Below are 72,089 nucleotides of genomic sequence, written 5' to 3' on the forward strand. Positions count from 1 at the left end.
CTCTCCTCCTCTAACCTAATTAAGAGTCCACAAACTCGCAGCAAAAAAAGGGGCTCAAGGGAAGTGTCTGGTGAGAAAAGGTGAGTCTTTGGCTCAGGAGTCTTTGGCGAAGAGGCTGAGTGAGGAGATTACGCCACAGTTGAAGAAGGTGAAGACATGACTGCCAAGCTGATTCAGCGTGTTGCGTGCATGACGTGGGAAAGCAGGGCCATTGATGGTGTCTCTAGCTCCTACAGCTGTGGAAAGTGTGTACACATTCACCTTTTGAAGGAGCATGTTGCAGCACTGAAGAAAGAACTAGATGATCTCAGGCTCATCGAAGAGAACGAAAATTTTCTGGGCAGGACCTTCAGCAAGGTCATTAGACCGAGCGTACCAGAAGCGAGAAGTGAGATGATGATGAGGATGGAAGAGATGATTCAAGTACAAGAGATCCCATGGGAAGTACCTCTCGGGAACAGGTTGACTTGCTAGGAAACTGTTGAGACAGGCGACACTGCCAGTGCGAGAGGCGGACAGGTCTGTCAATCGAAAATTGGCATGGAGGCAGAGCCGAGGAATCAGACATCGTGCAAAGCCATGGTAGTGGGGACTCCATAGTGAGAGGGACTGAAAGGGGTTCCTGCGGCAACAGGTGGGATTTGAGGATGGTGTGTTGCTTTTCTCATGCCAGGATCCAAGACATCACCGACAGAGTGCAGGAAATCCTCAAGGGCGAAGGTGAAGAGCCAGACGTGATGGTGCATGTTGGCACAAATGATGTCAGGAAGAAGAGGAGGGACGTTCCACAGCGGAACTTCAGGGAACTCGGAAGAAGGCTGAAAAGCAGGACTTCCAGGGTAGTTATCTCCGGTTTGCTTCCAGTTCCTCGGACTGGAAAAGGCAGGAACAGGGAGATAATGGACTTGAATGTGTGGCTGGGGAACTGGTGCAGGAAGCAAGGATTTAAATTTTTGGATCACTGGGGTATGTTCTGCGGTAAGGATTAATTATATAAGAGGGACGGGTTGCACCTTAATAGGACCCGCATTCTGGCAGGCAGGTTTGCCACTGCAACACAGGGGTGTTTAAACTAAGTAGTTGGGGGGAGGGGACAAACTGGAAATTCAAGAAGGAAGTTAAAGGGAAAGTGAGAATAAGAGAAGTTAAGAAAGACAACAGAATCAACAGAGCAGAAAACTCAAGAAGGGATCATACAGTATGGTCAAGTGAAATAGGGATTTATAGGAAGGGTGAGGGGGTAACAAATTAAAACTATGATATATGAATGCACGAAGCATAAGAAATAAGGTGGATGAGTTTGAGGCTCAGTTGGAAATTGGCAGGTACAATGTTGTGGGGATAACTGAGACGTGGCTTCAAGTGGACAGGGCCTGGGAAATTAATATTCAAGGCTATACATGCTATTGAAAGGACAGACTGACTGGCAGAGGGGGTGGGGTGGCCCTGTTGGTGAGGAATGATATTCATTCCCTTGCAAGAGGGCACATAGAATCAGGAGATGTAGAGGCAGTATAGATAGAGCTGAGAAATTCTAAGGGTAGAAAATCCCTAATGGGAGTTATCTACAGGAACCCAAACAGTAGTCTGGGAGTAGGGTGCAAGTTGCATAAGGACTTGAAATTGCTCTGTCGCAAAGGTTATGGGGGATTTAAACATGCAGGAAGACTGAAAGAATCAGGATGGTACTGGACCCCAAGAAAGGGAGTTTGTGGAGTGCCTCCGAGATGGATTCTTAGAACAGGTTGTACTGAAACCTACCAGGGAGAAGGCAATTCTGGATCTGGTGTTGTGCAACGAATCGGATTTGATCAGGAACCTCAAAGTAAGGGACTCGTTAGAAGGTAGTGACCATAATATGATAAGTTTTAATCTGCAATTTGAGAGGGAAAAGGGAGAATAAGAAGTGTTAGTATTGCAGTTGAACAAGGGGAACTATGGGGCTCTAAGGGAGGAACTGGCAAAAGCTCAATACCCTAGCAGGGATGGCAGTGGAACAACAATGGCAGGTATTTCTGGATATAATGCAGAAGGTGCTGGATCAGTTCATTCCATAGACGAAGAAAGATCCTAAGGGGAGGCAGGGGAGGCCGTGGCGGCCATGGCTGATGAGGGAAATCAAGGACTGTATAAAGATAAAAGAGAAGAAATATAACATAGGAAAAATGAGCAGGAAGCCGGAGGACTGGGAAACTTTCAAAGAGCGACAGAGGATAACTAAAAAGGCAATACGTGGAGAAAAAATGAGTTATGAAGGCAAACTGGCCAAAAATACAAAGGAGGATAGTAAAAGTTTTTTTAGGTATGTGAAAAGAAATAAAAATGGTTAAGACTAAAATTGGGCCCTTGAAGACAGAAACGGGTGAATTTATTATGGGGAACAAGGAAATGGCAGAGGAGTTGAATAGGTATTTTGGATCTGTCTTTGCTGAGGAAGACACAAGCAATCTCCCAGATGTAATAGTGGATGAAGGACCTAGGGTAATGGATGAGCTGAAGGGAATTTATATTAGGCAGGAAATGGTGTTGGATAGACTGTTAGGTCTGAAGGCTGATAAGTCCTCATGACCTGATGGTCTGCATCCCAGGATATTTATGGAGGTGGCTCTAAAAATCATGGATGCATTGGTAATCATTTTCCAATGTTCTATAGATTCAGGATCATTTCCTGTGGATTAGAAGGTGGCTAATGTTGTCCCACTTTTCAAGAAAGGAGGGAGAGAGAAAACAGGGAATTATAGAGCAGATAGCCTGACATCAGTAGTGGGAAAGATGCTAGAGTCAATTATAAAAGATGAAATTACGACTCATTTGGATAAAAGTAACAGGATAGGTCAGAGTCAGCATGGGTTTATGAAGGGGAAATTGTGCTTGACTAATCTGGAATTTGTTGAGGATGTAACTATGAAGTCAGACACGGGAGACCCAGTGGATATAGTGTACGTGGACTTTCAGAAAGCCTTTGATAAAGTCCTACATAGGAGATTAGTGAGCAAAATTAGGGCACATGATATTGGAGACAAAATACTGACTTGGATTGAAAATTAGCTGGCTGACAGCAAAGTAGTGATAAACAGGTGTCATTCGGAATGGCAGCCGGTGACCAGTGGGGTGCCACAAGGCTCGGTGCTGGGACTGCAGCTGTTTACAGCATACATCAATGATATAGATGAAGGCATTAAAAGTAATATAAGCAAATTTGCTGATGACACAAAGCTAGGTGGCAGGGTGAAATGTGAGGAGGATGATATGAAAATACAGGGTGACTTGGACAGGCGAGGTGAGTGGACGGATGCATGGCAGATGCAGTTTAATGTGGATAAATGTGTGGTTATCCACTTGGTGGCAAGAACAGGAAGGCAGAATACTATCTCAATAGAGTCAAGTTAGGTTAAGGGGAAGTACAACAAGATCTAGATGTTCTTGTACATCAGTCAATGAAAGCAAGCATGCAGGTACAGCAAGCAGTGAAGAGAGCTACTGGCATGCTGGCCTTCATAACAAGAGGAATTGAGTATAGAAGCAAAGAGGTCCTTCTGCAGCTGTACACGGCCCTGATGAGACTACATCTGGAGTATTGTATGCAATTTTGGACTCCAAATTTGAGGAAGGACATTCTGGCTATTGAGGAAGTGCAGCATATGTTCACAAGGTCAATTCCCAGAATGGCAGGATGATCATATGTTGATAGATTGGAGTGACTGGGCTTGTATACACTTGAGTTTAGAAGGATGAGAGGGGATCTGATTGAGATGTATAAGATTATTAAAGGAAGCAGAAAGCATATTTTCACTGATGGATGAGTCCAGAACCAGAGGACACAGTTTAAAAATAAGGGGTAGGCCATTTAGAACAGAGTTGAGGAAAAACTTCTTCACCCAGAGAGTGGTGGATATATGGAACGCTCTGCCCCAGAAGACAGTGGAGGCTACGTCTCTGGATACTTTCAAGAAAGAGATGGAAAGAGCTCTTAAAGATGGTGGAATCAAAGGTTATGGGGATAAGGCAGGAACAGGATACTGATTGTGGATGATCGCCATGATCATAATGAAAGGTGGTTCTGGATCAAAGGGCCAAATAGCCTACTCCTCCACCTATTGTCTATTGTCTATTGTGAGCAGGTAGCCCTTGCATCTGGGATTACTGGCCAAGCGGTAAAAGATGAAGTCACCATGGTCCCACTCTTATGGAGATGACTGGTGGTGAATTTAAACTGAGGGTTGCCACACCTCAGGTGAGGTTGGGAAGGTGAAACTTCAAGATGACCTCAGCAAGCCACCTCTACCAGAAGTAGGGACACTACCACTATGCCACAAGATCCTATGTCAAAGAATAATAAATTGGAGGGGGATTTGGGGGTGGCTGTGGGGTGAAATTAACCATCAGTTAAAATTGTGGGGCAGGGTGAGGAAATTGACAGTCAGCTAAAGTTCATAGGAAATTGGATTGATTTAGTTATGCATTGCAAAATGTGCACTAAAGAACTGTGAAATATTGGTAGCGTGTACCAGGAACAACAATAACAGGTTTAGCTGAATTTCTATATATGTGCACTGAGCAATGTGAGAGAGACGGCACTGAGGAATTTGTATTTGCCAGTGACACTGCTTTCAAATAGGATTTTGCTTGGACATGTTGCTTGGTACACTCGCTGCTTCTGATTGAGATCAGAGAATGTGGGACATCATATCTCATTGGTACCAACGTCATAGCTAGGAAAAGGGATGAGGACCTGAAAAGTGAATATAGGGAGTTAGGTTGGAAGCTAAAAGGCAGGATGAGCAGGATAATAATCTCAAGATTGCTACCGGTTCCACAGGCTAGTGAGGCTAGGAACAGAGAGCTAGTGCAGCTGGACATGTGGCTGCAGGGCTGGTATAGGAGGGAGGGCTTCAGATATGTGGGATGCCTTCCAGGGAAGGTGGGACCTGTACAAGGAGGGATGTCAATATCCTGAATGGGAAGTTTGCTAGAGTTCTTTGGGAGGGTTAAAACTATTTGGCAGGGGAATGGTTACTGAAGCCATGGATCAGAGGATGGGATAGCTGGTGGACAGTAGATACAGCATGCAGAGAGTCTTTGAAGAAGGATAGACAGTTGAGAGGGCAAAGTTGCAATCAGTGTGATGGGTAGACTTGTGTCTACCTTAACATAAGAGTCATAAATAAGGGTGATGAACTTAGAGAATGAATCAATACTTGGAGTTACGATGTTGTGGCCATTACAGAGACTTGGATATCAGGGGGCAGGAATGGTTGTTGGATGTTCCAGGGTTTACATGTTTCAAAAAGATAAAGAGAGGGGAGGGTAAATAGGTGAGGAGTAGCATTGCTAATCAGAGATAGTATCGCAGCTGCAGAAAGGGAGGTCGTCGAGGAGAATTTGTCTACAGAGTCAGTATGGGTGGAAGTCAGGAACAGGAAAGGAGCAGTCGCTTTATTGTGAGTTTTCTCCCTAATAGCAACAGAGACCTGGAGAAGCAGATTGGATGGCAAGTTTTGGAAAGGTGCAGAAGTAAGAGTTGTTGTCATATTAGGGAAGACTTCAACTTCCCTAATATTGATTGGAACCTCCTTAGTGCAAATAGTTTGGATGGAGCTGATTTTGTCAGGTGTGTCCAGGAAGGATTCTTGACTCAATATGTAGATCGGCCAACTAGAGGGGAGGCCATACAGGATTTGGTGCTTGGCAATGAACCAGGTCAGGTGTAGGATCTCTCGGTGGGAGAGCATTTTTAGATTAGATTCCTTACAGTGTGGAAACAGGCTCTTCTGCCCAACAAGTCCACACCGACCCTCAGAAGAGCAACCCACCCAGACCCATTCCTCTACATTTGCCCCTGACTAATGTGCCTAACACTATGGACAATTAGGATGACCAATTCACCTGACCTGCGCATCTTTGGACTGTGGGAAGAAACTGGAGAACCCAGAGGAAACCCACGCAGACACAGGGTGAACGTGCAAAATCCACAAAGACAGTTACCTGAGGTGGGAACTGAACCCGGGTCTCTGGCTCTGTGAGGCAGCAGTGATAACCACTGAGCCACTGTGCCGCCCATTTTGGTGATAGCCATCACAACTCCCTGACTTTTACTATAGTCATGGAGAGGGATAGGAGCAGACAGTTGGGAAAAATATTTAATTGGAGGAGAAGGAATTACAATGCTATTTGGCAGGAACTGTGGAGCATAAATTAGGAACAGATATTCCAGGGAAATGCACAAACAAATATGTGGAGGTTGTTTAGGGAGCATTTGTTGTGAGTGCTGGATAGATCTGTCCCATTGAGACAAGGCAGGGATGATAGGGTGAAAGAACCTTGGATGACAAGAGATATGAAGCATCTAGTCAAGAAGAAGAAGGAATCTTACTTAAGGTTGAGGAAGCAAGGATCACACAGGGCTCTAAAGGCTTACAAGGTAGCCCGGAAGGAACTGAAGAATGGACTTAGGAGAGTTAGACGGGTGCATGAAAAGGCCTTGGCAGGTAGGATTCAAGGTGCTCTACACTTACGTGAGGAACAACAGGATGGCCAGAGCAAGGGTTGAGCTGATCAGGGATAGTGGAGGGAACTTGTACCTGGAGTCAGAGGAGTCGGGGAGGTTCTTAATGAACACTTTGCTTCAGTATTCACTAGTGAGAGGGACCTTGTCGCTTAAGAGGACAGCATGAAACAGGCTGATATGCTCAAACAGGTTGATGTTAAGAAGGAGGATGTGCTGGAAATTTTGTAAAACATGAGGATAGATAAGTCCCCTGGGTCAGATGGGACAAACTCTAGGTTACTACAGGAAGCGAGAGAAAAGAATGCTGCACCTTTGGTGATGATCTTTGTGTCCTCACTGTCCACTGGAGTTATACCAGATGATTGGAAGGTGGCAAATGTTATTCCCTTGTTCAAAAAAGTCTTATGACCATGGTGGGCAAATTACTGGAGAAGATTCAGAGAGTCAGGATTTATGATTATTTGGAAAAGCATAATTTGTGTAGAGATAGAGGTCACAAGCCTTATTGACTTCTTTAAGGATGTGACAAAACACATTGATGAATGTAGAGCATTGGATGTGGTGTACAGAGGAACCTCAATTATCCAAATAACGCGGTGGGGGGGGAAGTAATTTGTTCAGATAATCAAATGTTTGGATAATCGAATGCCAGATAATTGAAGTTCCTCTGCGTATAAATTTTAGCAAGGTATCTGATAAAGTTCCCCATGGTAATCTTATTCAGAAAGTAAGGAGGCAGAGAATAGAGGGAAATCTGGCTGTCTGGATACAGAATTGGCTGACCCATAGAAGACAGAGGATGGTAGCAGATGGAAAGTATTCAGGCTGGAACTCAGTGACCAGTGTTGTTCTGCAAGGATCTGTTCTGGAACTTCTGCTCTTTGTGATTTTTATAAATGACTTGGATGAAGAAGTGGAAGGGTGGGCTACTAGGTTTTCAAATGACACAAAGGTTGGTGGAGTTGTGGATAGTATGGAGGGCTGTTGTAGGTTGCAACGGGACATTGACAGGATACAGAACTGTGCTGAGGACTGGCACATTGACTTCAACTTGCAAAAGTTTGAAGTGAATAAGTTTGCAAGGTCAAATGTAAATGCAGATTATAGGGTTAAAGACAGTATTCTTGGCAGTGTGGAGGAACAGAGGGATCTTGGGGTCCATGTCCATAGATCCCTCAGTTGCCACCCAAGTTGATAGGGTTGTTAAGGAGGCATATGGTGTATCGACTTTCATTAGCAGGGGGATTGAGTTTAAGAACCGTGAGGTATTACTGTAGCTCCAAAAAGCCCTGGTCAGACCACACTTGGAATATTGCGTTCGAATATGGTTGCCTCATTATAGGAAGAATGTGGAAGCTTTAGAGAGTGTGCAGAGGAGATTTACCTGAATGCTGCCTGAGCTGGAGGGCATCTCTTCTGAAGGAAGTTTGAGGGAGCTAGGGCTTTTCTCATTGGAGCAAAGAAGGATGAGAGGTGTCTTGATAGAGGTATACAAGATGTTGAGAGGGATAAATAGAGTGGATAGCCAGAGACTTTTCCCCAGGGCTGAAATAGTTATCACAAGGGGGCATAATTTTAAGGCGATTAAAGAAAGGTTTAGGGGAGATGTCAGAGATCGGTTCTGTACACAGAGAGTAGTGGGTGTGTCTAATGCACTGCCAGCAGTGGTAATAGAGTCAGAGACTTTAGCGACATTTATTCAACTCTTGGATAGGCACATATATGATATTAAAATGTAGAGTATGGAGATTAGTCTGATCTTAGAGTTGGATAAAAGATCAGCACAACATCCAGGGCTGGAGGGCCTGTACTGTGCTGCACTGTTCTATGTTCTACAGTCTATGTTGTATAAGTGAAAGTGAATTTCATAATGAGAGAATTGCAGTTAGTGATGTTCATAGTTAACAAAAACTCCTGAAAATTCTGCTAGCATCAAAATGTATAAATAAAGCAGGTGCCCAATTCTTCAATTTTGGAGTTGCTAGTTTAATATCTGACATGATGTTTATCCTGCCTCTTCTCACTGATCTAGATTTGCTTCCAAAGTATAGAAATCCTCAATCCTATGTGTAAATTGTTTCACAGTCTTACCGTGGGCTATGTCTGTAAGTACCATTTTACAAGCTTTTCTGTTTTGTAAACGGTCTCTTGTGCACCCTCCCACTCAGTCTATTACTGAACCCAAGCCTTCAACATTGTCCTTTGGCATTATGTTCGTTAAGCCCTCCATAACTTCACCTCCTCCCCTCCTTAAAGTTTCTCATCACAAACCATCATGTTCACTTACCTTTTATTTATTCTTTCCTGGGATATCACTGGTAATGCCATCAATTGTTACCCATCCTTAGTTTCCCTTGAACTAAGAGGCTTGCTAGGCAGACAGTAGTTAAGAGTCAACTTATTGCAGGTCTGGAGTCACATATAGGCCAAACCAGGAATTCCTGAAGGGCATTAACGAATCTGGTTTCTATAACAAGACCCATCCCGCTCTCTGGGTGATGTAGGTTTACTGTGCAAAGAAATCTGGAATGAAGCCCAAATCTTAGACTGGGAAGTGTGTGGATTAGACATTCAGCCAATTGTAACCATTGTATAAATGCACAATATGATATAATTTTAAAATCTGAATAAATGAAGTTTCACCTAAAAAAACAAGACCCATCCCTAAGGCTGATTTTCAATTCCAGATTTATTCATTACATTGCAATTCCACCAACCGCTCTGGTGTGATTTGAACCTATGAAACCAGAAGATTAGCCTGGCTCTCTGAATTACTAAATCTAGATTAGAGTGGTGCTGGAAAAGCACAGCAGGTCAGGCAGCATCCGAGGAGCAGGAAAATCAACATTTTGGGCAAAAGCCCTTCAGTAGCACTTCTTCATCAGGTTTTGCCCGAAACATCGATTTCCCTGCTCCTCGGATACTGCCTGATCTGCTGTGCTTTTCCAGCAACACTCTAATCTAGACTCTGATCTCCAACATCTGCAGTCCTCACATTCGCCTCTCTGAGTTAGTAAATCCAGTGACAATACCATCATGTCACACTCTGATTCACTTCCCTTCCTTTTTATTTACATAGTGCCCACTTTCTCATTACCTTTCAGGTTGTTTTTCTCCACTAGATGTCTTCTAGCAATGCCAGCACATTGCTTCTGTTCCCATGGTGACCTTTGTGTTTACTCTTCTTCCTTTGTTGATGAAGTAATCTCCTGCCTGGACGTCTGTGTATATCATTTCCCCCCAGTGTTCCCTAGCCCTTCCCTGAAAGTGCTGACTCTGGTTTGCAAACAATTCTGTAGACAAGTCAGCATCTTTGACCAGTGTCCTCTCTTCACTTCATGATCCTGAATGGTAATTGCTTGCATCTAAACTAGAAACATCTCAGCCCAATCTTACCTGATGTCTGACAGGGGCCCTTGATGATTGGTGATAATATGTCCCTCTCTCAGTTCATGTAGTGACTGTAATGAGGTCAGGTGGGTGGACCTCATAGAATATGATTTCCCTGATTTGCGTTGACAGATATAAACAGGAGTGTTTTTGATTTAATCCCTACCCTTCCCTTCACTTTTCTGATCACACAGCATTGCCCTTTGATGTGAAGGACACTGCTTGTCACTGGCCACTCGGGTGTTTCCTTTCTTCCTGGGGGTGGAAATTGAATAAAGATTTGCACACTGTGCCTCACACCTGCACACATATAACATAGGTGCTGGGGAAAATACAGTTAGGCAGAAGTGTGGGGGGAAAAAGAAATGAAAAATAAACCAAAAATAAAAATAAATAAATAGGAGTGTCAGAGGTTCTGTCCACTCTGACAGCTGGCTGTTAGGTAGCTGGACCAGTGTCAAAGACTCTCCTCATGTTAATAAAGGGAAATCAGCCTCTGTGGAGTTATTTCAGCCCAGACGCATGAAACCCCATTACAACACTCAAAAACAGCTGATGTTAACATTGCGATGCAGGCTCAGATAAACAATGAGTGGGTAAAGTGGGTGATGGCATAAAGGTATCGTTGCTAAACAATTTATCCAGAGAGCCAGATAATGGTCTGAGAATGCAGGTTCAAATCCTGCCATGGCAGATGGTGAAATTAAGAACCCAGCAATGACCATGAAACCATCGTCAATTGTCAGGAAAACCCATCTGGTCCCAGGAAGGAAATTGCCATCCCTACCCATCCTGGCCTGCAAGTGACCTCAGACCCACAACAAAGTGGTTGACTCTTGATTGCCCTCAGGGCAATTAGGGATGGGCAATAAATGCTGGCCTGGCCAACAAAACCAGAATCCTGTGAACGATTTAAAAAGATAAACAACTGAATTAAGAGATAACAAGTACCAAGAAGGCTTGAAAAGGCTGCAAATCTTCTCTGAGGGAGGGAATACAGAGCAGTGAATTAATAAAGATTTCCCACTTTATGAAAGGATTTAACATGGGGGCAGGGGGAACCAGAATAAATACCAGATAGTCATGAGTAAGTGCAACAGGAAATTCAAGAGAAACATCTTCACTCAATGAGCAGTGAGAATATGGAACATACTCCCACGGCTGTAGTTGGGGGGAATAGAGTAGGTACATTTCAGAGGAAGCTGGAAACATGTGTGAGGGAGGAGGGAAGAGGAGCAAGTGATGATGAGGTGGGACACAAGTTTTTTTTTTCTCTATTCATTCACAGAGTGAGGGCATCACTGGCTTGACCAACCTTTATTGCCCAGCCCTAATTGCCCAAGAGACAATTTGCTTCCCTAAAGGGCATTAAAGGGTTTTTCCAACAATCAATTCATGGTCATTTTTAGATTCTTTAATTCCAGATATTTGTTGAATTCAAATTTCACATCTGCCATGGCAGGATTTGAACTGGTCCCCAGAATATTAGCTGGGTTAATAATCCTCAGTGATAAAACTGCTAGGCAGTCACCACCTAAACGTGGCTTTGGGATAACTAAGGGTTGCACTGACCAGCCTGTTGTGGTGCCGTAATTCAATGAAACGCAGGAGCTGATGAGGGGAATTTTAACCCTCAGGTACCAATGGTGTTGAATCAGGTCAGATGTTCCAATGTTTTATGTTTGATACCCAACCTCAAACCATCCCCAAACCCCAGGACTAATGCAGCAGGACAAGATCCAGACAGAAACCCAGGATGTGTGCTTGCACTTTAAATATTTTTACAAGGTTCACCTTCCTCATGGCTGTAACTCTGGCTGAACTTGGGATACCTGAAGCCCAGGGAGAGAAGGAGGTGGAGACCATAGTGTGGTCTCATCTTCCGGGAGAAGAGCAGATGGGCCAGTGGCCAAGAAGTGGGAGATGGAGTCTAATTTAGATAAATGTGAGGTGCTGCATTTTGGAAATGCAAATCAGGGCAGGACTTATCCACTTAATGGTAAGGCCCTGGGAAGCATTGCTGAACATAGAGACCTTGGAGTGCAGCTCCTTGAAAGTAGAGTCACAGAGAGATAGGATAGTGCAGAATGCATTTGGGGATGTGGTGGCAGTGGGCAAGGTGGGATCTGCAGTGGGAGAGGGGGGGTGGAGGTGAGGATCCAGGGCCAGGAATCAGCAAAACCTGGCCTGTCAACACCAGCTCCCAATCCTGGGGCAACAGGGACTGGATGGACCATACAGCTGGCTTCAGCAATTTTAAACAAACAGTTCAAGCACTGTACAATGTGTGTGCAGGGCAAGTGGGAATTGAACCCAGACATGCTGGCCCAGAGGTAGGGACGCATCCACTGTGCCACCTTCTTCCACACCCCAGGCCCTGTTATGACATGGTCTGTGTTCAGCATAGCCAATCCACTTTCTCCAACTTCTAGTCCCCATTAGTAGCTTTTCTTTCTTCCTGGTTTACCATTATCCATCCGTCTTAGCGTTCATTAGCAGAGGGATTGAATTCAAGAGTCGTGAAGTGATGTTACAGCTGTACAGGACTTTGGTTAGGCCACATTTGGAGTACTGTGTGCAATTCTGGTCGCCTCACTTTAGGAAAGATGTGGAAGCTTTGGAGAGGGTGCAGAGAAGATTTACCAGGATGTTGCCTAGAATGGAGAATAAGTCGTACGAGGATAGGTTGAGCATGCTAGGCCTTTTCTCATTGGAACGGAGAAGGATGAGGGGTGACTTGATAGAGGTGTATAAGATGATCAGGGGAATAGATAGAGTAGACAATCAGAAACTTTTTCCCCGGGTACAACAGAGTGTTACAAGGGGACATAAATTTAAGGTGAAGGCTGGAAGGTATAGGGGAGATGTCAGGGGTAGGTTCTTTACCCAGAGAGTGGTGGGGCATGGAATGCGCTGCCTGTGGGAGTGGCAGAGTCAGAATCATTGGCGAACTTTAAGTGGCAATTGGATAGGTACATGGATGGGTGCTTAAGCTAGGACAAATGTTTGGCACAACATCGTGGGCCGAAGGGCCTGTTCTGTGCTGTATTGTTCTATGTTCTCTATGTTCTATGTCTGTCTGCTCGCTGCTGTTTTCCCCCTCTCTTGGCTCTGTTTTCACTTAAATTGCCCATAGTGTCCATGGATTTGCAGGTTGGGTAGATTGGCCATGGGAAATGCAGGGTTACAGGGATGAGATTTGTGTGGGTGGAATGATCTTCAGAGGGCTGGTGTGGACTCAGTGGGACAAATGGCCTGCTTCCACACTACAGCGATTCTATGACTCAATTACTGATCCTTTTACACTCCCCATGTCTTCAGTGTATATCTCATATTTCCCAAGCTATTATCAGTTCTGAAGAAAGGTCACTGGACTCGAGACATTAACTCTCTTTTTCACTCCACAGATGCTGCCAGATCTGCTGAGTTTCTCCAGCGATTTCTGTTTATGTTTCATTCAGCATTGGATGAATATACAGCCCCTCAGCATGAATTGTCTTTCTTTATTCAAAAAAATGAACCAGCAACAGTGGTGTGTGGAAGATCATTCATTTTCACACAACATTCAGAAGCTATGAGAAATTATCCTTGTGACGAAACACAGTAGAAGACAAAACATCACAATCTGATTTAATCTGAAACATGCTTCAAAAACAATCTTCAAATGACAGATCATTGAATCATACAGCAGAGAAGGGAACACTTTAGAGCTCATCGCACCTTCCTGTCCCTTCTCCAATGGTCCTTCCCAATAGTCTTTTGATTGTCCCTTTCTAGTTAGAGTTCCATCTTGTTTTAAACATTACCATTGAATCCATATCCATTCCAGATCACAACTTGTGTTAAAAACAAATACCTTCACTCCTTCATTGCTTTTTCTATTGTCAATTATTCATGAATTATCTGTTGTTAAAATGAGTAAAATGACTTTTTGTTTTCAGAACTGAAAGTTTGGAATCACACAAAGATGACACTATGTTGAGACCTTTAAGTCAAAGTTCTATCCGGCTTGATATCAAGTGATGAAATCAGTTTTGTTTTTTTCCCAAAGGTTGAGAAAGTGTTGTTCTTGTCCATGTCACTGGCCGTGAAGGACTGCAGTTTACTCAGCTTCAGTGGGGCACTGCCAGGTATGTAGACATTCAGCTTGTACCCAGGGGGCTGGTCAGGGTAAGGGTACTGAGGTCCATACCTTGGTATCCATCCATGAACATCAGCTTCTGGCAATTGGGCTAGCCCATTGGTTTCTGCATTTAAGAAAGTAAATAAATCAATTAAAAGAATCCCACAAACATATGTGTGAATATTGGAAAAGATATGTTTCGCTTCACCTCGCCATACCCCTGAGTGCTTTACGGCCACTGAAGGAATTAACTTTACACAGAGGGTGGTAGGTGCCTATAACGTGTTGCCAGCAGAGGTAGTAGAGGCAGGCACGGTAGATCACTTAAGATGCATCGGGACAGATGCATGAGTAGGTGGGGAGCAGGAGAATAGAGATGCTTAGGAATTGAGCGACAGGTTTAGACAGTGGATTTGGATCGGCCCAGGCTTGGAGGGGCAGTAAATTTTCTTTGTTCTTTGTTCTATGAAGTGTAGTCATTGGTGTAATATGAGAAACGTGGCAGCCAGGTGTACATTCAGAATGAGGCACTACCAGATGATCTGTTGTAGCAGTATCAGTTGAGGAATTCATGTTGGCCAAGACACCAGGGGGTACACCTGATGCATACCACAGACACAATGGGTCAAAGGTCATGCTCTCATAACCTGTGACTAAAGCATTGAACATGATGAATTTAAACATGAGGAGGCCATTTGGCCCAGCATACTCATGCTAGCACCCTGAAAGAGCTGCAGGGTAAACCAGAGCAGAATATTTTCAATTGTTAATTCAACTTAAATGACTAAATTTATTGTAAGTGCGCAGGTAATGACCATCTCCAATTAGAGATAACCAAATGACCTCCCATTAATATTCAATGGCATTACCATCACTGAACCCCTCTGCTATTAACATCCTAGGGGGATTACCATTGACCAGAAGCTCAACTTGACAAAAAAACACAGTGGCGACAAGAGTAGGTCAGAAGCTAGGCCTACAGCAGAGAATAACTTAACTCCTGACTCCCCAAAGCCTGTCCACCATTAACAAGGCACAGACAGGGATGTGATAGAATACCTCCCCCTTGCCTGGATCGGTGTGGCTCCAACAACACTCATGAAGTTTGAAACCATCCATGACATAGCAGCCCACTAGATTGGCATCACATCCAAAAGTATCCACTCCCTCCACCAGTAGCAGTGGTGTATAATATCTGCAAGAAGCGCTGCAGAAATTCACCAAATATCCTTAGACAGCACCTTCCAAACCCACAACCACTTACAACTACAAGGACAAGGGCAGTAGATACATAGGAACATCCACACAAACAAGCTTACCGCTAAGCTACTTGTCATCCTGACTTGGAATTATATCACCATTCCTGATCCATTGCTGCATCAAATCCCTCTCTAAGGACATTGTTTGTCGACCTACAGCACATGGACTGTAGTGGTTCAAGAAGGCAGCTCACCATCCCCTTCTCAAGGGCAAACTAGGATAAGCAATAAATGCAGGCCAGCCAGCGATAACATATCCCTTGTTTGCATTATGAAAAAAGAACAGAAGATAGGAAAAGTTTCTTCTCACTGAGTTGTGCAGTCACAGAATTCATCTCCAAAGTTTGGGCTGGATGCAGAAACTGTCAACATTTGAAATTAGTTGCAGAAGTGCATAAAGGAAAAAAATTTGAAAAGATAGGGCACTGGGGATTAGAAGTGCTCCCTTCCTTAATGGGTAAACAGCGACGCCAACTGGTCGCACCACAAAGCGTCTTGCTGGGAAATCTTCATTTTTCGACATGACACTTTTCCACCTGCAGTACTCAATGGAGTCCACGGCGGGGCACTGGTGAGCACTGGAGTCAATTCAAAACATGTAATATCAAATACTGGTCTCTTGGTGGTGCTATTGGATCATGTGGGAAACTCAAAACTTTGACATTTCTCTAACAACTGCTATTTGTCTATAAAGTTTTCACCTGTCACTGGAACAAGGTTTGGACTATTTTACTCGGTCACTTTACTGGGTTAGGAGAAAGTGAGGACTGCAGATGCTGGAGATCAGATCTGAAAAATGTGTTGCAGGAAAAGCGCAGCAGGTCAGGCAGCATCCATGGAGCAGGAGAATCGACGTTTCGGGCATAAGCCCTTCTTCAGGAATGAGGAGGGTGTGCCAAGCAGGCTAAGATAAAAGGTAGGGAGGGGACTTGGGGGAGGGGAGTTGGGAATGCGATAGGTGGAAGGAGGTTAAGGTCAGGGTGATAGGACAGAGAGTGGGTGGGGCGGAGAGGTCGGGAAGAAGATTGCAGGTCAAGAAGGCGGTGCTGAGTCTGAGCGTTGGGACTGAGATAAGGTGGGGGGAGGTAAATGAGAAAGCTGGAGAAATATGCATTCATCCCTTGTGATTGGAGGGTTCCTAGGCGGAAGATGAGGCGCTCTTCCTCCAGGCGTCATGTTGCCATGGTCTGGCGATGGATGAGGCCAAGGACCTGCATGTCCTTGGCAGAGTGGAATGGGAAGTTAAAGTGTTCAGTCACAGGGCGGTTGGGTTGGTTGGTGCGGGTGTCCCAGAGGTGTTCTCTGAAACGTTCCGCAAGTAGGTGGCCTGTCTCCCCAATGTAGAGGAGGCCACATTGGGTGCAGCGGATGCAGTAAATGATGTGTGTGGAGGTGCAGGTGAATTTGTGACGGATATGGAAGGATCCCTTGGGGCCTTGGAGGAAAGTGAGGGGGGACATGTGGGCGCAAGTTTTAGATATTTCCCTCCCCTACCCTATCAGCGTTCCAGAAAGACCACTCCCTCCGCGACACCCTCGTCAGGTCCACACCCCTCACCAACCCAACCTCCGCTCCCAGCACCTTCCCCTGCGACCGCAAGAAATGCAAAACTTGCGCCCACACCTCCGCCCTCACTTCACTCCAAGGCCCCAAGGGATCCTTCCATATCCGTCACAATTTCACCTGCACCTCCACACGCATCATTTACTGCATCCGCTGCACCCGATGTGGCCTCCTTTATATTGGGGAGACAGGCCGCCTACTTGCGGAACGTTTCAGAGAACACCTCTGGGACACCCGGACCAACCAACCCAACCACCCCGTGGCTCAACACTTCAACTCCCCCTCCCACTCCGCCAAGGACATGCAGGTCCTTGGCCTCCTCCATTGCCAGACCGTGGCAACACAACGCCTGGAGGAAGAGCATCTCATCTTCCGCCTCGGAACCCTCCAACCACAAGGGATGAATGCAGATTTCTCCAGTTTCCTCATTTCCCCTCCCCCCACCTTATCTTAGTTCCAGGCCTCGGACTCAGCACCGCCTTCTTGACCTGCAATCTTCTTCCTGACCTCTCCGCCCCCACCCCCTCTCCCGCCTATCACCCTCACCTTAACCTCCTTCCACCTATCGCATTCCCAACGCCCCTCCCACAAGTCCCTCCTCCCTACCTTTTATCTTAGCCTGCTTGGCACATCCTCCTCATTCCTGAAGAAGGGCTTATGCCCGAAATGTCGATTCTCCTGCTCCTTGGATGCTGCCTGACCTGCTGCGCTTTTCCAGCAACACACTTTACTGGATTAGAGAAGTCTAACCTGAATGTGGAAAGCAGAAATGCAGAAAATGAGCAAAAGTTCAACAAAAAGAATGATTTAAAAACAGGGGAATATTTTAGTCATTTTCAGACCAAATATTCCAACAACAAAGGCAGTGATGAAGTTGAGTCCAACATCCTCCAAGCAAGATTCAAGCTGTTGACTGAGTATTATCTGTTCTCCACTGGTGTTAGAGATGCAACGGTGTGACATTCACATATAATGCATTAACCCCCTGGTTACTGATGTACCAAGACACATTGTGACTGTGTCTGGAATTATGTGCCCCAGCACTCACTTCCCCCCATTTCTGGTGGTCTTGAATTCAACTGGCTGGGCCCCAAACTTTACACTACCTGCTTTAAAATTTTCTTTTACCATCCACTTTGAGAATTTCCTTAGAACCATTTCTTTGTCAACAGATCAGAGATAATTATTCTCAGGAGTGCACTGGGGTGAATTAAATTTCAGATATACTGCAGGTACACAAATGCTGTGGGTGATAGGTATGTCACGGTTATGTCACTGCACAGATAACAGTTGGACTTATCAGTTAAAATCCCACAATGGCAAGGTGTTACCAACTGAGTGCAATAAAGTTCTGGGCTGGCACCAGTTGCTAAAAGACCAGGAAGGCTGCTGTTACGTTAAGAAACCATAGCAGGTTTTGAATTATCCTTAAGGAAAGGAAGTTTGCAACCCTGACCTGACTTCAGGGCAATTGTCTCCGTTGCATGGTTGACTCCAAATGAACTTGGTAGATAAAAACAAACTTTCCACTGGTGCATGAATCCCGGAACGAAATTAAAAATTAGCTTGAGAGACAAAATAACTCCAGCTTGGAAACAGGCTGTTCGGCCTAACAGTTCCATGCTGATGGTTAAGCTCCACGTGAAGGTCCTGACACCCCTCTTTGTAAGAATGGTACATTTTAGGATACATTTTAGCTTGCTTGAAACTAATATGTTAAACAAAATGGTGTCGGGGCAGGGTGTGGTTAGCTTGGACAGGGCCAAGTGTAAACAAAAAAACTACTGTGAACAGCAAGATAATGAGTGCATGTGGCCAAAGGCTTGTCCCAACATGTCCCAGCAGTAACTGAATTGGGGCAGTTGCACATGAAACTGCAGGAAACACCTTTTTTTAAAAAAAGGTATAAAAAGCTTTGGTCTGTGTTCACACAGGAGAGCGCTTGCAGCACTGCCTAGTGTGTAAGCACACACTTGGGATTGCTGGGCTCCCCTGCCACATAGTGAAAAGCAATCAATGAAGGATCTCTAATACTTTAATTTATTTTACTTGTTCTATCATTATTAGTAGGAACGCCAAGCAAGCTTAAACATCTTCATTGCACCCCATCATGGGGCCCGCACAGACACCATTGGTGAACCTGGCTTGAGACTTGTGATGACAGTGAGGGTAAACTGGGCATTTACTTTTCATTTTGTTTCTGTTGCTTTAACTTCAGCTTTTGTTTTAGTTCCAAATGTTGTATTCTAACATGGTGCCGGAGAGCAGCGACTCTGTATACTTTTCACTGTACTCCTGTACTCGGTTACACATCAATAAAACCCAATCTAATAAACTCCAATGCTTGTTCCCTTATTTGTTTACCTGGCCTCCCTTTAAATTCCTCTCAAACATCCCCTTGATACCAGTTTCACATTCTTACAACTTTCCAGATTAAGACATTTGCTAGACAATATTGTTATCGGATTTATCAGTGACTATTTCAGATCTAACCTCCACAGTAGGTGGTTTACTGACTGTATTTAACCAGCCCGTGCTTCCAAAATTCAAAACATACAGTCCAGCACTAGATGTGGTTCTGCCACTGGATATCCTTTACTAAAAAATCTTGACTGTGCTAAGAATTACAGTCGGAATCCATAAAAGCTGAACAATCAGACTCAAGTGCATTATATTTGTATATACTTTTAGCTACTTATATTTACACACACAACCCTGCTCTATTGAGGCAAAAGGGATTTGAGAACACATTGCACTTTTTTCATTGAGGAAAGATTATAGAAACATCCAACTCCATGCTGCATTCACATAGAAACACAGAAATTAGGAGCAAGTGTAGGCCATTCAGCCCTTTGAGCCTCCCATGCCATTCAATATGATCATCCACCTCAGGAAATTACTCCTGTTTCTGTCCCATACCCATTGATACCTTTATCCCTAACAGCTATGTCTGCATTCTCTTGGAGAAGACGTTCCTCCTCATCTCTGAGGCCTGCACTTTATTCTCAAGGGTATAATGTCACTGGGTTAGTAATCTAGAATCCCATTGGTTCAAATCTCACTGTGGCAGGTCGAGGAACTTTGAATCCAAAAAAAGTATGAAATAACAATATTAATCTAATATGTGGACTATGTAAATACTGTTATTTTAGTAAAATGCCTTCTGGTTCAGTAATGCCATTTAGGGAAGGAAATCTGCCACCCATCTCTGATCTGGCCTACATGTGACTCCAGACCCACAGCAATGTTGTTAACTCTTAACTGCCCTCTGCTGGCCTAGCCAGTGATACAGACATCCCATGAACAAATAAAAGGAATAATTCCTCAGTGTTCATATCATTCTAACATACAAACATAAGCTTATTACACTACACATGAAATTCATTCAGCCCATCATGTTGGTGCCAACCAAAGACCCACATTGAATTTAATTTATTACATTCCAGCTCACAGTCTCTGGACCTGCAAAGAACAAAAGCATCTATTTCAATAAATGGCAGAAGAGTAGGATGTTCAGAGGATTATAGGGATCTTGGTTTGCTTGTCCACAGATTGCTGAAGGCAGTAAGGTAGTTAGTAAGCTAGTTAAGAAGCTGGAGAGGGTTCAGAAGGGATTTGCCAGATATGGAGGTTTTGAGTTATAAAGAAAGGCTGGAAAGACTGGGACTTAGTCGCTGTAGCGTAGGAGGTCAAGATGTGACCTGGTAGAAGTTTATAAGATAATGAGAGGAATCGATTACACATTTAAAAGACATTTGGATGGATACATGAACAGGAAAGATTTGGAGGGATATGGTCCAGGAGAAGATAGGTGGGGCTAGTTTAGTTTGGGATGATGTTCAGCTTGGACTGGTTGGACCAAAGGATCTATTTCCGTGCTGAATAGCTTTGTGACTCTATTTGCCTTTACCAGTTGTGGTGTGGATTATAAGAGCAAGGAGGTAGTATTGAAGCTGTACAGGACTATGGTTAGGTGCCAGCTGGAATACTGTGTTCAGTTCCAGTCTCTGTACTGTAGGAAGGTTGTGATTGCACTGGAGAGATACTGGGAGATTTTTCAGGATGCTGTCTGAGATGGAGAGACTGGATAAGCTCGGGATGTTTTCTTTGGAACAGAGAAGACTGAGGGTGTGACCTGATAGAGGTGTGTAAAAATTTGAGGGGCATGGACTGAGTAGATAGAAAACAATTGTTCCTCTTCGTTGAAGGGTCAGTTAACAATTTTAAAGTGAAAGGCAGGTGGTTCAGAGGAGATTTCAGGAAAAACCTTTTTCGAGCCAGAAGGTTTTGGGGACTGTGACCTGTACAAGAAGAATGGATTGCACCTAAATTGGAAGTGGACTAATATACTGGCAGGGAAATTTGCTAGAACTGCTTGGGAGGATTTAAACTAGTAAGGTGGGGGGGGGGGTGGAACCCAGGAAAATAGCGAGGAAAGAGATCGATCTGAGACAGGTACAGCTGAGAACAGAAGTGTCAAACAGTCAGGGCAGGCAGGGACAAGGTAGGACTAATAAATTAAACTGCATTTATTTCAATGCAAGGGGCCTAACAGGGAAGGCAGATGAACTCAGGGCATGGTTAGGAACATGGGACTGGGATATCAGAGCAATTACAGAGACGTGGCTCAGGGATGGGCAGGACTGGCAGCTTAATGTTCCAGGATACAAATGCTACAGGAAGGACAGAAAGGAAGGCAAGAGAGGAGGGGGAGTGGCATTTTTGATAAGGGATAGCATTACAGCTGTGCTGAGGGAGGATATTCCGGAAATACATCCAGGGAAGTTATTTGGGTGGAACTGAGAAATAAGAAAGGGATGATCACATTTTTGGGATTGTATTATAGACCCCCCAATAGTCAGAGGGAAATTGAGAAACAAACTTGTAGGGAGATCTCAGCTATCTGTAAGAATAATAGGGTATACAAAGTTAAAAATCACGTAACACCAGGTTATAGTCCAACAGGTTTAATTGGAAGCACACTAGCTATCGGAGCGACGCTCCTTCATCAGGTGGTCAGGTGTGCTTCCAATTAAAACTGTTGGACTTTAACCTGATGTTGTGTGATTTTTAACTTTGTACACCCCAGTCCAACACCGGCATCTCTGAATCAATAATAGGGTAGTTATGGTAGGGGATTTTAACTTTCCAAACATCGACTGGGACTGCCATAGTGTTAAAGGTTTAGATGGAGAGGAATTTCTTAAGTGTGTACAAGACAATTTTCTGATTCAGTATATGGATGTACCTTCTAGAGAAGGTGAAAAACTTGAACTACTCTTGGGAAATAAGGCAGGGCAGTGACTGAGGTGTCAGTGGGGGAGCACTTGGGGCCAGCGACCATAATTCTATTCATTTTAAAATAGTAAAGGAAAAGGATAAAAGTTGAAGTCCTAAATTGGAGAAAGGCCAATTTTGATGGTATTAGGCAAGAAAGCTGATTGGAGGCAGACATTCGCAGGTAAAGGGACGGCTGGAAAATGGGAAGCCTTCAGAAATGAGATAACAAGAATCCAGAGAAAGTATGTTCCTGTCAAGGTAAAAGGTAAGGCTGGTAGTATTAGGGAACGGTGGATGACTAAAGAAATTGAGGGTTTGGTTAAGATAAAAGAAGGAAGCATATGTCAGGTATAAACAGGCGAGATCAAGTGAATCCTTAGAAGAGTATAAAGGATGTAGAAGTATACTTAAGAGGGAAATCAGGAGGGCAAAACAGGGACATGAGATAGCTTTGGCAAATAGAATTAAGGAGAATCAAAAGGGTTTTTACAAATATGTGAAGGACAAATGGGTAACTAGGGAGAGAATTGGGCCCCATAAAGATCAGCAAGGCGGCCTTTGTGTGGAGCCACAGAAAATGGGGGAGATACTAAATGAATATTTTGCATCAGTATTTATTGTGGAAAAGGATATGGAAGATATAGACTGTAGGGAAGTAGGTGGTGACATCTTGCAAAATGTTCAGATTACAGAGGAGGAAGTGCTGGATGTCTTGAAATGGTTAAAGGTGGATAAATCCCCAGGACCTGATCAGGTGTATCCGAGAACTTTGTGGGAAGCTAGATAAGTGATTGCTGGGCCTCTTGCTGAGATGTTTGTATCATCGATAGTCACAGATGAGGTGCCAGAAGACTGGAGGTTGGCAAACGTATTGCCACTGTTTAAGAAGGGCGGTAAAGACAAGCCAGGGAACTAAAGACTGGTGAGCCTGACCTCGGTGGTGGACAAGTTGTTGGAGATAATGCTGAGGGACAGGATGTACATATATTTGGAAGGCAAGGACTGATTAGGGATAGTGAACATGGCTTTGTGCGTGGGAAATCATGTCTCACAAACTTGATTGAGTTTTTTTGAAGAAGTAACAAGGAGGATTGATGAGGGCAGAGCAGTAGATATGATCTATAAGGCGTTCGACAAAGGTTCCCCATGGGAGACTGATTAGCAAGGTTAGATCTCATGGAAATGAGGGAGAACTAGCAATTTGAATACAGAATTGGCTCAAAGGTAGAAGACAGAGAGGGTGGTGGTGGAGGGTTGTATTTCAGACTGGAGGCCTGTGACCAGTGGAGTGCCACAAGGATCGGTGCTGGTCCTCTACGTTTTGTCATTTACATAAATGATTTGGATACAAGCACAAGAGGTACAGTTAGCAAGTTTGCAAATGACGCCAAAATTGGAGGTGTGGGGGACAGCGAAGGGGGTTACAACAGGATCTTGACCAGATGGGCCAATTGGTTGAGAAGTGGCAGATGGAGTTTAATTCAGATAAATGCGAGGTGCTGCATTTTGGGAAAGCAAATCTTAGCAGACTTATACACTTAATGTTAAGGTCCTACGGAGCGTTGCTGAACAAAGAGACCTTGGAGTGCAAGTTCACGGCTCCTTGAAAGTGGAGTCACAGGTAGATAGGATAGTGAAGACGGCGTTTGGTATGCTTTCCTTGATTGGTCAGAGTATTGAGTACATGAGTTGGGAGGTCATGTTGTGGCTGTGCAGGACATTGGTTAGGCCACTGTTGGAATATTGCGTACAATTCTGGTCTCCTTCCTATCGGAAAGATGTTGTGAAACTTGAAAGGGTTCAGAAAAGATTTACAAGGATGTTTCCAGGGTTGGAGGATTTGAGCTATAGGGAGAGGCTGAACAAGCTGGGGCTGTTTTCCCCTGGAGCGTCAGAGGCTGAGGGGTGACCTTATAGAGGTTTACAAAATTATGAGGGGCATGGATAGGACAAATAGACAAAGTCTTTTCCCTGGGGTGGGGGAGTCCAGAACTTGAGGGCATAGGTTTAGGGTGAGAGGGGAAAGGTATAAAAGAGACCTAAGGGGCAACTTTTTCACGCAGAGGGTAGTACGTGTATGGAATGAGCTGCCAGAGGATGTGGTGGAGGCTGGTACACTTGCAACATTTAAGAGGCATTTGGATGGGTACATGAATAGGAAGGGTTTGGAGGGATATGGGCCTGGTGCTAACAGGTGGGACTAGATTGGGTTGGGATATCTGGTCGGCATGGATGGGTTGGACCAAAAGGTCTGTTTCATGCTGTACATCTCTATGACTCTATGACTGGACTGCACTGGGAGAGTAGTGAGGCAGAAAACATCACAGCCTTTAAAAAGCACTTGTATGAGCCACTGGAAATATCATAACATTCAAAGCTTTGGGCCAGGTGCTGGTAAGTGGGACTCAGGCTGATTTAGTCATTTTTTTTGTTTGTGCAGACTGAATGGGCCAAAGGGCCTTTTCTGTACTGTACTGTACTGTACGACTCTATCCACTACTGTGCACGGGAGAATAGCAGTGGCATTGTCAATAAATGCTAACACCTTTAAATGTGATAGGGGTCCCTACTTCACCCTCCAGGCTGTCAATTTCAAACCCGCAACTCCCTCCAAGTGAAAAACAATTCCTCCAGAAATCCCCTATGACCTTCCTGCCAACTCCCCTAACCAATGCCCACCCACTGGATATCACTGGATACCACTGGATATCACTGGAGAGTGAAATTGCTACCTTCTATCCACTCTCTTGCAGTTTTGCAGAACTTAACGAGATCTCCCTGGTAGCCTCTGTATCCCAGAGCAAACCATCCTCATCCATCCATCCATGGCAACACCCTCAGAAACTTTACTGTACCCTCTCTAGCATGATCATAATCCTTCCCATAATGCAGGGAGTGGCCCTGTTTGCAGAAATCTAACTGTGTCCTAACTAACGTCTTATAAAGTTTCAGGAAGATTCAACAACAACTCCTCCTCTCTACCCCTGCACTCTTATGTTGGTGAATAAAGATAAACCCTTCATCCCCGGGATCATTCTTGTAAACCTTCTCCGGACCCGCTCCAATGCCAACACATCCTTCCTTAGATACAGGACCCCAAACTGCTCACAGTATTCCAAATGCAGTCTAACCAGAGCCTCATACAGCCTCAGCAGTACATCTCTGCTCTTGTATTCTAGCCCTCTTGAAATGAATGCTACCATTGTATTTGATCTTCCTAACTGTCAACTGAACCTGCAAGCTAACCTTAAGAGAATCCTGAACTGGGGCTCCTAAATCATTTTGTGCTTCAGATTTCCAAAGCATTTTCACACATTAGTCTACACCTCTATTTTCCTGCCAAAGTGTGTAATCTCACACTTTCCTACATTGTATACCATCTGACACTCCATTGCCCACTCTCCTAGCCTGTCCAAAATCTCCTGAAGCCTCCACGCTTCCTCAAAACTATCTGTCCCTCCACCTATCTTTGTGCCATGAGTCTGTGTTTATTTCCCATCCTAACTGTCCTGGAGAGGGTGGTATTGAGCTGCTGTGTTGAATTACTGCAGTCTATATACTGTTACAGAAAGCAAGTTCAAAGATTTTAACCCAGTGACACTGAAGGATTGGAGATAATATTACAGTGGCTCAGTGGATCGCACTGCTGCCTCACAGCACCAGGGACTGGGGTTTGATTCCACCCTCGGGCGACTGTCTGGGTGGAGTTTGCATATTCTCTCCGTGTCTACGTGGGTTTCCTCCGGGTGCTCTGGTTTCCTCCCACAGTCCAGAGATGTGCAGGTCAGGGTGAATTGGCTGAGCTAAATTGCCCATAGTGTTCGGGGATGTGTAGGTTACGTGCATTGGTCAGGGGTTAAATGTAGGGGAATGGGTCTGGGTGAGTTACTCTTCAGAGGGTCGGTGTGGACCTGTTGGGCTGTAGGGTCTGTTTCCACACTGTAGGGATTCTATAATTGCAGATGCTGGCATTCCCACGCATCTGTTATCCCTGTCTGCAGTTTAGAGGTCAGGGGTTTGGAAGGTGCTGTTGAAAGAGCCTTGGTGAATTTTGGCAGTGCATCTTGTAGATGGGCACTGCTGTGGTGATGGAAGGACCAGATTTTTTAGGTGCTGGATGTGGTGCCAATCAAGCACTTTAACATGGATAACATTAAGCTTCTTGAGTGTTGTCGGCAATGCATTCATCCAGGCAATTGGGGAGTATTCCATCACACTCCTGGCTTGTGCCTTATAGATAGTGGAAAGGCTTTGGGGAGTCAGGAGGGGAGTTACATGCTGTTGAAGTCCTGACTCCTGTGTTTATATGGCTAGTCCATTCCAGGTTCTGGTCAACAGTAACATCCAGTATGTTGGGTATCAGGGATTCAGTGATGGTAATGCCATTGAATGTCAAGGGGTGATGGTTAAAGTGTCTCTTGTTGGAGATGGTCATATGCCTGACATTTTCATGTGCAAACATTTCTGGCCACCCATCAGCCCAAACCTGAATGTTGTCCAGGTATGATGTTGATGTTCACATACTCCTGAATCTGAGGAGAAGTGAAGGGTGCTGATCATTGTGAAATCATTGGCAAACAAACATCCTCACTTCTGACATTGTGATAGAGGGAAGGTTATTAATGAAACAGCTGAGGATGTTTGGGCAGAGGACACTACCCTGAGGAACCCCCACTGAGATATTCTGTGGTTGAGGTGATTCATCTTCAACAACCACAACCATCTTCCTATGTGCCAGGTATGACTCCAACCAGTGAAGATTTCTCCCCTGATTTTCTAGGTTTTGCTAGGGCTCCTTACTGTCACAGACAGTCAAATGCAGCCTTCATGTCAAGGAAAATCACTCTCATCTCACCTCTGAAATTCACCTTTTTTATCCATGTTAGTAAGGTCAAAAGCTAGTTTTGAATGCTAAATCCCAAACAGAGCAATGGTGACCAGGTCATAGTTAAGTAAATGTTGTTTGCCCACACTGTCAATGACACCTTCCATCACTTTATTGAGGATAAGATTTATGGAGCAATAATTAGATTGGATTTATCCTGAGTTTTGTAAATTGGAAGTACCTAAGCAATTCTTTTTTTATTTATCTGTGGGATGTGGGTGTCACTGGCTCGGCCAGCATTTATTGCCCATCCCGAGTTGCCCTTGAGAAGGTGGTGGTGAGCAGTCTTCTTCAACCACTGCAATCCACTTACTGTGGGTTGATCCATAATTCCATTAGGGAGGGAATTCCAGGATTTTCATCCAGCAACAGTGAAGGAAGGGCAATATATTTCTAGGTCAAGGTGGTGAGTGGCTTGGAGGGGAACCTGAAGGTGATGGTGTTCCCATATTGTCAGGTAAATGCCCGTGTTGTAGGCATATGGCTCGCCTAGGTGTATGGAAAGTTTTGGAGCACAAATCTTCAGTACTCTTGCTGGAATGTTGTCAGGGCCTGTAACCTTTATAGCATCCAATGTCATCAGCTACTTCTGGATGTCAAATGGAGCTGCTATTTTAGGACAATTTGACTAAGTGAAGAATATTGAAGCAGATACTAGGAAAATTCCATGATCATCTTCAAGCAGACTTTTGAATCTTCAACATCAATACAAACCATCACGCACATAGATGGACAGTGGAATGCAATCTGTCACAAAGCTGTGAAGGAGGAACTTACATTTATCTTGCATCATTCTTCACCTCAGAATGTACAAGAGCACTTAACTGAGACTACATTTCAAAAGTCTCTGTAATCATGTAGAAGCTGCAACAACCAATTTCCACACAGCAAGCTCTCATCGACATCAATTTGGTATCTCAATAGCTATCTCAATTTAGTGATGTTAATTCAGAGGTGAATGTTGGACAGGATAATGCTCTGACTTCCGTCAGACTCTACCATGGGATCGTTTACATTGATTTTAAGTTTTTGATTCAAATTTTCATTTGTGATACCATACCCCAAACCCCTACTCAATGCTATGCTGCAGTATCAGTCAACAGATTTAGCTGAAGACTCCAAGTCATGAGTGCCCTGCCCTGCATGCACCTAAATTGAACTGACATATACACATCTCCATTTCATGAAAGTGTAAATTAAATAGATTTTATTCAAAAAATAATGGCCTAGTTTGTCCAGTCTTTAATTATCAGATACTGTACATATGACTGTGTGAGGATCCTGTGGAAGGACTGACTCCATGGAAATTGTCCAGGAAGTTTGAACTTACAACACACAACTCCTCTGCTCCCTGAGACCTATCCAAAAGATTTGATTCTCAGTTTGAGATTTTGGAAAATTCCACTTAACGTGATAGTTACCCAGAGAAGTACTATTCTAGCTCATGGACAACTATGCAATTGACTGACCATGTTAATTCCTCAACTTTCCCATTCCCACTGCCTGGCCACATGACTAACCCCTGAAGCCTATTCAAACTCTCCCCTCCTGAATCCTCAGTTCCATCCTTCTTCAACCTAACCTTAGTCTCAATTTGACAACTGCACTGAACAGCAACCACCCCATCACCTCACCCACCTCTCGCACTACCAACTCACCCACTTCTTCCACCCACCCATCCTGTCCAATTCCACACCTACATATTCACTGAGAAGTAGCACTCACCGAGCAACATCGACACATTTAAATACTCGCTTACCAATTACATCTTCTGTAGGTAATTCTGGGTTTTAGCTTTCACTTAAGATTTGGATAATTGGTAGTTTGAGAGACGAGGGAAGAGCACATTATTTTCTGTATTCATACAATATCTTTAAGAGAACCATTTTATACAGTCACACAACCTCACTTACCAATCCTTGAACGCTGACAAACTGAATTTTGAGAATGAAATGCATCTTAATTTTATTTTCATAATAAGTAAATAACAATCATAGAACATAGAATATTACAGCACAGTACAGACCCTTCGGCCCTCGATGTTGCACCACTCTGTCATACTCATCTGAAGCCCATCCCACCTACACTATTCCATGTACGTCCATATGCCTGTCCAGTAGAGTCATAGAGATTATACAGCAGCACAGCAAAAGATCCTTCAGTCCAACTTGTCCAAGGCACCCAGATATCCTAAAGTAATGTAGTCCCATTTGCCAGCAGTTGGCCCATATCCCGCTATATCCATATCCCTTCCTATTCATATACCCATCAAGATGCATTTTAAATTTGTAATTGTACCAGCCTCCACCACTTCCTCTGGCAGCTCATTCCATACAAGCACCAGTCTCAGCATGAAAAAGTTGCCCCTTAGGTCCCCTTTATGTCTTTCCCCTCTCATCCTAAATGTATGCCCTCTAGTTTTGGACTCCCCCACCCTGGGGAAAAAAATCTATTTACCCTATCCATGCCTCCCATGATTGTATACACCTCTATAAGGTCACCTCCCAACCTCCAAGGTTCCAGGGAAAATAGCCCCAGTCTATTCAGCCTCTCCCTTTGGCTCAAACCCTCCAACCCTGACAATATCCTTCTAAATCTTTTCTGAACCCTTTCAAGTTTCACAACATCCTTGCGAAAGCAGGAGAACAGAATTGCATGCAGGAATCCAAAAGTGGACTCAGCAATATCTGTACAGGTGCAACGTGACCTCTCAAATCCACCCACCCCAGGGAAAAGACTTTGTCTATTTATCCTATCCATGCCCCTCATGGATTTATATACCTCTATAAGGTCACCACTCAGCCTCCGATGCTCAAGGGAAAATAAACCTAGCATATTCAACCTCTCCCTAGAGTTCAAATCCTCCAACCCTGGCAACATCCTTGTAAATCCTTTCTGAACCCTTTCAAGTTTCACAACATTTTTCCGATAGGAAGGAGACCAGAATTGCATGCAATATTCTAACAGTGGCCTAACCAATGTCCTGCACAGCCACAACACGACCTCCCAACTCCAGTACTCAATATTCTGACCACTGTATCAATAAGTGTTAGATGACATAAAACTCACAATGAAAATGTAATTATACTCCATGTTCTGGGATCCCAGTGCCTCAGATTTAGAACTTTGATTTTTCTGCCCTTTTATGGACTCATCCCTTGACATTTAATGACGTTACCATTTCTGAATCCTCCACTATCAACCTCCTGGGTGTTGCTATTGACCAGAAATTGAACTGGACTTGCTACATAATAATGTGGATATGAAGTGCAAACCAGAGGCTAGGAATCCTGCTACACTGTATACTAACTACAGATGCACTGCAGAAATTCACCAAGGCTCCTTAGACAGCACTTCCCAAACGCATGATCATTATCATCTGGAAGGACAAGAGTAGCACATATATGGGAACACCACATCCTTCAGGTTCCCCTTCAACACACTCACTATCCTGTTTTGGACATATATCGGCATTCCTTCACTTTAGCTGTTCAAAATCCTGGAACTCCTTCCCTTAACAACATTGTGGGTGTTCCTACAGTACATGGATTGTAGCAGTTCAAGAAGGCAGCTCACCACTACCTTCTCAAGGGCAACTAGAGATGGGCAATAAATGCTGGCCTAGCCAGCGACACCCACATCCTGTGAACTGAAATTAATTAAAACTGAATTCTAAATTAGCTCTTCCTTGTCTTCTGTAATCTCTTTTGACACACCACTCACACCCCCACCGTCATACCAACCTCCTGATCTGACTCCATCCCTTCACCTAGAGAGATTCGTTTTCAACAATCTAACACTCATTGTTTGGAATTCCTTCCTTCCATCCCCTTTCCTTTCACCCTTTCACATTCTTTAAGCTTTCTTAAGTACCCTCTTTTCAGCCTAGTCTTTGATCAGTGCACTTAATAATTCCTTCTCCATCTGTATCATGTTTTTCTTACTCTTCAGTAATGCTCTCTGGAAGTATTAAAGACACATATATTATAGTGAACCGCTATTGTGGCAGTTATTTAACCATCCTTTTCCTTTGGGACTACACTGTTGACAACAGAGTTGTCTCTGGATAGAGGGAGATGTGTGAAGCTGAGGAAACTAAAGCAAAACCTTGACACTAATGAGTAAGTTTAAAGGTATAATTTATTCGCAGAAGCGCTTCATACTGTTGGTTTATTGAATTCAAATATTCAGATGGTCTAAATAGGTGAATTTGAACATTGCTGTGCATCGTTGACAAATCAGAATAAATTATTATGCTTGACTGTAATCTGTAATATTTCTGATATGAGTTTGCGAGACAAGTTATGTTAAATTGATCTGAGAAAATACATCATAAATGAAAGCTGCTTCCAGTGATGTTCCACAGGGTTCAGTGTCAGGTCCCTTGCTGTTTGTGGTATGTGTTAATGATTTAGATTTAAATGTGGGCGGCATGATTGAGAAAGTTGCAGATGATACAGATGATAGTGAAGAGGTTGGTGTTGACTGTAGGAAGATATCACTGGTTTGGTTGAGTGGGCAGAAAAGTGACAAATGGAATTCAAACTGGAGAAGCGTGAGACTATGCACTTAGGGAAAGAACAAAGCAAGAGAATACACAGTAAACGGTAAGGTATTGAGAAAGTAAAATGAAGTGAGAGACCGTGCGTGCATCTCGACAGATCCCTGGACATATCAGGGCAGGTAGGTAAAGTGATAAACAGGACATGTGTGATGCTTTCCTTCATTGGGCAAGATATTACATACAAGCAAAGGGTCCCCTTCCACTAACAGCAGTGGATGTAGAGTAGGTTGTTAATTTTCAATTTGAGGTAGATACATTTTCATTAAGCAAAGGTAGTAAGGAGCCAGAGGAGCAGGAGAATTGATGTTTTGGGCATTAGCCCTTCATCAACTCGTCGGATGCTGCCTGACCTGCTGTGCTTTTCCAGCATCACATTCTCGACTCCGATCTCCAGCATCTGCAGTCCTCACTTTCTCAAAGGTATTAAGGATTTGTGCCAAAGGCAGGTATATTGAATTCGGCTACTGATCAGCCATGATCTCATTGAATGGTGGAACAGGTTTAAGGAGCTGAAGGGCCTTGTCTTGTTCCTACGGAATGATGGAACTATAGACACTAAAGGCACTGGTTAGGCCACTGATGGAGTTTTACATACTGTTCTGATCACCACATTACAAAGAAGGACATTGTTGTTCTTGATAGAGTACAGGTTAGTTTTTCAAGAATGTTGCCAAATCTTGAAAATTGTAGCTTTGGAAAGATTGGATAGGTTAGGGCTGTTTTCCTTAGAATTAAGGGAGCTGAAGGGTGCCTTAACTCAATAATAAGGGGCTTGAATAGAGCGAACAAGGAAGACCCCTGGCAGAAACCAATTACCAGGGAAAGTGGATTTAAGGTGATTGGTAGAAGGATTAGAACGAACATGAGGAAAGCCCTTCCACCCTGAAGGTAGTGAGTGTCTGGAAAACAGTGCCCAGTTTGGTATTTGAAGTGTAAACCTTTAACTGATTCAATAGGGATCAGAACCAGAAGCGCAATAACCTACGAGGCTACTGATCCAGGACTGGGAAGTGATATTATAATGATCGGCCAGTTTATTCAGCTGGATGGGCTGAATAGCCTCTTTCACTTCTGTAATTCTTGTCTGGCTCTATGGTTATAATGAACAAAGACCCAAAATTGAAATTGCTGGAAAAAAAATCATTTTACTAAAGCTTTACATCTGCACTCACTAGGACAAATGCAAGAATGCCAAATATCACACTGTCACAACAATTTATACTACAGAGGGGAAAGAGTGCTGGCTGATTGGCCGAGGTGACTTGCCAAACAATCAGCACCCTTTTCCCCTATTGTATAAATTGTTGTGATAGCTTGAAATTTAGCATTCTTGCATTTGTCCTGATCTATGAAAGATGTAGCAATGGATGCTGTGGATGCAGCAGTGGATGTAGGATAGGTTGTTAATTTTAAACTTGACAATTTGTCTCTCTGTTGTGGTTTTGTTCACCGAGCTGGGAATTTGTGTTGCAGAGACATTTCATCCCCTGTCTAGGTGACATCCTCAGTGCTTGGGAGCCTCCTGTGAAGCACTTCTATGTTGTTTCCTCCGGCATTTATAGTGGTTTGTCTCTGCCGCTTCCGGTTGTCAGTTCCAGCTGTCCGCTGCAGTGGCAGGTATATTGGGTCCACATCAGCTTGGAAGCGGCAGAGACAAACCACTATAAATGCCAGAGGAAGCAACACAGAAGCGCTTCAAAGGAGGCTCCCAAGCACTGAGGATGTCACCTGGACAGGGGACAAAACGTCTGCAACACAAATTCCCAGCTCGGCGAACAGAACCACAACAACGAGCACCCGAGCTACAAATCTTCTCACAAACTTTGAAATTTGTCTCTCTCCCCAGCAATAATTAAGTTCCGTACAACCAAATGAGTAAAGATGGGGGAGCAAGATATAAATAATGTTAGCTCAATCTTTGACAAACAAGGGTTATTGAGGGTTATGGGAAGCAGCCAAGAAAGTGGAATTGAGACCACAATTAGATCAGCCATGACTTACTTAATGGTAGAGCAGACTTGAAGAGCCAAATGGTCTATTCCTCCTTCTATGTTGAAATTGCAATACACAGAACTACAGTTTTCACAGCTTTGTCCAGGTTAGTGCATGCAAATACAATTTACCTACTGCCGACATTGGATGATATTAATGTGGAAGCTTGTTTTCATGTCAGGATAATCTCTCCCACAGACTGAACACAAAGGCACTTACAGCAGAGCAAGACAAGCCAATCAGTACCCTAAAGATGCAATTGCGTTTCTCCAAACCGGACCCTTCATATCAGGCACTTTAATTTCATTACATATACACACCATCATGACTTCTTACCTGATGGGCTAATATATCAATGTAACTGTACTTCTGTGTCATTCACTATGAGGTTTACACCTGCCTTAACTCTTTGTCCAGTTTTCGGACTGCCGATGTGCTATTCCAGTCTTAACAAAACTTTCTCTTGTGCTGCTTGCTAAAGGAAATGTATGAAATAAATTTTGTCGCTGGTGTAAATACAATTGCAATTGTTGGATTACTGCCATAATCTCCCCACAATGCACTGTAAAATAATGAGCTGTCTTATTTTTTAATGTAAAGTAAATGAAATGCATTGACTGTTGTTTAAGCACAGCTGGTTGCAAACTCTATAATGTTTCTCACTCATCAAAGCTGCCATAGCCTAAGGGAAGTGAAGTCTGTCTCAATAAAATGCTATTTTATCACATGCAGTGCACCTTAACAAGTTGTTATTTACTTATATAAAAAAGCTGGAAATCATCTGAAGCTTGCTGTTCTTATTAATGCTGCTGTATTGTGCTTGCCATTATATCCAGTGCACCTTAATGAGATGTGGGCTGGTCAGCAAACAGACTCAACTGGAAATTGTTAGCAGACCTTGCAACATTGGTGGAAAGGGTAACAGAGTTAACATTTCAGGTCAACACTCTCCACAGATGTGGTGTGACCTGCTGAGAATATCCAGAATTTTCTGGTTTTCTTTCAGACACCCAGCATCCACAAAATCTTGCTTTTGTACTAGTGAGAAGCACAGCAATTTATGTCTGAAACTAGCAGCATGTCTAAGACATCACAGCCTGTCGCTATGAGACCATCATTAATGTACGTAGGTAAGGGTTGTGGCCTTTCCAGTTTCTACATGCAACTGTCCATAATAATCAAGGACAATTGAAGTGGTGGGAATATGATAATAAAGGAACAATTAACAGGAATGAAAACACTCTTTACATTAATATGACAACACTACTGACCCATTTTAAATGAATAGGTTAATGTTTTCATGAATTTACTTCTGAAATGGACTTAAAACTGATTAAAGCAAAGGAAATAGTGAATATTTATAAAGGAAGCTGATTTGACCTGACACCAGTGGGTCAGTGGTATCGCAAGAATCAGGGATGAGGTTACTATTATTTGGAGATGGTACAAAAATCAAATTTTAGTTAATAGATTATCAGCAGAGAGAGATTACACAGTCGAGACAAACCAAACACAAAAGGGGTCTGGATGTGTTGCAAAGGTAGGTGATGAGTGGAAAATGGGATGTGTCATGGACAAGCTCGAAGAAACGGCAATAACATAGAAAGATGAACAGTGGCTGCATCAACTAAATGCCTCTAGGGTACAGTATTCAATGCAGGAGAAATCACAATACTGGTGGATTGTGCTCCTGGAAACAAAAACACAGTGTGCAGAATTAGTAAGGGCTAAGATCTTGGGATGTGTATGCCCATAGATAAAAAATGAAAAGTCCGTGGGTTAATAAGCAGTCAGTAAAAAGCACTAATACTGTTCCATTTGGAATACAATATGTGATGCTGATCACTGTACTGCAACGAGAATATGCTCACCCTGAAGGCAATGCAAAAAAGATATATCTCAGCTATAATAAAAAATTGAAGAACCTGGTATTATTTATTCTAGCGAAGAGATATTATCGAAATCTATAAGATTATTTATTCACTGTCTTTCATGCAGTAAAAGTTCCTCGGTGCTTCTCTGCAAGATTATCAGGCAAACATTCACTCCTTCCAAAAGGAGAGGTTAGTTGGTCAGGAATTTAAGAATTTATTTAAAGAGTTTTGAGGGGTATCTTAAAGAGGCAGTAAGAGGTGTACGTAAGCAGGGGTTTAAAGAGAGGATATCAGAGTTCAGAGTTTATTCAGGGCCAGAAGCAGGCAGGTAGGATAAGTTTAGTTTGGGAATATGTTCAGCATGGACTGTTTGGACCGAAATGTCTGTTTTGGTGCTGTACAACTCTATAACTCTATGACGATTTTTCCCTCTTGTTAGTTCCCTTACCCAGGGTGAGGGAAATCTGTGTGTTCATGCACAAGATCAAAATTGGAGGGACAATCAACTCCTCAACAACAACTGCATATGTGCATATCGTGCTTTATTGAATGACCCAAGGTAAATCACAGGAGCAATGTTCCCTCTGAGCTATGTGCGCATGCAGTCATTTGGGGATTGTGACGAATCGCAGCACAGGAGGAGTATAAAGCAAATTTTAACAGGGGGCTACATATGAGCACTAAGCACATTGGTCAAATTTTTGTTCAAAAACTGTGGATTTTAAGGCACTTATTAAAAGAGAAGAGTTTTAGGGAAAATATTCAAGAGCATGGGGCCCAGAAAGCTGAAAGAATGACTTTATCAGTGCAGCTTTTAAATCTGGCTGCTTAAATCTGAATTAAAGGAGGATATATATTGCAGAGCTGGGGGATTTTCTTATTCCTTCATGGGTTGTGGGTATCACTGGCCAGACCAGCATTTATTACCCATCCCTAGTTGCCTTTGAGATTTCATTGGTAAGTGACCTTCCTGAGCCCACACAATCCATCAGATGTAGGAAAACACGCAATGCTATTAGAAAGGGAGTTTGGAGATTTTGACCCGGCAATGGGGAAGAAATGGCCATGAAGTTCCATAGAATTTTATATCAGCAAAAGAGGCCCTTCCTCCCTTCATTTCCATGCTGGTCATGAAGCACCTATGTTCTGTAATCTCATTTTGCAGCACCTGGCTGTATATTTGCATGCTGTGACACTTCATGTGTTTATCTAAATATTTCTTAAATATTGTGAGGGTTCCTGCCTCTACACCTTTTCAGGCAGTGAGTTTCAGAATGCCACTATCTTCTAGGTGAGGAATGTTTTTTTCTGAAATCCCCTCTAAACTTCCTGCCCATTTCCTTAAATCTGGTCACTGGCCCATCTACTAAACGTTGCTTCTTATCTATCTTATATTATTATCTATGCCCCTGTAATATTATACACCTGTGTCAGGTCTCCCCTCCACCTTCAGTGCACTAAAGAAAACAACCCCAGCCTATCTCATCTCTGTAGTTGAAACAGGGCAGCACAGTGGCTCAGTGGTTAGCACTGCTGCATCACAGCATCAGGGACCTGGATTCAATTCCAGCCTTGCGCAACTGTCAGTGTGGCATTTGCACATTCTCCCTGTGTCTGCATGGGTTTCCTCCGGTGCTTCGGTTTCCTCCCACAATCCAAAGCTGTGCAGGTTAGGTGAATTGGCCATGCTAAATTGCCCATAGTGTTCTGAGACATGTAGGTTCGGTGCATTAGTCAGAGGTAAGTATAAGATAATAGGGTAGGGGAATGGGCCTGGGTGGGTTACTCTTCAGATGGTCACTGTGGACTTGCTGGGCCGCTGGGCCTGTTTCTTCACTGTAGGGATTCTATTCTTCTATAATGCAATCACATCCTTCACATACTATTCCAGTTGTGGCCTAATTAAAGTTTTACACAGCTACATCATAACCTCCCTGACATTGCATTCAGTGTCTCAAGTAATAAAGGCAAGTATCCCATATGCCTTCAGAACAACATTATTTTCCTGTCCCACTGCCTTCAAGGGTCTATGAACATGCATAACTGGATTCAGCTGGTCTCTATATATAGATTATGTGTCTACAATAGCAAGTCAGAGGCTTGGAACACTCCCCACCAGCCTGGAAGAGTGCAGCTCTAACAACACTCAAGGATCTTGACATCATGCAGGACAAAGCAGCCCGGTTGATTGGTATCACATCCATAAGCATCCACTCCCTCCATCTTTGAAGCTCATCAGCAACAGTGTGTGCCAATTACAGATGCACTGCAGCAATTCACCAAAAATCCTTAGACAGCTTCTCCAAGCCAATGACCACATTCATCATAAAGACAAGGGCAGCAGATACACCACTTCCTGCAAGTTCCCTTCCAAGCCACTCACCATCTTGAGATGGAAATATTTCATAGTTCCTTCACTGTGGCTGGGTCAAAATTGTGGAACTCCCCCTCAGTATAAGCATAAGAAAACAAGAGAGCGGCAGAGTAGGCAGCACCCGATCTCTTGAGCATGGGTCTCATCCAGTACTTCCAGTTTTTCTTTCTTGTTTTCTCATTATTTCTTCTCTTTTTTAGTCTTTTAGTGCATTCATTTACTTACCTTCTTGAGAGCTCAGTTGTGGGGCAGCGGTGACGACAGAACATGGCAACATTAGAGAGCCAACATGAGCCCAGATGGTAGTCAGCAGCAAAGTGGGTGAAAGTGTGCTTAGTGTGGAGGGGAGCGAGCCCTAGGAGGGAAAGCCCCGTGTGGACTGTCTGCAGGCTCATGGCTTAATACAAAATTATAATGTTTAACTTCTGGCTCTTTATTTTGCAACTTTATACTATGAAGAACTGCATCATTGAACTTTTAATCTATTTCTTTATTTTTCTATTTTTGTACCTAAGATTTTGTTCCTAGGTACCTTTGTACCTTAGATGATGCTGAGAATGGCAACATTGTATTTTGCTTGCTGTACCCCATACTCCTGTACATGAGTACATGTGACAATGAAACCTGAAGCTAAAACTAACAGCAACCTACAGCACGTAGACTACAGCAGCTCAGGAAGGCAGGTCAACACCACATTCTCAACAGCACGAGGAATGGGCAATAAATGCTGGCCAGCCAGCAACACCCATATCTGGTGAGTGAATACAAAGAAAGTATGACTCCAACCAAAGGACAGTTTTATCTGATACGCATTGACACCAGTTTTGCTCAGTCTCCTCACTGCCACACTCAGGCAAATGTGTCTTTCATATCAGTGTAGTCACTCTCATTCACCTCTGGAGCTCAGCTCTTTTGTCTATGTTTGAGCCAAGGCTGCATTGAGGTCAGGAGCTGAGTGGCCCTGCTGAAATACAAGCTGTCAATGAATTAGGTGCTGCTTTGCAAATATTGCTGGAAAACATTGGCAATGATCCCTTCTATCTACTTTGCTGATTGAGAGTGGACAGATGGTGATACTTAGCTGGATTGGATTTGTCCTGCTCAGACCATACTTGGGCTATTTTGCATACTGTCAGGTAAACGTGGTGCTGTAGCTTTACTGGAAAGGCTCGACTAGGTGCATGGCTAGTTCTGGAGCACAGGTCTTCAGTGCTATTTGCCAGAATGTTGTCAGGACTCATAGTCTTTGCAGTATCCAGTGTCTTCATCTATTTCTTGATATCGCATGAGTGAATAGAATTAATTGAAGACTGGTAGCAGTGATGTTGGGGACTTCCATGGAAACTGAGCTGAATTATCCAGTGAGCACTTATGATTGTGCATTGTTTAAAAAATATACAGCCTCATCTGATGTGCTGGCTGGGGTCCTCCATTGCTGAAGGTTGGAATATTTGTGTAGCATCCAGCTCCTTTTAGTTGTTTCATTGTCCAACACCATTCACAACTCAATGTGACAGGTCTGCAAAATTTACCAAATGTACTATTCTGATGAAGGGTCACTTGACCCAAAACTCTGATTTCTCTCCACAGATGCTGCCAGACCTGCTGAGCTTTTCCAGCAATTTCTGTTTTTGTTGCTTATCAAATGTAAGCTCTGCAGACCTGCTGCATCTAGTGTGTTATGCTTTGGCTTGTCTATTGCACACTGTTGTAGCTTCACCAGATTGAGGCCTGATTTTTAGATACTTCTAGTGCTGCTCCTGGCATGTCCTCCTGCACTCATAATTGAATCAGGGTTGATCTCCCACTCTGATAGCAACAGTAAAGTGGGAGATATGTCAGACCATGAGGTGACAGATTGCAGTTGAAAGATATTCTGCTTTTGATGATAGCAAATAGTAGTTCATGGATGCCCAGTTTTGATTACCAGACATGCTTCAAGTCAATCCCATCTAGCACAGTGCAACACAGCATGATGGCAATACCCTCAATGTGAAGAAAATGATTATGTGGTGTCCACCCCTACCAATACCAATAATGGATGGATGCATATGTGACAGGTAGATTGGTGAGCATGAGGTCAAGTAGATTCTTCCCTTTAGGTAGTTCCCACAATGCTGTTCCAGTGTAGTCAATTTGTCCTTTAGGACATGGCCAATTCAATCATTAGTGGTGCTATCAAGACACTCCTGCACCCCCCATTAGAGTATAATCAGTGCCCTTGCCACCCTCAGAGCTTCTTCCAAGTGATGTTCAAAAGGGACGAATACCAATCTAATGGCCAAGGGTTAGTGGGGGTTGTAGGTGATAATCAGCTGGGGTAGGGGGGATTTTCTTATCTTTGAGCTGGTATGATGAGATCTCATGGGGTTCAGAGGCAATGGTGAGAGAGACCTCTACCAACTGCATATCACAGTGCTGCCACCTCCAGTGTGTCCATGGGATGCGGGTATAGCCAGGGGTGGTGATCCTAGTGTCTAGAATGTTGTCTTAAATGTGTGATTTGCACCTTATAGAGATGGAAATGTGTGAGACAATGGAGGGATTTGAAACAAGAAGTGGAATTTGTAATCGAGATGCAGCTTCACTGGAGTAAATGACATTCAGCAAGTGCAGAGGTGATGGATAAATTGATTCCCTATAAATAATGATATGAGCAACATATCCTAGGAGGGCCACAAGGTTATGGAGGGCTGGACATGAAAGGTCAGCCAGGATTGCACGAGAATAGTCAAGACAAGAAGGAACAAAAGCTTAACTCAGGGTTTCAGCAGCAACTGAGCTGGTGGAGTTGAGTGATGTTTGAGGTTGAAATGAATGAACATAATGATGTTTGTGGGGGTGGCAGTTACAGAATTTAGGATGTGGGGTTGTGGGATATTCAAACATGCACTTGTGAATTGGTAGACCAGCAGACAAACAAGGGGTGAAGGGCCAGCAAACATGGGGTTAAGAGTGAGTAGGACTTGATATGGAATAACATATAGAGTTGAGGATGAGCTTAGGGTTATGAAAATAACAAAGTTGGAGTCCAGCAATGAGAGTCTTGGACAAGTCTACATTTAACAAAATAGAAATGGATAATGTTAGCAGCAGCTAGGATGGGTAGGAAGCAGTAGTAAAACAGATTTTAACAATGGGATAAGAGCTAAACATGGGATCAAGTAAGATATCATTGTTACAGAGGGGTTTGGTTCAGCCTCAGACATTAGGAATGATGGTAGTTCAATCAGAGCTGAGGAGACACAGTTTATGGAGGGCCCATATCCATACAGTCAATTTTGCCAAAGTTGGACTGAAGGAAATCGCAGCTCCTCCTGAGATGCTCAGACAGTCAAAATCTGTGAAGCAGTCAAGAGAGGTTGTGGTGAGGCAAAGCCAATTATTACCAATGTACATTTGAAATTGAGGTTCTTGTGGTGCAATGGTAGTATCCCTACCTCTGAAGAAGAAGGCCTGTATTCAAGTCTCACGTTGGGTTTGTGATAACATATCAGAACCGGTTAATTAAAATAACTACACTTGAAATTGTGTTGTTGGATGCTGTCAGGTAGAGGTAGCACCTAGGTGACAAAAATGTGAAATAGATAAAGGAATCCCTTGAGAAATTTCACAGGTAAAGGTGTCTCCAAATGCCTATCTAGCACCCCGTCGGGAATGCGAAGATTTCTGGTTTTAGTTTAGTTGCTGGGCAGATTATTGGAATCATTCGTGGCAACTGGTCATTCCCGTCTGGACGTTATTTGATGTCCCATGTTCTTGTGGGCCCTATTAACATATTGTCACTATCCTTAAAGAACTTCCACTCCAATGATAACCTATCCCTTTCAGGCTTCCTCCTGCAGAAAATACATGTGCGGATTTCAAATTCTCATCACATTAATTTCGTTCCACTTATGATTTCGTTATTTTAATGAACAGTGCTGACATTAGCATAATCAGGGTGGTCATGCGGATTTAACTGGTTTAGAAGCGACTAATGCATTAGTTGCTAATTCCTGTTGGATTGTGTTAGCGTGAGTGACTGAGTTATACAGAGGGAAAGTGGCAAAGAAGAGGCACCGAGAAGAAGGCAGAGAAACAGAGAGGACACAGCCGGATATAGATGCAAAAAGCGAAGGGGCATTGACCGAAGAATAGAGACCAAGACAGAGAGGGAGAGATAGAGGCATAAGGAGAGAGGAACTGTTATTGGGAGGCAGAAAATGGACTAAGAGTCGCAAAGTGAGACTGAGAGAGAGAGAGCACTACACACACGGGGACAGAGAGAGGGTGAGACGGAGGCATGCATACACGGGATCTGTGAGACAGAGACACAAAGAGGGACTAAGCGAGAGCGCCACACACAAACGGGGACAGAGAGAGGCTGACACAAAAATGACCCGGGATCTGAGGGAGACAGACGAGGCCGTTGAGGTGGGTAGATTTGCTGTTCTGGTCTGCTGAATTATAGCTGAGGGCATTAGCACAATTATTGTTAAATCTCAGCCTACAGTTTTCAATCACAACAATGCGTGGCGGGAAATGGAGAGATTTCGCCTCGTCCATTGCGGAGACTTTTATATGAGGACGGGAAACACTGAGCTGCAAAAGCAAACCTGTGACATCTCTCGGGTGGATACACTTAATGATCGGACCAATACAATATAGCTCATGGACACTAAATGATTTCTAAAACCTCACGGGTCTGCTTTCTGGTTAGCGTCTGCCTGTTACGGGGCTTTGTTGAGACACGGTAATCTGAGCCTGAAATGATCAATGATCATCAGATCTCGGAGTCTAAGACATTGATCGACATTAACATCAAGGCGTTAGAACAAATTCTGCTCCGAAATATGGAAGCAACCATAGGCAAACGTGTTAAGACCAGGATACTGTGAAAACAAGTCAAAATTATTACAGACATGCCAGTAATTTAACTGACTCGCCCCACCCACACTGATCTGAGCGGGATATTTGAAATAAATCATAAAATGATAACGAAAAATGATGGTGGCAAGATAAATGCAGCTGCATTTGGGACGACGTATGTTGGATATCGCCCCCACACTCCCCAACTCCCCCCGCCGAACCACCCCCACCCCCTCCCAAATAAGGCAATTGCTGTAACCAATAGTCACGTCAGGGGGTGTCAAGATGTTTATAGAAATAAATAATGTGGATAACAGCAGAAACCCCGGCTGGGGTTTTTATCCAGGCTCAGTCCTTCAGTCACCCCACCCTCCCCAGAGTATTCACCGGTTGGTGCTGTGCCCGCTGACCGCACTTTGCCTGATTCCATCTCCCCATCGTATCGGCCTCCCGTCTCCTCCAGGTCCCATGAGCTGTCAATGGACACAAGTAAAAAGAAAACCGCAGCATGAGAGTGGGAATGAGAGAGATCTAATGCGTAAATTAACTTCAAACCAAAGGAACGATGATAAGGATAATAACATGAAGTAAAAACCAAACTGAGACAGAGGGGATGGAGAGGGGAACTAAAATGTATGAAATGAGTTGAGGAAAGTTTTACTACCTGCTGCCTGTATGTCTCTGCAATGGCGGGTTATGGTACTCAGTGTTTTGTTGTTTAACCTGGAAAACACAAGAGGGCTTGTTTGTTTTGAACTTGCTCGTCAATGCAGACAAAACACGAAGCTTTGAGATTGGTTGAATGTGTGTATTTCTGGAAGAAATACCGGCATCTCCAAATCATTTCTGGAAGAAAGTCGACTGGGGCTGCTGACACTCCCTACTATCATTCTCCGTATTCCCCCCATCGCGTTAAAAGTTAACAACACAGCTATCTAACATGCTTAAAGCAAACAGAGTCAGAGTCAGAGTCAGATACACACCGATACACACTGATCCTGAGCGTCACAGAGGTTGAGCTGTTTGTCTTGGTCCATTGATTTTAAGCAGAGCCATTAAAGGGTTAAACGTTAATTAAACAGAAGCCAATAAATGCAGCACGAACTAATGTTTCTGAGAGCTGGCGGTAAGAACAATTCAAGGTCAGAACGCAAACAGAATCTATAAGCGAGATCATTTGTATTTGTGTTTTGCAGTCTGCAGTTTTAAAGCCAATAATTCTGATGGAACCGCATTTGACATTAATTAAATGCGTGTTTGCGGGGTTTGCTCAGCCTTCTCCGGCGCTGTATTAGCTGTCGGAATCCTTTCTTCTCACAAAAAAGCCTCTTCACACATGGTTCCAGATGATTTCCACTCGAAATACAAATTTACATAATGTATTTGCTTATACAGCTGACACGGGACAACCCTGAGCAATCAGCGAGATATTTTCACACACACACACACACACATATCTTTGCTCGAGGGACACCATTCCCCGCACATCAATATTAATTGAGGTTATCAGCTTGACAATATGGGGACATAAATGTTCCAAGCAGAGGTTTGTATTAAGGCTCATGAGTGTTACACATTCATCTGAATATTCATTCTGATGCCGTGGAGTATTTTGATAGATGCCACCACCCCACTAATTAACATATGACCGTGATATCGGTGAAAGGACAGATCTCCTTAAATCAATTCTCCCAATGCTATTAGCAACAGCCACCTCCCAACACCTTGTATGTCATTATCTATAACATGCCCACCCCGCAACTTAGTTAATGAGACTGAACTAATTGGACTTTAATTATAGTGGGATTCTGTGCTATGATTGTTTTCAGTTACTCAGTCCTGAATCTCTCAGCTTTGCAAAACGTAGGGAAGCAAAGCAAGTTTGAAAATAGTTGACTATGGTGCATCCGCCTGGAATATGTAGCCTGAAAAGCTGCTGGGAGCAGATTAGTGACTTTCAAAAGGCCAAGAGCATAGCTGTTTGAAAGGGAGAGACAATGCAAATGTTGTGAGGAAGAGAGGTGCTGTTAGCACTCATTGAGTCGCTCTTTCGAAGAGCTAGCAGAGTTGCGATGGCCTGAATGGCCTCCTCCTGGGATTTTTATGATTCTGCATTATAATATGTTAGCTCCATCAAGGCACAACCTCAACAATTCACTCTGTTGCCGGCCACAGACTTAAATCACTCTCAAGGAATATAGTTCCCAATTTTTCAAATCCCTCCCTTCCCTCCCCACCGCGTCTCTCGCTGGTAATGATCTCCCGGTAATTCAGATCGTTCAAGATCAACTATCTTTCTCAATTAATAAACAGAAACACTCCAACAACAAAAGGCGACATAAAATATTATGCCTGATCACTCGGGAGTGTGAAACGTGTCGTTTGGAACCTGGGGCTTCGGGGTCGGACCTAATCCAGAGGAAGGAGTGCATGTGCTGTGTCCAATGTCCCCTACTCACCGTTCACTATTTCTGCTAGGAGTCTCAATGACAATTCTCCATGGCACCTCTAACATCTATCTGCTCAGCGCGGCAATTATAGATCCAACTACCTGTTATTATGGGGGTGGGGGGTATAATTCCACTCCTGCTCCAAATACATTTCTTGCCACAGTGGAACATTTCCGAAACGCGCTAATAATTCTTATTGTTTTTGGGGGAGATAGGGCGAAATCGTAAAACCTTCCTTTGTTTTGAGTTGAGGCGGCTACGGTTTCGCTTCGTGTAGCGCAGAGACCCAATCTAGGCCAATACAGCAGAGCTGGAGTGGTAACTAATTCAGGAGATTTCCCAGTGAGGCTGTATATTTTAAATCAGCAGGTAACTGTGGTGGTCCGGAACAAATTCGTATTGAAATTAAAAATGCTAACAAACTGGGAATGGAGGCAGCGGATCCCCACTAGATTTCCATGGAATATGTTCAGATTAAAACAGAAAAGGGGTCGTGATTAAACTGAGAATTCTCACAAAACAGTACTGAGCTGGTCTGCATCTGAAGGTGAAGTGGGGCGGGGGGTTGCGGAGGGAGTTAACGCTCTGGGGGTTGATCCCTCTCGATGACGAGAGATCATCTGGGACATAGACTCTGCAGCGGGCTCGCTCCCCATAATCTGCCAAAAAGCCCTTTTTAACTGTATAACCAGAGATCTTCTGCACACCTTTTGTTCAACTCAGTCTCCACATGAGACAACTGTTAATGTATGAACTGTCCGAGGAGATGGACTGTTGTGAAGTTATCAAAGCGGTTGCAAGGAATGATTGCAGTCGAATGGAAGCCTCTTAAATATTCGGGCTCGAGACCCCTGCACGTCCCCTCCCCCCCGCGGGGGTATGAGTATTTGCCATATCCGAAAGGATTGATTAAGCTAATGGTCATGGAACCAAATATTGGAAAACATCTATTTTCCCGAAGAAAACCAGTAATGCTGTTTTACAGATGTGTATATCTCAATGAGCGTGTGTGTGTGAGACGAATAGCAAGAATTCCTCGTTCCGCGCGGACTTAACTTCGGGAAAGTCCGCACGAACGAATTCAGTCAGAACTTTAGCGGGACAAAATTTGGAAGTTGGAACTTTGTAGGGAGATGGAAACGGGGGCTTATTTCATCAGTCTGTCAAAGATCCAGTATGGTGAAGATTGACCGAATGGGCTGCCGGATTCTGTATCATGAGCACCCTAACTTCAGAGGCGGGGGTGGGGTGCTCGGTAAGTGGGGAAAGACAATGACAGAGATGACAGCAAACCAGGCGCGCAAACAAAAGCTGAATTCTGCGGATCTGAAATAAGTGCTGAGGAGATATAGTCTGAAAAACTCACACTGGACCCGAAACTGTTTCTCTCTACACAGATGCTGCCAGACCTGCTGAGTTTCTCCAGCACATTCTGGGCTTGTTTAAAGGGGTAACATAACACTTGGGCTCAAGTTCCTTGACTCGCGAGCATTTGGTTGACGGGACTCGGTCTTACCTCACTCGGCGCTTTAGCTCCCACGCCAAAGAGCAGACCATTCGGCCCGCCGCCTGCCTGCCCGCCGCCGGCTCTCAGGAACATGAAGTCGCTGCTGGCCGATCCCGGGCTCCGGCGCTCGGTGTAACGGTAAACCTGCGAAGGGAGGTGGCCAGCGGTCACCTCGGCACCGGTCACCGGCAGCTGGCGGCGCGCCTCGGGCTTGGCGGAACGGCTCCTCCGGGGGAAGCAGCAAGCGGCGGCGGGGGAAAGCCCGCGACCGGACACGGCGTCCCGGTGACACCGGAGCAAAGCCAGTATCAGGATAGCGACCAGGAACAAGAAGGAGACCGAGCCCAGGGACACGATCAGGTAGAGGGTGAGGTCGGTGCTGAGCTCGGGCTCTCCGGTAGAGTCTGACCGGGGATCCGGTAACGGAGCGTCCACCGCCGTTAACAGGATGGTGACGGTGGCGGAGAGAGGGGGTAGCCCGTTGTCTTTGGCCTGGACGATGAGAGTTTGCTGGGATGCATCCTCAGCACCGAAGCGGCGGGCCAGACGGATCTCTCCGGTCTGCCTCTCCAGGTGAAATAGCTCCCGGTCGGTAGCCTGCAGCAGGCGGTACGAGAGGTGGCCGTTCGGCCCCTCGTCCGCGTCTACCGCCGTCACCTTGACCGCCAGCCAGCCCGGCCCGGCCGAGCGAGGCACCGTCTCCGCCGCCACCGAGCCGTCCCGGGCCAGCGGCGACACAATTACCGGGCCGTTATCGTTCCGGTCAACGATGAGGACGTGCACGGTGGTGTTGCTGCTGAGCGGCGTAAAGCCGGCGTCCTGCGCCTGAATTTGCACTCGGAAACCCCGGAGCTGCTCGTAGTCAAAGGAGCGGAGAGCGTACAGCCTCCCGGTATCCGAGTTTACCGACACGTACGTGGAGATGGGCATCCCGCGGAGCGGCTCGTTCACGATCGAGTAGGACACGTACGAGTTCTGGTTCAGGTCGGGGTCCTCGGCGCTGACCGAACAGATCGAGGCGCCCGGGGCGTTATTCTCCGGGATTCGCACCGTGTATGAGGACCGGCTGAACCGGGGCGGATTGTCATTAACATCGGAGACCCGGACGGTGATGGTCCGGTTACTGGACAGCGGCGGGGTTCCGCCGTCTCTCGCCTCCACCGTCACGTTATATTCCGGTACGGTCTCCCGGTCGAGTCGGTGCTCGGTGACCAAAGTGTAATAGCGGCGGAAAGAAGGCAGCAGCTTGAACGGGAGCTTCCCGGTACCGGCCCCAGTGTCGCTCAGACGGCAGCTGACCCGGCCGTTAGCTCCGCTGTCCCGGTCGGTAACGCTGATCAGGGCGATGACCGTTCCCGGGGAGGCGTCCTCGGACACCGGGCTGGACACGGAGGTGAGGGCGATCTCCGGTGGGTTATCGTTAACATCCAGCAGCTCCAGCAGCACGTGGCAATGGGCGGCTACCGAATTCGCTCCCAGGTCTTTGGCTTGGACAAAGATCTCGTGGACCGGGCAGTCCTCATAGTCTAACGGAGCGCGCACTCGGAGCTGACCGGTCTGCGGATCCAGCGAGAACAGCTCCCGGACCGTCTGCGCCGCGTGCTGCCCGAACGAGTAGACTATTCGGCCATTGGAGCCCTCATCAGGATCGGTAGCGTTCAGCCGGAGGAGCAGGGTCCCGGCAGGAGCGTTCTCCGCCAATCTCACGGTGTACACCGGCTGCGGAAACACCGGCGGGTTGTCGTTCGCGTCCAGCACCCGGACCGTGATGAGGACGCTCCCGGATTTTTTTGGCGAGCCTCCGTCCACCGCGGTCAGCACCAGCCGGTGAACGGACTCGGTTTCCCGGTCCAGGGGACGGTCCAGGACTAACTCGGCGGATTGGCGGCGCTCGCTCCGGCTTTGCACCTCGAGGACAAAGTGCTCGTTCGGGCTCAGCCGGTAACCGCGGAGGGAGTTGGTTCCCACGTCCGGGTCGTGGGCGCTCTCCAGCGGGAAGCGAGCTCCCGGAGCCGCCGATTCGGTGATTTCCAACCGGAGCTGCGCGTTGGGGAAACTCGGAGCGTTATCGTTCACATCCAGGATCTCAATCTCCGCCTGGTACAGCTCCAGGGGATTCTCAATCACAATCTCCAGGTTCAGGAAACACGAAGCCCTCAGTCCGCACAGTTGCTCCCTGTCCACTTTCTCGTTAACGAACAGCACCCCGTTCTCCAAATTCACTTCCAGGTACCGTTTCGAGGCCCCGGACACGATCCGGAACCTCCGCGCGGACAGCTCGCCCACATTCAATCCCAGGTCGTCCGCGATATTCCCAACAAAAGCCCCGTGTTTCAACTCCTCGGGAATAGAGTAACGAATCTGCCCGCTCGCTCCCTCCAAACAACTCAGGAGAACACACAAGACAACCTGCTTTCCTCCCGCCCCAGCCATATCACTGCTGATCGGCCCGTCTGGACCGAGTCTAGCCCCTGTCCGCTGCACCCTATTTAAGGGGTTGGGGGGTGAAATGAAAACTTTTTTTGGTTTCAGATCTCCAAGTTGAAGCTCAGGGATGAGCCCGTGCGTTCAGGAAGCTCTGGCCCCCATTGTAAGCCGTGACTCCGGCTCATTGTCTCTCGTCTCTCCGCCGAGCACGATCTCGCTGCCAGCCGGCTGTGTTTCACGGCCCCGGGGATGGTCGGAACACTGCTCCTGTTTTGCTGCTGTGCTGTGTTTAATGGTGAGAAGGAAGGGAGGGTGGGAGGAGAGGGGGGGAGGACTGGGAGCGCCCCCACCCTCCCCTGCTTGCCTTTCAGCACCGCAACAGAGGAACGCTATGCAGACACTGGCTCCACTGCGCCTTGTAAAATACATGGTGATTCGCGGGTCGCCTTCAGAGGCAGATCATCCCCCGGTGTCTGTTTCTGTACTCCCCGCCCATTCATTCAACAACGGAGTCTCGAGAAACGCTTACCAGGTCGCCCCAGGTACCCGTTGAAGCACACCCAGGAAAGTTAGAATCACAGAATCATAGAGATGTACAGCATGGAAACAGACTCTTCGGTTCAACTCGCCCATGCCGATCAGATATAGAGTCATAGAGTTATAGAGATGTACAGCACGGAAGCAGACCCTTCGGTCCAACTTGTCCATGCCGACCAGATATCCTAACCTAATCTAGTCCCATTTGCCAGCACTTGGCCCATGTCCCTCTGACTCCCTCTCTACAGCCGCTGCCTAATCTGTTGAGTATTTCCAGCATTTTCTGTTTCTTTCCGATCTACAGGATTGACATTTTGGAGATCTTTGTCTATTGTTCTTGCATCTTGCTTTTCCTATAATCTCCAGCATCCAGGCTAGCCCAGTGAAATCCCCCAACCAGAACTGCGAACAGCCAGGGAATCTGTTTACAAACTATTTTCAACAAATTCTGGTCGAACCTAGGAATACTTCCTCCCGAGATGTTGTAATTGAAGGAGGATGTTGTATCGAATACACTGAACCTAGGAGATACACACAGGCTAAACATGTGTGAGGCTGAGGGGACAGGACAGAGTAGGTGCTGAAAGGATGTTTCCTCTTAGCATAGAGTAAGAAATCTACAACATAGAAAAAGTCTCTTCGGCCCATCTATGCCAGTCAAAAACAACCCCTTCACTATTCTAAGCCCATTTCCCAGCATTTGGTCTGTAGCCGTGCATGCCTTAGCATCGCAGTGCACATCAAAATCTTTCTTCAATGTGATGAGAGTTGCTGCCTCTGGCCCCTTTAATAGGAATCCTAAATTAATCTAGTCCCATTTGCCAGATTTGGCCCATATCCCTCTAAACCATATTCATATTTTCATCCAGAAAGCTTTTAAATGTTGTAATCATACCAGCCTCCACCACCTCCTCTGGCAGTTCATTCCATATACATACTGCCCTCTGTATGAAAAAGTTGCCCCTCAGGTCCTTTTCAAATCTTTCCCTTCTCATCTTGAAACTATGACCTCTAATTTTGGACTCCTCTACTCTGGGAAAAATACATTGCTTCTTCACTCTATCCATGCTCCTCATCAATTTATAAACTTCTATAAGGTCGCCCCCTAGGCTCCAGGAAAGTAGCCCCAGCCTATTCAATCTCTCTCTAATGTTCAAACCCTCCAAGTTATGTAGAAGGAATTCACCACAAAGCATACATCATCTTTTTTAAAAAAAAAATCCTAATTGGGCTGGTCAGTAGTGTTATTATAAACCTCTGGAGCAGATATAACATTAACCTGGCTCAGAGATAGGGACACTACCACTTCACCACAATGGTCCTCATGCTAACTTGTTGAATGCAAAGGTAAGACTGTAGCATTTGCAGTGATCTTCAGATGGAAGTGGCCAGTGGATGATCCATCTCGGCCTCCTCCAATGGTTCCCTCTGGATGCCAGTTTCCATCCAATTCTATTCACTCCATGTTTTATCAAGGGATGGTTGGAGACACTAGACACTGCAAAGGCTATGGGCATTCTGGCAATAGTATTGATGAGTTGTGCTCCAGAATTTGCCACCCCAAGCTCTTCCTGTACAGTTACAACTCTGGTATCTAGCCAACAATGTGGAAAATTGCTCAGATATGTCCTTTACATAAAAAGCAGGACAAATCCAAACCAGCCAATTAGCAACCCATCAGTTTAATCTCAGTCACCAGTAAAGTGATGGAAGGTGTCCCGCTCAGTGATGCCCAGTTCTGAACAGTGACCCACCCAGACCCATTTCCCTCTGACTAATGCACCTAACACTACGGGTAATTTAGAATGGCCAATTCACCTAACCTGCACATCTTTGGACTGTGGGAGGAAACCAGAGCACTGAGAGGAAACCCACACAATGTGCAAACTCCATACAGACAGACACCCAAGGTTGGAATTGAAATGGGGACCCTGGTGCTGTGAGGCAGCAGTGCTAACCACTGAGCCACCACTGGGGTGGCATGGTGGCTCAGTGGTTAGCACTGCTGCCTCACAGAACCAGGGACCCGGGTTCAATTCCTGTCTTGGGCAACTATCTGTGTGAAGTTTGCACATTCTCTCATGTCTGCGTGGATTTCTTTTGGGTGATCCGGTTTCCTCCCATAGTCCAAAGATGTGCAGATTAGGTGAACTGACCATGCTAAATTGCCCGTAGTGTTAGGTGCATTAGTCAGGGGTAAATGTAAGGGAATGGGTCTGGGTGGGTTGCTCTTTGGAGGTCGGTATGGGTTTGTTGGGTGGAAGGGCTTGCTTCTACACTGTAGGGAATCTAATCTAATCAAAATACTCCTGACATTCAAAGGTGTTACAGTCATGAATCCCCTGCTATCAATACCTTGGAGATTATCATTGACAAAAAACTCAACTGGACCCACTATATAAATACACTGGAACAACAGCATGTCAGAGACTCGGAATGCAGTGATGAGTACCTCACCTCCTGACTCACAAAGCCTGTCCACCATCTATAAGTCATAAATCAAAGTGTGATGGATTACTCATCACGTGCCTGGATGAGTACAGTGACAACAACATTCAAGAAGCTTGATGCTATCCGAGACAAAGCAGCCCCCTTGTTTGACACCACATCCGCAAGCATCCACTCCCTTCACCATTGGTGCTCACTGGCAGCAGTGTGTACCATCTACAAAATGCACTGTAGAAACTCACCAATTTACAAACTGCACCTTCCAAACCTACAATCACTTCCATCTAGAAAATCAGAGATACATGGGAACACCACCACTTGCAAGTTCCCCTCCAAGCCACTCACCATCCTCACTTTGAAATATATTGCTGTTCTTTCTGTGTCATTTGGTCAAAGTCCTGGGAGTCCTTCCCTAAGGGCATTGTGGATCAATCTACAGCACATGGTCTGCACTTGTCCAAAAAGGCAGCTCACCACCACCTTCTCAAGGGTAACAAGGGATGGGCTATAAATGCTGGCCAGTCAGCAATGCCCAGATCCAATAAGCATGATTTGGAGATGCCAGTGTTGGACTGGGGTGTACAAAGTTAAAAATCACACAACACCAGGCTATGATCCAATAAGGTGGAGGTGCCAGTGTTGAACTGGGGTGGACAAAGTCAGAATTCACATGACACCAGGTTATCATCCAACAGGTTTATTTGAAATCACGCAAGTTTTTGGAGTGCAAGCTCTTTGGCATATGTGGTGAGAGAGCAAGGCACACAGACACAGAGATCATAGACAGATAGGTCAAGGGCAGAGAGGTCAAAAGGTCAAGCAACTGGTATCATGGGAGTGTCAGATAATATGTCTCTACAGGTGACCAAGACAGTCTTGATGTGTAAAGTATTTATAAAGTCATTGTCAGTGCTGTGCTGTCATGACAATCAGGTAGAGCAATAGGAATATACAAAAGAAGACATCTCAGATCCGACACTGAACTGTAGGTGTAAGGCTTTGTTCAGAATCTGTCAGCGTTTTAGCTTGGAATCAGGCTGGTTTTATTCTGAAAGCTGGAATCAATAAGGTGCCAAATTGACTGACTGTGACTACAAATTGTGTGTTTTTTTGAACAAAATACAATTGACATCAACTTTATAAACACTTTACACGCTTGATCACCTGCAGAGATAGATTATCTAACACTCCACTCACACCTGTTATATGATCTTTTGATCTCTCTGCCCTTGATCTCTCCGCATATAAACTCTGAGTCTGTGTGCTGTGCTCTCTCGTTGCACCTGAAGAAGGCATTGCACTCCAAAAGCTTGTGTGATTTCAAATAAACCTGTTGGACTATAACCTGGTGTCATGTAACTTCTGACCATGTCCCATGAGAGATTAAAAACATAGGGAGGTGCCCTGTATTAATGAATTCTGATCCTGCCCAGCTTCCTTGCCAACACTTTACATGACTGCCATTGTTCAGTTTTGATTTGGAGGTGCCTCCCACCTCCCACCATGTATGCGGCAGGTACTCATGAGACTCAGCTAACATCTTGTCTGCAGTGTCTATCTCATACACTGTAGACAAGATGCCCTGAGGCATGGTATATAGGTGAGACCAAGCAGACACTATGACACCTAATGAATGGACATCATGCAATGATCCAGGCAGAAGTGTTCCCTCCCAGTCAGGGTGACCATTCTCCAAGGCTGGCTTCAGGACAAGCAACAATGCAAACTGGCCAAGCAGAAGCTGATAGCCCCATTCAGTACACATAGGGATTGGCTCAATCTGCATAAATCCATGTAAGATTCTGTAAATCCCACTTAATAGAACAAGTCTGACTCAACATTGGTACACAGAGAGAATTTAACCTCACACCTTTAATGCATTGTCTGAGCTCAGATGGACAATAGACAGTAGACAATAGACAATAGGTGCAGGGGTAGGCCATTCAGCCCTTCGAGCCTGCACCGCCATTGAATATAATCATGGCTGATCATTCAATATAATCATGGCACCTACTGTTAGAAAAGCTGAAGCTATCTTGAGAATGTAACTTAAAAGGAGTTCTGGGATTTACATATTGAAGAACTAAAACTAACATATCACATTCTAAAAGATGGAAGACTTAGAGTCATAGAGCATGTACAGCATGGAAACAGACAGTTTGGTCCAACCCATCCATGCCGACCAGATATCCCAACCCAATCTAGTCACACCTGCCAGCACCCGACCCATGTCCCTCCAAAACCTTCCTATTCATATACCCATCCAAATGCCTCTTAAATGTTGCAATTGTACCAGCCTCCACCACTTCCTCCAGCAGCTCATTCCATACCCATACCACCCTCTGTGTGAAAAAGTTGCCCCGTATGCCTCTTTTATATCTTTCCCCTCTCACCCTAAACCTATGCCCTCTAGTTCTGGACTCCCCCACCCCAGGGAAAAGACTTTGTCTATTTACCTTATTCATGCACCTCATAATTTTGTAAATCTCTATAAGTTCACCCCTCAGCCTCTGACACTCCAGCAAAAACAGCCCCAGCCTGTTCAGCCTCTCCCTATAGTTCAAATCCTCCAACCCTGGCAACGTTCTTATAAATCTTTTCTGAACCCTTTCAAGTTTCACAACATCTTTCCAATAGGAAGGAGACCAGAATTGCATGCAATATTCAAACAGTGGCCTAACCAATGACCTGTACAGCCGCAACATGATCTCCCAACTCCTGTACTCAATACTCTGACAAATAAAGGAAAGTATACCAAACGCTTTCTTCACTATCCGATCTACCTGTGACTCCACTTTTAAGGAACTATGAACCTGCACTCCAAGGTCTCTTTGTTCAGCAACACTCCTTAGGACCTTACCATTAAGTGTATAAGTCCTGCTAAGATTTGCTTTCCCAAACTGCAGCACCTCGCATTTATCTAAATTAAACTCCATCTGCCACCTTTTGGCCCATTGGCCCATCTGGTCAAGATCCTGTTGTAATCTGAGGTAACCCTGTACGCTGTCCACTGCACCTCCAATTTTGGTGTCATTTGCAAACTTACTAACCGTACCTCGTATGCTCGCATCCAAATTATTTCTGTAAATGACAAAAAGTCCAGAATCCAGCACCGATCCTTGTGGCACTCCACCGGTCACAGGCCTCCAGTCTGAAAAACAACCCTCCATCACCACCCTATCTGTCTTCTACCTTTGAGCCAGTTTTGTATCCAAATGGCTAGTTCTCCATCATTTCCATGAGATCTAACCTTGCTAATCAGTCTCCCATGGGGAACCTTGTCAAACGCCTTACTGAAGTCCATGTAGATCACATCTACTACTCTGCCCTCATCAATCCTCATTTTTACGTCTTCAAAAAACTCAATCAAGTTTGTGAGCCACGATTTCCCATGCACAAAACCATGTTGACTATCCCTAATCAGTCCTTGCCTTTCCAAATACATGTACATCCTGTACCTCAGGATTCCCTCCAACAACTTGCCCACCACCGAGGTCAGGCTCACCAGTCTATAGTTCCCTGACTTGTTCTTACCACCCTTTTTAAACAGTGGCACCATGTTTGCCAACCTCCAGTCTTCCAGCACCTCACCTGTGACTATCAATGATATAAATATCTCAGCAAGAGGCCCAGCAATCACTTCTCTAGCTTCCAACAGAGTTCTTGGGTACACCTGATCAAGTCCTGGGGATTTATCCACCTTTACCTGTTTCAAGACATCCAGCACTTCCTCCTCTGTAATCTGAACATTTTGCAAGATGTCACCATCTATTTCCCTACAGTCTATATCTTCCATATCCTTTTCCACAGTAAATACTGATGCAAAATATTCATTTAGTATCTCTCGCATTTTCTGCAGCTCCACACAAAGGCCGTCTTGATGATCTTTAAGGGACCCTATTCTCTCTCTAGTTACCCTTTTGTCCTTAATGTATTTGTAAAAACCCTTTGGATTTTCCTTAATTCTATTTGCCAAAGCTATCTCATGTCCCCTTTTTGCCCTCCTGATTTCCCTCTTAAGTATACTCCAACTTCCTTTATACTCTTTTAAGGATTCACTCGATCTATCTTGTCTATACCTTACATATGCTTCCTTCTTTTTCTTAACCAAACCCTCAATTTCTTTCGGCATCCAGCATTCCCTATACCGACCAGCCTTTCCTTTCACCCTAACAGGAATATACTTTCTCTGGATTCTTGTTATCTCATTTCTGAAGGCTTTCCATTTTCTAGCCATCCCTTTACCTGCGAATATCTGCCCCCAATCAGCTTCTGAAAGTTCTTGCCTGATACCATCAAAATTGGCTTTTCTCCAATTTACAACTTCAACTTTTAGGTCTGGTCTTCCTTTTCCAACATTATTTTAAATCTAATAAAATTATGGTTGCTGGCCCCAAAGTGCTCCCCCACTGACATCTCAGTCACCTTATTTCCCAAGAGTAGGTCAAGTTTTGCACCTTCTCTAGTAGTTACATCCACATACTGAAACAGAAAATTGTCTTGTACGCACTTAAGAAATTCCTCTCCATCTAAATCTTTAACACTATGGCAGACCCAGTCTATGTTTGGAAAGTTAAAATCCCCTACCATAACCACCCTATTATTTTTAAGGATGGCTGAGATCTCCTTACAAGTTTGTTTCTCAATTTCCCTCTGACTATAGGGGATCTATAATACAATCCCAATAAGCTGATCATCCCTTTCTTGTTTCTCAGTTCCACCCAAATAGAGTCCCTGGATGTATTTCCAGGAATATCCTCCCTCAGCACAGCTGTAATACTATCGCTTATCAAAAATGCCACTCCCCCTCCTATCTTGCCTCCCTTTCTATCCTTCCTGTAGCATTTGTATCCTGCAACTTTGAGCTGCCAGCCCTGCCCATCCCTGCCCATCCCTGAGCCATGTTTCTGTAATTGCTCTGATATCCCAGTCCAATGTTCCTAACCATGCCCTGAGTTCATCTACCTTCCCAGTTAGGCTCCTTGTATTGAAATAAATGCAGTTTACTTTATTAGTCCTACCTTGACCCTACCTGCCCTGACAGTTTGACTCGCTTCTGTTCTCAACTGCTCTAGTCTCAGATTGATCTCTTTCCTCACTATCTCCCTGAGTATCACCCCACCTCCCCCCTCACCCCCACCCCTCCACCCTACTAGTTTAAATCCTCCCGAGCAGCTCTAGAAAGTTTTCCTGCCAGTATATTAGTCGCCTTCCAATTTGGGTGTAATCCATCCTTCTTGTACAGGTCACATCTATCCCAAAAGAGATTCCAATGATCCAAAAAATGTGAATTCTTCTCCCATACACCAGTTCCTTAGCCATGCATTCATCTGCTCTATCCTCCTATTCCTGCCCTCACTAGCTCGTAGTACTGGGAGTAATCCAGATATTACTACTTTCAAGGACCTCCTTTTTAAATTTCTGCCTAGCTCCCTGTAAACTCCCTTCAGAATGTCATCCTTTTCCCTTCCAATGTCGTTGGTTCCAATGTGGACAATGACCTCCTGCTGGCCCCTCTCCCCCGTGAGAACATTCTGCACCTTCTCTGAGACATCCTTGATCCTGGCACCAAGGAAACAACACACCATTCTGCTTTTTCTCTGCTGGACACAGAAACGTCTGTCTGTACCTCGGACTACAGAATCCCCTAACACAATTGACCACTTGGAAGCCGACATACCCCTCGTTGCATTAGAGCCAGTCTCAATACCAGAAACTTGGCTGTTTGTGCTACATTCCCCTGAGAATCCATCATCCACTACATTTTCCAAAACAGCATACCTGTTTGAATTGGGTATAGCCACAAAAGACTCCTGAACAAGGGGCCTACCTCTCTTACCTTTCCAGAAGTTAACCCATCTATGTCACTGTATCTGAGACTTTCCCACCTTCCTATAACTACTATTCATCACATAATGTAGCTGTTGCAAATTCCTCATTGCTTCTAACTGTCTCTCCAACCGATCCATTCGATCTGATAAGATTCGCAAATCTAGATTTGTTTAATGTATCATCACAGCTCCATGACACTGTCACACTTTTGCTATAAGTTCTGTGTTTTACGGTCCTTTTCCACAACCACCTGATGAAGAGGCAGCACCTTGAAACTAGTGCTATTCTTGCTGGTTACAAATCAAGGGGCCCTCCACGAGATGTGAGTTAGAGTTCACACTAATACTCTAATTCTTTTCAAAAAGTTGGTATATTATCAGAGCTGCCCTCTTTCCAGAAAAATATGTAATCAAGGCCTTGTTTGTCCCCCAACAGCTCTGTGTCAGAAGCAATAGAGTATTAGACATAGAGGCATAGAGATCTGCAGCACAGCAAAAGGTTCTTCTGTCTGTAGAGTCTGCACCACTGAAAAGAAAAGCACCAACTATTCTAATCCCACTTCCCTGCACTTGGCCTATAGCCTTGTATGCCTTGGCCTCACAAGTGCACATCTAAATACTTCTTAAATGTTATGAGGGTTTCAACCTCTACCACCCCTGCAGGCAGTGACCTCCAGATTCCCATCATCCTCTTGGTGAAAAAAAGTCTTCACCTCCCCTCCTTCCCTTTATTAATTCTATGCCCTTTGGTCATTGATCCCTCCATCAAGGGGAACACTTCTATCCCATTTACCCTATCTTCGTCCCCCATAATTTTATACATCTCAGTCATGACCACCTCCCCCTCCCCCCCCCCCCCCCCACTCCTCAGTCCACTCTGCTTCAAAGAAAACAAACCTAATCTGTCTAATCTCTCTTCATAAGAAAAATTCCCCAGCCCAGGCAACATCTGGTAAATCTCCTGTGCATCCCTGCCATTGCGATCATATCCCTCCTATAACATGGATTCCAGAACTGCACGCAATATGTACAACTGTAACCAAAGCCGCTTGTTGTTTGTCTCTAAGCCAACATCTACAAACAGACAGGCATTGACAATTTAAACTTGTGGCACCTTGTGTATAATCTATGTAGTAACAAAATGACTATCCCAGAAAACAATGCATCAGTTGGAAAATACTTGGTAGTATCATTGAGTTATTAAGGGCCGTATAAAATGTAAGCATTAATTTCAGTCTTGGTGCTATTCTGTGCTATGGCCCTATGTCTCTCAAGTTTTAAACTTCTATGCAAATAAATTACGTGTACAGCAACACTGAGAAATGTAATTCCAGCCCAGGTACTATACAATGTAAATTTCACAGCTAATGACTAGTAATGTTTTCTGACTCATATCTGACTTGAATAGGTGAAACCATAGAAGCATAAGATATAGAATCATAAGTAGGATATTCTGTCCAACAAGTCTGCTCTGCCATTCAATGAGATCATGACTGATATGTTAGCTTTTAACTCCACTTTCCTGTTTTTTTCCCAGAACCCTTCATTCCCTTACACATTAAAAATCTGTCAGACCCTTGAGCATGCTTTATGCCCCTCCATTGATATTATATATAAACCTGACATTTTAAAAATTATTACAATGTCACAAGAAATCGACTGCATCTTTATTAATTAATCTTGCTATAAGTATGAATTTTTAAAATGACTTCAATGATATACCCCATCCAACACATACACACTTCATTCCATCCACCACCAACACCCAGGAGCAGCAGTGTGAGGCACTTATATGATGCATGTGAACAGACATCTAAGGCTCCTTCGACATTACCTTCCAAACCTGCAAACTCTAACATCTTGAGAGACAAGAACAGCAGATACAGAGAAAACCCCACTATCTGCAAGTTCTTCTCTGAACCACTCATCAGTCTAATTGGTAACGTTATTACCATTCCTTCTCTGTTGTTGGGTCAAAATCCAGGAACGCCTTTGCTATCAGTAGCATGGATGTCCCAACGATTGCAACAGTTCAATAAGACAGCTTGCCACCACCTTCTCCCTGGTAATTAGGGATGGGTAATAAATGTTACCATAGCCAGTGATGTCCCATGAATGAATTTAAAAAAGCAGGAGAAATCCTAGAGAGCACACAGCCTTGCAGAAAGAACGTTAACAAAGAACAGCACTTTGCACATATCATTGCCAAGTAGTGTAATTGCTCTTTGCGATATATTTCTCTGCCTTCAGAAAATGGTAAAATTGTACAACTCAGAAGGGGTCCAACACAGCCATCAGACCTGTGTCAGTTCTTTGAAAGAGCCAGTCAATTAGTCCATTCTCCTTTCCCACAGCTACGTACAATTTCACTTTCAAGTTTATATCTAATTCCCTTTCAAAAGTTACTAATGAACCTGCTTTCATCACCCTTTCAGGCACTGCATTCCTGATCATAACAACTCACCACATTAAAGACAAAAATCTGCATCTCTCTTGTCCTTTTGCCAATTATCTTAAAAGTTGTGGGTTCAAGCTCACCCCAGAGATTTCACCACACGATTTAGGCTGGGACTCCAGGGAATTCTGCACTGTTAAAACTACAAAATATATTGTACTCTCAGATCCTCAAACAATCCTGTGACAACATTTTCAAAGAAGAGAAGGGATGTTTTTCCCAAGTGTTCTGGCACCAATATCTTTCCTTCAAACAACATCACTAAAATAATATTATCCTGTCATAATCTTATTGCTGTTTATGGGAGATTGCTATACACAAATTACCAACAGAGCTTTCTGCACTTTTTAATTAATTCCTGGGATATGTGCATCATTGTCAAAATTTGTATTTAATGTTTATCCCTGATAGTCCTTAAGATGCTGGTGGTGAGTCACCTTCTTAAATCTGTTGCTCCGATAGAAAAGGGACACCCAACTTGCTTTTAGAAAGGGACTCACAGGGTTTTGATCCAACAATAGGAAATGAATGCAAGAATAATTATATAGTTCCAAGTCAGTCTGCTGAGTGAGATGGAAGAGAACCTACAGATGATGGTGTTCTTAAATGACTCCTGCCTTCTTCATCTGCGTGGTAGTGCTGTCAAAGCTGCCTTGGAAAGTGAAATGATGACTAGAATTTTAAAATTACTTCATTGATTGTACGGTGCATTAGGCCATTCCAAGATCATGTATCGTTCTATATAAATGCACTGCTTTCTTCTTTCACATGTGAGTACATTCCTATCTTTGAGCTGATGTCCAAAGTATTCAAACATTCCTCCATGACTTACTAATTAGATACAAGGAGCAGGAAATTTAATCATTATCCCCCATACTGACACCAGGGAAATTGAATTGCACCCATGTCCTCATTCCCCAAATGTTATCTCAACAGAGCTCAACTAAGTGTGCACTCTCAGAAGATTGCATATGGGATATGCTCTGAATGCTTCAATTACTTGGTGGGTAATCTGTCTCATTCATTATGAGAACAATTGCACTTTACAATGCAAACAATCAACATCCTGTCATAGACTTATAGAATGATTACAGTACATGCTAGTTTAAAATAAACAAACCACCACTGCATCTTCAACAGTTACCTGCAGAAAAAACTTTTCCTTTTTTTATTTCCTACAGCCGCAACCAAACAGTTTATGAAACAAGCCCATCTGTTCACAAAGCAATACTTGTCCATTTCCCAAATGGATTTGTTCACCAATTTCAGATACAGACCATCATTTGAAAATGAGCCAGTCAGTTAACTCCCTAATTGAAGTTAGTGTTTAGAAATCACATATTTGCTACACTGCAGTAATAAAACAAAACAGAAAATTCTGGAAATACTCAGCAGGTCAGGCACCATCTGTGAAGAGAAACAGAATTAATGCTTCAAGTTAATGACTCTACATGACAACAGATGATACAACATCATAGACTCCAAAGATGAGACTTGGCCTGCAGAGGATTTCCAGCATTTTCTATTTTTGTTTCAGACTTCTAGCATCTGCAGTATTTTGCTTTCAAATTAATTAGCAATTTCAGTAAAACACTGAAATAAGTAATCAAAGAAGAAATATTTGTAAATATGAACTCTACACAATGCGTTAATTACTATTGTGAGCTGCTGGAGCAATCCAACAATTGTTAAAACTTCATATTGTGAAGCAGAATACTGTAGATGCTAGTGTTCTGAAATTAAAACAGAAAATACTGAAAATATATCTGAGAAAAGAGAACAACATTAGTATTTTAGGTTGATTACCTTTCAGCTGAAATTTATATATGTCTCAAACTCCAATTGGAAACTATACTTGAAAGTACTGTTTCAACAGTCCAGACCTAGTGAGTTAATAGTCACTTGGGAGAGACAGGAGCATCAGTCTTTAAAAAATAATCTTCTGCTATCTTTAAACACAACTCCTTGGCATCTATGTTCTTTATTGATAGCTTTTTGTTATCAAAGAAGAAATGTGAACATTTGGAACAATACAGTGTTGCTGAATGACAGCACCAGTCAAATAATGTAATCCAATACACAGGGAGAGCCTCAACTATCACTTTAATCAGAAACATGTTCCACACAATAATATTGCAATTTGACCTGGGATAAAGATATTGTTTTCATCTGCACTTATAACTGCTTTCCAATGTTAGCAGATGGTCCTCAGTAATTGTAACTTTTGATTAAAATGCATCATGGGATCAGTGTTTCATTTTAAATCTTTGATTTGTGTTGAAGTCAGTTATTACCAGTCTTAGCCTGGGCATGTGCCTGCTGGCTGATTAAGGAACATTTACGTTGCTGTGCGAGGCAGTACAATACACTTTCGGTCTGATAGAAATATTATGTTTTTCAGAATGATTTCAGAATTACAAGTTTATCCTCAAGTATTTATTCCTGCCATTTAGAACATGTGTATTACTCTGATCAGGGTAAACAAAAATCTACATCAGATTAATTATGTTTGGATGTAAGGATTATCTTAAACCCTGTGAATTAATGGTTATCAGAAACTCACTCTGATGGACTAATATAGAAGGCATCTGGAATATAAGTGACCCAATACACAAAATGACCAGACTGTTATTTACAGATGAGAAACCTTCTCAGGATGAAAACCTTCCTTCACCTTGTCAACAGTGAACATGTACAACACCTTGTGCATTTGGCAACTTTTGTAAACATAGATCATGAGCAGGAGAAATAAGAACAAATCTAGACAGGAGTTGAGCTGTGACTCAAATAATTGCATTCTTGCCTTTAAGTCATGCATATCATGGATTCAAGTCCAGAAATTTGGAGCACATCCGTTAGACTGGAGTTATCAATGCTGTGCTGAGAGACAACTGTCCTGTCAGAAGTAGATATTCTTGATGAGTTAACCTTGAACTGCATTTTTTGCTAGATGGAACAGATCAAATGGTTTTAATAAAAGAAGTGCATGCAAGCTCTCCCAGCCAACATTTATCCCTCAACCAATATCATTAAAGCAGATTATTTGGTCATTGATATATTTCTACTTGTGGGAGTTTTAGTGTATACCATCTACAAGTACACTGCAACAATTCACCAAACCTCTTTGAGGGCACTTTCCATCTAGAAGGGCAAAAGATACATTGGAACACACACACGTTTCCTTCTGAGCTACACACTATCTGGGCTAAAAATAGGTTTGTTGCCCAAAAATTGGATGTCACATCACCTAGATCTTTTGACTGAGTTGTCTTTTTAGGTGATAGTGAAGTCCTAAAATATAAAATATGGCTGCGAACCTTCCTAGCTTCTTACCGTTTATAAAGTGGAAAGGTGCGATGGTAAACCTGATTTTATTACAACTGTAAGGCCACAAAATGCTTTGTCACATTATGAGGTTGTGAGAAATATTATAAAAATGCAAGAGTTTTGATATTTTCTCTGTTCCACTTCTCCTAAGTTATCCCAAAGAAACTTCCACACAATGGATTATCTGCCTCTTCTGTAGCCTCCGTTCAATAGGCATTGTTCTATTTATTGAGCCATTTTGGAGTTCTTTAAAGCAGAGTGTCAAGCTTCCTGTAATATCTCATATATCATTTGGACTGAATGTAGTTAATTAGCTAACAACTGCATGACTATCGTACTTAATCAAAAATTGATCAAAATACATGCTTTCATTCAAACATAGTGCACTGCCAATGTAATCACACTTGAAGCATGCAATTCCTGAGAATGCTATTCTGTTACGTGTAAAGAATAAATACAGGCAATCACTGTACACCTGCAGTAAGGATCCTTTGATGTTTTCTAAACAGCTAATGAGCCACTTAAATGTCAGAAGATGCGTTAAGCCAACCATAGACTGTGCAATTAATGTGAGAAATTAATCAAGAACAATTGAAAACAAATCAGATTTTACTGATGAATCTTTGCATATTCTAAATTGCAAAATTGAGGAGGGAACTCATTCATATCACAACATCTGCACATTAGCACAGTAATGTGATTTTGCAAATTATCAAGGTAATGTACAGACATCTCACATATTTCTCCCGATAATCTAAGACCTACCTCTCACGCACTCTCAGTAGGCTGCATAAATCCTTCAGACATTTTCAATGTAAAATCCCTCATGCATTCTCAGTGTAATTTGAACACAAACATAAGGCTATTTAAGGCAATAAGAGACAAATCTGTCCACTAATCTTACCCCATACCACAAGGCCAAGAGCACAATTACCAGGCACTTTCTATCCCCCTCACACAGTGATTAAATGCAGTAACTGCCCTCTCTAACTACCCTAGAACCCTTTCAAGTATCTAAAATCAACCCAGCAGATCCCATTGACCTAATATCCATTTGCCAGGTGACAGCTTAACTGGCTGAACAGGTGATGCAGAGTGATGCCAACAGTATGGGTTCAATTCTTGCAGCAGCTGAGATTACCATGAAGGACTCACTTTCTCAGCATCATCCCTTGCTTGAGGTGTGGTGACAGTCAGATTAAACCAAAACCAGTCAGAGAACAGCCCTACGGTCTCTCAAGACTGTGGTGACTTAACCTTCTAGATGATGTGTTCTTTACTGGAGCTAAGATATTGTCCAGCAGAGAGTCAGCAACAACCATACCAGCTAAAAATGCATTAAGTGGGCTCATTAAACTTTGAGAAAAAGAGAATTGCTTAATATCCAGCTTACTCCTGCTTCGAGTTTACATTCTGCTCCTGAGCAGTAATGGCAGCGCCAACAAGGCAACATCTGCAGCATAAGCAAGACTTATGTCCCACAGTGACTAGATCTGGCAGCACAACCAGGGCCGCATGGTTCAGGGGTGAGTCTAGTTTCAGTGGCATCAGAAAGGTGGGCCCAGCAGTGAAGAGATGGCGCCAAAAGTAGGGCAACTCCTACATTGATGGGCCCAGCGCATGCAGCTAGGCAATGAAGGTATCCCTTGAGGCTTGATGCTGGCATGGAATGGATGAGAAAAACTGATATTGTGAACTTTATACTTCTTTATTTTTCTAATTCATTCCTATGACCTATGATGTCGGGTTATTTATTTACTTTTCTAATAGTTTTCTTCGTTTCCTAAGAGTTTGATCTTAGGTATCTGTACCTTGGTACCTTGGTACCTAAGATGGTATTGTAATGTGGCGACTGTCAACTTTTCACTGTACTCATTTGAGGACATCTGACAATAAAGCTAATGTAATTCATCAAGCTGAAAGGATCTATCAATTCCTGCAGTGCAGGTCATTCAGCCTACACCAAACCTCTGAAGGGTATCCCACTCTATTAATGTAATCCCATATTCATCATACTTAACCCACTTAACCTACACACACACAGGTCAATTTAGCATGGCCAAGCCTCCTAACCTACACATCTCTGGACTGTTAGGGGAAATCAGAGCACCCGGAGGAAAGCCTTACGGACACAGGGTGAATGTGCAAACTCCAAACAGCCAGTCACCCAGTGTTCGAATTGAACGTGGGCCCATGATGCTGTGAGGCACCAGTACTAACCACTGTACCAGCAATATAGGTGCAATCCAGCCAGGGAGAGGTTGGATTTCATTCTATATGTCTTTGGCAAGTATAGAATTATTTATTTTCCATCCACAACTTCCATTTCCATAGGTCTGGGTGACCTCTCTGACCTCAACCAATTCTGGAGTTCACCATTGATTCTGTCCTCATCTAAGACACACTTCCAGCTGGATTGTGGTTTTAGAGCCAAACTCCTGCATGATGCCCTGCTCCCAGCTCCTGAACATTGGTCCTTTTCATAGAATCCATTTAGCATGAAATCAGGCCCTTTGGCCCAACAAGTCTAAACCGACCCTCTGCAGAGTATCCCACCCAAACCCATTCCTCTACATTCAACCTTAACCTACACACCCCTGAACATTATGGGCAATTTAGCATGGCCAATTCACCTAACTTGCACATCTTTAGATTGTGGGAGGAAACTGGAGCACCCAGAGGAAACCCATGCAGACATGGGGAGAATGCACAAAGTACACACAGACAGTCACCCAAGACTGGAATCAAACCTGGGTCCCTGCCGCTGTGAGGCCGCAGTGCTGACCACTGAGCCACTGTGCTGCCACCATCCTGACCAAATGAAGGACATAACTGCCATACCTGCCTTGATCAGCCAGCACTGACTTGGAAATTTGGTCAGCACATTCGTCCACTTTCTGCCTCAACTACTTCACTCATCAGGCCTTGTAATAATTTCAGGAAAGAGAGGACCTTTGGTCCATGTCGACCAACTGACTACGCGATATCCTTGAGTACCTTACTGCTAGCTCAGAACATCAATAACTGACTGGTAGAATCAGTATCATTCTACCTTGGAACCCAGTAAGGTTTTTTATTCTGCCACCCCTAATGAGAATCTGTTCTGCATACTGATCACTACTTTAGTTTTAAAAGACCTCCTGCTTTCACAGTTCCTGTCTGGAATTAATTTGTCAATTTGACCTCCCAGAGATCTTTTGTGACTTTGAATGATGGGGACTCAGTAACCCATTGTACATCTTCTTCCTTATTTTTACTTTATTAAAAAAGAGAGAAAAGTGATTCATGGATTACTTTCAGAAAAGAAATTGTATAAGTACTTGAAGATGAACAATTTTCAGTAGTAAGACTAACTGAATAGTTCCACCAGAGTTAGTACAAGCATGATGGACCAAATGACCTCCTTCAGTGTTGCAACAATTTGTGATTCTATAATTCTTGATTTGAATGGAATTAAAAATCAGAAGGGATGTAAAGCAGGCTGCTTTAATGCCTATTACCCATTCAATATCTAATACAAAAAGACAAGTTCTACCCCCTTGAGTTCAAACACAAGAGTACGAACAGATTTTTAAAACATAAAGCAGCGCCATAAAAAATCTGCATTTTACCAACTGTCCCCCTCAAATTTTTCTCAAGGGGGCAAATTAACATTTTTGAAGCATTTATCTTGAAAACAATTCCTTTGAGAACTTTACACATTTCAGACTTGAAGTCCTTCTTAAATATTGCAATGGGCTACTTTCTGAGTAGAATCACCCATTGTTCCACACTCCCACAGTTTTTATTAATCCATTACATCGGATCTGCAGACTACCCTGGGATTAAATTTTTTCCATTTTCTTCAAAGTGCTGCGCATCCAGAGATGCTCCACTTATCTCTACTCTGCAAGCCCCCTGCCGTGTGATTATCGTAGTTGATTGACTGTCTTTGTCTTTCATTCTACACATTTTAAATTTCTCTGTTGCTTGCCTGATCATTTTAATTAGAAAAATTCATTTGATCTCTCATTCACTAAATTAATCATATCTTTTTTCAGTTCAGTTCTTACTTCAACCAACTCTTACCAAATTTTCTCACCACCTCTCTCGACACCAGCGCCACCCTAAGAATTAGCCACGGCTCAGTCGGTTTGAGTCCCACCGCAGGGGCTTAAGAATGTAATTGAGTCTGACACCCCGCTGTTGTACTGAAGGAGCGCTTATTGTGAGAGGTATGTCATCTTTCAGCGGAGGTGTTAATCAAAGTCCCTGTTTGTACTTTAGGGTGCACTTCCGAGTTCATTGACCAAAAGTTAGTTATACCTGGTAGAAAAACAGAATGTGCTGGAGAATCTCAGTCCGCGTGGCAGCATCTGTGGAGAGAGAAACAGTGTGAACAGTTTCAGGCTCAACAGGGCTCTTCTTTGGCACGTGACTTTTACTTATACAGTACATGGTGTCCAGAACAATGTCGAGAGTATGGTGCTGGAAAAGCATAGCAGGTCAGGCAGCATCCGATGAGCAGGAGAATCGATGTGTCGGGCATGAGCCCTTCATCAGGACTCCACAACAATGTTTATTACCTGTGTGCAAGTTAGACTGTCATGATTCCCTACACTACAACAGTAGCTCGAAAACATTTTGGGATCCTGAAGTCATGACATTCACTATATAATTGCAAATCAATCCCTTTTATTCCAAAACTCAGAGTCAACCTCACAATAACTTTTTTTCAATTAAATTGTAGTGATTTCATTTCTAAATGAAATTGGATTGTCACGTGGTTCACAAAATTTGAGGTGAATTGACAATCTTGAAGGGGTGAGGTGTTGGAAAACTTATGAATTTCGTAGGGAATAGAGAAATTGACTATGGCATTGTAAACAGGGTACAACTTGTCTCGAGACAGACTTGCCCATGAAACTAAGGACCAAGGTCAGCATAGCATCATGTAGCATGGAAGTGACTGGAACAACCCAATGACAGCTGATGATAAATCTCAAAGTGATGAGTTTAGAGGGCTGCAGAGATAGGGCTCTACAATAGAACTGGCTGGGTAGCTCTTCAGGGAGCAGGTACAAACATGATGGGATTAATGGCCTCTCTGTGCTATAAAATTCTATGATTCTATGAATACAAAGTCCTAAAAGTTGCTTTTTCAACACTGAAATCTTTGAAAGGCCAATGTTGAATAATTAATGGATTAATTAGTAAATAGTGCCATTTATTTCATGTATAAATATATAAGCCCCAATATGCGGCTCAGCTTCACATAAAGTTTTATAGCGCCGAACACAATCACACCAGCATTTAAAAGCAAAATGTGAATTGATCCACAAATGAAGGCACTAGGTTAGATAACAAAACACCTGGCCAAGGAAGTTCTAAGAACACCTTACAAGAGGAAAGCACCGTTGAGAGGCAGAGAGCTACAGAGATGGAATTCCAGAGATTGAGGTCTGGAAAACTGAAAGCATTAAGCGATTAAAATTGAAGATGCTCAAAAGCCAGAATTAGATGAGTGGAGGCATCTCAGAGGGTTTTGAGGCTGGAGGACATTACAAAGATAGACAGGCAAGCCTTGAAAACAGCGATGAGGATTTTGAAATCAACACTGCACTTTAATGAGAGCTAGTATAAGTCAGCAAATGGGATGGATGAAAGGAAATTGGGTTTTTGAAAGAGTCAGAGCAGCTGAATTTTCAATTATCTGCAGGCTAGAATGCAAGAGACCAGTGCATTGCAACAGTCAAGACTAAAGGTAACAAAAGAGTTTCAGCAGCAGATAGGCTGAGACAGAGGTGAAGTTGGAAAATGTTACAGAGATGCAAGTTTAGTGATCTGTGAATCTGTGTCAGGCTTCTCTTGCAGTTAAACGTGACACCTAATTTGCAAACACTTTGGTTCAGTCTCAGACTGTTGAAAAGAAAAGGAATAAAATTTAGAATGGGAACCAAAGACAATGTTTCCTGTCTTCCTAAAATTTAATTCACATCAAGAATGATTCAAACTCCATCACTGTCTCATTGACACCATGAAATAAATGGTATAAATTGGCTCAGACAGCCCTGATTGATATCCACTGAATCCTACATGGTGCACAAATACTGACTGAGAATTTAAGCAGCTTAGAAGAACTGCCAACTCTGTATGGGGCCATACCTGAAGTTTAATCACACTGAGAAGCAAATGGGATGTTTCATTGCAATAAGGTTATTATATAAATATATAGAGAAGGTATTGTGGCACAGTGGGTAGCATCTTTATCTCTGGATTCAAGATCCATGCCCAGACTTGTTGGACTTGGGAAGCTGCATTTGTAACAAAGCCAAACAAGTTGTTTTATCACCTTGTAAATCCCCCCAAAATGCCTGATGAATTTTTTTCTGGTCACACATCCTGCAGAGGGCAATGACAAATCACTACAGAATCTTACCCATAAGTGTGGGCTGATTGAATGAAAGTTCATGGTCCCACCCTGGGGAATGGGGACAGGAGAACAGACAGGCATCTGAGTTGTTATTTGACCTTTCATCACCATGATCTGATGCATCCAGCCATACAACTAATTGGAAAGTGATCAGGCTTTGCGTGGATGGTCACCAACCAGAAATTATTCTGACCAGCATGATGGCTCCATGGTTAGCACTGCTGCCTCAAGTGCCAGGGACCCATGCTCAATTCTAGTCTTGGATGACTGCCTGTGTGAAACATAAGAACTAGGAGCAGGAGTAGGCCGTCTGGCCCTTCAGGCCTGCTCCTCCACTCAATAAGATCATGGATGATCTTTTATGGAGTCAGATCCACTTACCCGCACTCTCACTGTATCCCTTAATTTCTTTATGTTCAAAAACAATCTATCATAGCTTTAAAAATGTTTACTGAAGTAACATCAACTACTTCTCTGGGCAAGAAATTTCATGGACTTGCAAACCTCTGGATGAAGAAGTTTCTTCTCAACCTTCTCCTAAATTTGCTCCGTCTAATCTGAAGGCTATACCCTCTTGTCGTAATTCCACCTGCCAGTGGAAACATCCTCACTATGTCTATCTTATCTATTCCCTTCATAATTCTACATATTTCTATAAGAACTCTCTCATTCTTCTGAATTCCAATGAATATAATCCCAGTCTACTCAGTCTCTCCTCATAAGCCAACTCCCTCAACTTCAGAATCAACCTAGTGAACCTCTTCTGCATCCCCTCCAGTGCCAATACATCCTTTCTCAAGTAAGGAGACAAAAACTGCACACAGTACTCCAGGTGTGACTTCACCAGTACCCTATACAGCTGCAACACAACCTCCCTGTTTTTAAACACAATCCCTTTTGCAATGAAGGACAAAATTTCATTTGCCTTCCAAATTACTTGTTGTACCTGCAGACCAACCTTCTGTGATTCATGCACAAGAACACCCAGGTCCCTCTGCATAGCAGCATGCTGCAACTTTTCACCATTCAAGTAATAATCCTTTTTACCCTGTACTCCGACCAAAATGGATGACTTCACATTTACTAACATTGTATTCCATCTGCCAGACTTTTGACCACTCACTCAAACTATCTTCGTTCCTCTGCAAAGTTTCCCAGTCCTCTGTGCACTTTGTTCTGCCACTCATCTTAATGTCATGTTAATGGAGGTTGCACATTCCCTAGTGTCTGTATGAGTTTCCTTTGGGTGCTCTGGTTTCCTCCCAAATACATTCAGGTTACATGGACTGGTCATGTCAAATTGTCCATCATGACTAGGAATGTGCAGGCTGGATGGATTAGCCATGGCAAAATGTTTGATTACAGGTTCCCTCTATCCTCTGAAAAATAGGTGCAAATTCAGTGACCGCATGATGGAACGCAACCATTCCCTGGCCCTGAGCTTTTAGCAGTCTGTTATTGTGGTGGCACAGTAGCTCAGTGGTTAACACTGCTGCGTTATAGCAATCCCAACCTTGGCTTACTGCTTCCTCTGGGTGTTCTGGTTTTCTCCTACAGTCTAAAGATGCATAGCTTAAATGGACTGCCAAGCTAAATTTCGAAAGTGAGGACTGGCGATTAGAGTCAAGTGTATGGTGCTGGAAAAGTACAGCAGGTCAGGCAGCATCTGAGGAGCAGGAGAATTGACATTTCTGGCAAAAGCCAGTCATCAGGAATGAGGCAGGGAGCCTAGGGATTGGAGAGAAATGTGCCCCTAGTGTGTTTGGGGATTGTACTGGCTTAGTGAGTTATCAATGAGATATGCAAGGATAGGGTGGATCTGGGAAGGATGCTCTTCAGAGGGTCAGTGTGGACTCAATGGGCTTAATGACCTGCTTCCACACTGTAGGGATTCTATTTGTCTCTCTATACATATTCCCAATTTTTTTAGTTTTTCATAATTCTCATTAACATTTATTCCTGGAGATTCCAGGACAATCCTGAAAGGTTGGTAATATGCTAAGATCCTTTCTCAGGGAATAAGCTGACTGTT

The 72,089-nt window shown here is 43.8% G+C and overlaps 1 protein-coding gene across 3 annotated transcripts; it reads right to left on the reverse strand.

Annotated features, from left to right (window-relative positions):
* Positions 1–13,381: 13,381 nt before the first annotated feature.
* On the reverse strand, positions 13,382–49,360 carry LOC122556428 (protocadherin-10-like). 3 transcript variants are annotated; one of them, XM_043703063.2, is made up of 4 exons: positions 46,630–49,360; positions 43,328–43,386; positions 43,051–43,136; positions 13,382–14,145 (listed from the first exon to the last, which is right to left on the reverse strand). In XM_043703063.2, exons 1-4 carry the CDS (start codon positions 49,051–49,053, stop codon positions 13,886–13,888), a joined length of 2,829 nt encoding a protein of 942 aa, XP_043558998.2. In that variant the 5' UTR covers positions 49,054–49,360; the 3' UTR covers positions 13,382–13,885. The 3 variants fall into 3 exon arrangements, with proteins under 3 accessions (XP_043558998.2, XP_043558999.2, XP_043559000.2); XM_043703064.2 differs by lacking the exon at positions 43,051–43,136 and having other exon boundaries at positions 13,970–14,145; XM_043703065.2 differs by lacking the exons at positions 43,051–43,136; positions 43,328–43,386 and having other exon boundaries at positions 13,990–14,145.
* Positions 49,361–72,089: the final 22,729 nt, after the last annotated feature.

This window comes from Chiloscyllium plagiosum, unplaced genomic scaffold, assembly GCF_037043375.1.
Source record: "Chiloscyllium plagiosum isolate Xiang-an unplaced genomic scaffold, Cpla_swu_hap1 HiC_scaffold_16, whole genome shotgun sequence".
NCBI classification, from domain to species: domain Eukaryota; kingdom Metazoa; phylum Chordata; class Chondrichthyes; order Orectolobiformes; family Hemiscylliidae; genus Chiloscyllium; species Chiloscyllium plagiosum.

Excerpts from the sequence above, each read along its gene's own strand:
- LOC122556428 (XM_043703063.2), bottom strand. The coding sequence starts at position 49,053 with ATGGCTGGGGCGGGAGGAAAGCAGGTTGTCTTGTGTGTTCTCCTGAGT. Across the intron at positions 43,387-46,629 it reads GAGCTAAAGCGCCGAGTGAG|GTTAAACAACAAAACACTGA; the intron begins GTAAGACCGAGT and ends TGTGTTTTCCAG. Across the intron at positions 43,137-43,327 it reads CAGAGACATACAGGCAGCAG|CTCATGGGACCTGGAGGAGA; the intron begins GTAGTAAAACTT and ends GTCCATTGACAG.